Below are 70,157 nucleotides of genomic sequence, written 5' to 3'. Positions count from 1 at the left end.
CTTTGCTGACAAAATCGAACATTTGTGGAGCTTGATTCCGTACGCTGTGGATGCAGTGAATGAAACAGAGTTGGCCGGTTGCAAGCCAGTTGAATGGGATCGGTTTCGGCCTCTCCCTTCTGAGGATGTGGACAAGGTGCTCTCGACTGTGAAGCCTACCACCTGTCTAAATGATCCTTGCCCATCATGGCTCCTTGTGAGCTGCAAAGAGAAACTGGGCGAGGGGATCAAGGCGGTGGTCAATGCATCCTTGAAGGAGGGTGTAATGCCATTAGCCCTCAAGGAGGCAATTGTAAAGCCCATCTTAAAGAAGTCCTCCTTGGATCCCCAGGTTTTGAATAACTTTCGCCCAATTTCGAATTTACCATTTTTGGGCAAGGTCATTGAGCGAGTGGTGGCTAATCAGTTGTCGACACACTTGGATGAAACGGATTATTTGGATCCATACCAATCGGGTTTCAGGACTGGACATGGAACTGAAACAGCCTTGGTCGTTCTGGTTGATGATATGAGGAGGGCATTAGATAGGGGAGAATTCACCTTTCTTGTCCTCCTCGATCTCTCAGCAGCTTTTGATACTGTTGACCACAGTATCCTTCTACATCGCCTGGAGGGACTGGGAATAGGAGGCACTGTATTACGGTGGTTCCATTCCTTTCTCTCCGATAGGCATCAACAAGTAGCATTGGGAGAGGAGGTTTCAGACCCTTGGCCTCTCAATTGTGGTGTGCCACAGGGCTCTATCCTCTCTCCCATGCTATTTAATATCTATATGAAGCCGCTGGGGACAATCATTAGGAGATTTGGGCTGCAGTATCACCAATATGCGGATGACACTCAGCTCTATCTCTCGTTTAAATCTTCGCCAGAGTTGGCTGTGGAGACCATGTCCAAGTGCCTGGAATCCGTGAGTGGATGGATGGGAAGGAACAGGTTGAAGATGAATCCCGATAAGACTACTACTTGTGGGAGACAAGGGTAGGTTGGGTGATGTTGACCTGATGTTCAATGGGGTGAGATTACCCCTAAAGGACCAGGTCCGCAGCCTCGGGGTTGTTCTTGATTCCAAGCTGTCCATGGAGGCTCAGATCTCGGCAGTGAGCTGGGCAGCTTGGTATCAATTACACCTCATTCGTAGGCTGCAACCCTACCTCCCAATTCATCAGCTCCCACTGGTAGTACATGCCCTGGTCACCTCTCGATTAGATTACTGTAATGCGCTCTACGTGGGGTTACCCTTGAAAACGGTCCGGAAATTGCAACTTATACATAATGCTGCAGCTCGACTACTCACAAATTGTCGCCGCCGGGAACATATCACCCCAGTGTTGTTCGATCTGCACTGGCTTCCAGTTATTTTCCGGGCTCAATTCAAGGTGTTGGTATTAACCTTTAAATCCCTATATGGTTTCAGCCCAGTTTACCTGATGGAGGGCCTCCAGCGCCACCAATTATGCCGCCCGACAAGATCAGCCACTCAGGACCTTCTCTCAGTCCCACCAACGAAAACAGCTAGGTTGGTGGGGACGAGAGAGAGGGCATTCTCAGTGGCGGCCCCCACTCTCTGGAACTCCCTCCCGTTCGATCTTCGCCATGCCCCTTCCCTGAACGTATTCCGCAAAGCCTTGAAGACCTGGCTCTTCAGACAGGCCTTTGGGACTTCCGGGGAGGGTTAATTTTTAGCACAAATTGCCTATTACTCTGAACTGTTACTATTTTACTGTTATATTGTATTTTATTTGTATTTTATTGTGATGCATTTTGCAATTGAATTGTACGTCGCCTAGAGTGGCCATAGGCCAGATAGGCGACACACAGATTAAATTATTATTATTATTATTATTATTATTCTGTGATTGTTTTATAATTGTTATTGATTGCCCTACATGGTTTTATACTGCTACATTAGTGTTGACTGCATTGTATTTTATTTTGTATTACATTGTATTTTACTGCATTTTAATGTGTACGTCGCCTAGAGTGGCTTCGGCCAAATAGGCGACACAAAAATTAAATTTATTATTATTACAGAATTGGGATCAAACATCCTTTGCATATCAGTCTAGCAGGAAGGGAAGAGACGGCAGGATCAAAGGGATAGGTATAGCCTAGCAACCAAGAGGTCTCCTCCCTAGCTACCCTTTTTAACCCCGTGCAGCCTCAACCCACAAGTTGGAGTTGAACCTCATACATTCCAACACCCCTTCTCAACGAGAACTTGGTTCATTCTACAAGGTGCATCTTGCCTCGTAGTTTCTGGTGTCGGACTTTGCCCAATGGCTGGGTCAATGCGTCAGCTGTCATCTCTTCTGTTGGACAGTAGGTCATCTCTAGAAGTCCTTTCTCCCTTATGTCCTTCAGGTAGTGGAACTTCACATCAATGTGCTTCATGCGAGAACTTTGCCCTTCTGATCCCACGAGTCTTATGCAGGCTTGATTGTCGTCAAGTATTCTGATAGGCTCTGGTTCAGATACACCCAAGTCTCTCAGAAGCTTGCGTAGCCACAGCATTTCCTTGCATCATCAGCTGATACGTATTCAGCCTCAGTAGATGAATGTGCTACAGTCTCTTGCTTTCGACTTGTCCAGCAGATAAGTGACTGCCTATAGTAGAACAAGTTTCCACTTGGGAAATGGGAGGCTTGCAGAAGCCTCCATGACTCGAGGTTGGCGTGCCTGGTTTAACCTAAATGGAAAGCAGCCGGAGCTCTTTCCCCATTGCACACATCACAGGCAAGAACAGCGGATAGGCAAGAACAGAAGGGGATGGCTGGCTCGTGGCAAGGAAGAAGTGAAAGAGAGTCTCTTGTTGCTGCCACAAGACTCCTCGGCCATTGCTCCAAAGTGAAGGGAATTAGACAACTTGCAATGGCTCCACCTGGAAATAGAATGGCCCAAGTGTGCTAGGAAGCAAAAGAGATGTGCCGGTATACCACCTCCCCAAGAAACATCTCCTGGAACCCTCCCTCTCTGCCTGATAACACCAGCCTTTACACCAAGGGAGGTGAGAAAACATCTTACTGCAGGCTTGAAGAAATCTGCTTGCTGTGTCCAGCATTTGGCATTTTTGAAGAACTGGCTGCTGCTTATATTTTTATTGATATTTCACTGTACCCAAAATGTTTTTCACGTCTGACTTTTTTCATATGTTCTGATAGTGTATTTTATAATGTATTTTAAATGATATAACATTTAGGTTATCAAAATGTATTCTTTGTTTGGATTGTTATATTGTGTTTGAATAGTCATTGGACTGTTATGGTAATATATTGATATGCATTTTTTTTCTCTTGTGTTGTTAGCCACTTTGGGCACATTTGTGTGGAAAAGCGGCATATAAATAGAATGAATGAATGACTTACGATGTTTGGTGTCTCCAGCCCGGTCAGCATCAGCATATCCTAGAAGTTTAGGATCTCGAGTAGCTGATAGCTTTAGTTTTAAGTTTGCAGTGCCTTTCAGATATCTTGCCACTCTCTTGACTGCTTCCCAGTCTTTCTTGGTTGGCAAGCTGGTTTTTCTGCATAGGTATCCCACGCTGCCACCACATCTGGTCTGGTTATTGTGCTGATGTACAGGAGTTTCCCTATAGCTTGTCTGTACCTTTCGTTGTCTTCCCAGGGTTGATTGTTCTGGTCTGGTTTCAAGCATCCTACTTCCATTGGTGTAGATGCTGGATGTGCATCCTTCAGTCCTAGACTCTCAAGTAGGTCTTGAATCTTTTGTTTTTGGTTCAGAAGAAAGGATCCATCTTCCTCTCTTTCAATTTGTATTCCAAGGTAGTACGTGATGTCGCCAGACATTTCACTTCAACTTCCTTGCTTAGATTATTTACTAACTCTTGCTTGTCTTGCGGATTCTCGTAAGCCAGTAGTAAATCATCTACATAAATCAAAATATAAGTCCATTTGTTGTTCTTGAATCTGCTATATAGGCATTTGTTTGCTTCGCCTCTTTTATAGCCTTGCTTCAAGAGCATTTGGTTCAGTTTGTCATTCCAAGCTCTTGCAGCTTGTTTCAGTCCGTAGATGCTCTTTTGCAGTTTGCATACTAGGGTTTCCTTTCCTGGTATTTCAAAACCTGGTGGTTGTTGCATGTAGATTTCCTCTTCTGTTTCCCCATGCAAGAGCGCTGTTTTTATATCCATGTGCTCCACCTGCATTTTCTTGTTAGCAGCAACACTTAGGAGAGTTCTGATTGTTGTATGTTTGACTACAGGAGCAAAGGTTTCATAGTAGTCTTGTCCATACTTTTGAGAGTATCCTTTGGCCACTAGTCTTGCCTTGTATCTCTCAATGTTCCCTTCAGCATCTGGCTTTTTCTTGAATACCCGCTTGCAACCTACAGTTTTCCTTCCTTGAGGAAGCTTGGTGTCCAAGTTTTGTCTTGTGTAGAGCTTCCAGCTCTTCCTTGGCTGCCTGCATCCACCTCTCAGCTTCAGCTTTGGGTAAGGCTTCAATATCTTTCCAGGTCTCAGGCTCTGGAAGTTCATCAGCCCTTGCAAGGCAGGACAGTCTCAGTGGAGGTACACCTCTGTTGGTGCGGTTAGAGCGTCTTGGTGCAGGACTCTCTGCTGCCTCTTCTGGCTGTGCAGGTTCCCCTTCTTGCTCTGATTCCTCACTGTCCTCCAGTGCTGGCATGTTGCTGTAATCTGTAGTGCTGTATGGTATTTCTACTTCATCTTCTTCACTGTCGTGGTCTTGAAAAATCATCAATAAAACTCACAATATATTTGTTCCCACCATGTGAATGAATTGGCATTTTGCAAATGTCGCTGTGAATTAACTCTAGGGGGCGCTTGGTCTTCCTTTCACTCTGCTCAGGAAAACTGGGTCTCATCCCTTTAGCCTTAACACAGCATGTGCATCTCCCCTTTTGTTGGCAGGGTTCAATTTTCATGCCTCTTACTAAATTATTCTTTTGAAGGGTATTAATATTTGCAATGTCTTTATGCCCTAATCTTCTATGCCACATATGGAAACATGACTTATTACAGCAGCCTTTTACAATATTAGCTTGTGGGTTTTGGTCCACTTCATACATTCCCTTTCGCTTAGTAGCTGTGCATAAAATTTCACCATCTCTAGAAATTACACAGGAATCTTGTTCAAATAACACTGAACATTCTTTGTGTCTTCACTGACAGATATCAAATTATTTGAGATTCCTGGGGTCCAGAACGCATTCCTGAGATAAATTTCCTCAGTGCTGCTTGGAGTCTGGCAAACCAGCTTTGCATCTCCTTGCGCCCGTATGGGCACCTCCCTCAAATCTGCCACTGTGACCGATCCTCCACGTGGGGTTAATTTCTCAAACAGGGCTTTTTCATTTATTAAATGAGCGCTTGCCCCTGAATCCACATAGAATTTTGTATTATTATAACATTTTTCAACATGAGTTACTCGTAAACTCTTGGCATTTTTCTTTTCTGTCTTTTTAAATCCTTTATTTCCTCCTTCAGACCTCTCTCTCTCTTGTCACACTGGTCTTCAAGGTATTTTTCTGAACTACATAGAAAACATTGCTTGGCTTTCACACCTTTGGGTTCCCTTTGTCTCGCAAATCTGCATTTGACTGCCAGTCGGCCAGCAGCTTCTTTGCTTAGGAAAGAGGAGTCACTGTCCTCTTGCAGTAGCTTTCCTTTTGTTCCCCTGATGGAATTGTTCCCTAACTTCTGAAATAATTTCAAAGTCTTTTTCTGTTGTTGCAAAATGAGTATGAAAGTTTCCATATATTTTGGGAGGGAATCAAGAAATAAGGCAATCTGTACCAGCTGGTCCAATTTCGCCCCTGCTACTTCTATTACTTGGGTTAACACCATAAATTCAGTAAGGTGTTGTTCAAATGAATCATCCCTCATTTGCAAATTAATAAGACTTTGTAACATTGCAATTAGATGTGCCTGACCTTTTGGCTGATGACTAGATTCCAAAGCTTTCCACATTTGTCTGGCATTCTTACAGTTCATGATCAAAGGGATCTGTGAGTTACTCACGCATTTTGTGATAATATCTTGAACCTTTTCATCCTTCTCTGTCGAAACTCTTTGCACTTCCCGAGGAACATCTTCTCCTGGTTCCGATCCTGTAATCATGTCCAACAGCTTCTGTTGCCTTAGGTGATTTCTCATTCGAAATTCCCACAGCTTCCATTCTCCAGGGATGAGTTTATAAATGCTTAGCTGTTGCGCTAAGGTCGCCATTCTTAAGTAAAAGCCTTAACTCTTTACTGACTAAACTCCGAAGGTCTCTGTTAGCTTCCTTGATTTGCAACACAAAGGCTCCTTAATTGCTCAAATCTCTTTCTGCATGCCTGGTGCCCGTAACCTTTAGGAGGCTGGGCCCAATGTCCTTTAGGACCCTGCAGAGAGTTGCATAGCGGAACGGAGAGTTTTAAGCGAGCTTATGTGTGTGTATTTGAATCTTTGCTAAGATTCTACCTTCCCTGGAAATTAGTCAGACAGAGGCTTTAAGCTTTAAAATAAGAAAGAACTACTTTATTCTGGAAGTACATGCTTGATAGGAAAGAGTTCTATATCTAGCTAACTAGCTATGCTGGAGCAGCTGGCACTGGTCCCAGAGCTAGCCTTCATGCTGGTTGAGAGGAGAGACAAAGGAAAGATGTCTGCTCCCCTCTCGAGAGAAAGAAGATGACTGGAAGGAGGGAAGGAACTGGGATCAACATCCCTTGCATATCAGTCTAGCAGGAAGAAATAGACAGCAGGAGATCAAAGGACAGGTATAGCCTAGCAACCAAGAGGTCTCCTCTCTAGCTACGCCTTTAGCCCCATGCAGCCTCAACCCACAAGTTGGAGTTGAACCCCATATATTCCAACATACTACAGCCGGTCACTCCGGGCACCGGACCTTTCCCCCTTTCTCTCTCAGTCAATTACCATACATCACCCAATAGACCCGCACTTACCATATTTACAGATGCTAACTTACAGGAACATCACATTTCCCCCCCCCTTAAATAACAGCAGAGTATTTCTCCTGTACCCAGGATTAATACGTCGCGTTTATATACAAGTGTCCATCACTTTGGGGTAAAGTGTCCTTTTCAAATTACATCTTGCTCACTTGATTGTAGTATCCGCCATCTGCCTCGAAAGTCCATCTGCCAACACGTTGTCCTTTCCCTTGATGTAAACAAGGAGTACTATCTGGTACTCCTGCAGTGCCCAAGACCACCTTTGCAGCATGGTGTTGCTATTTTTCATAGTGTCCAGCCACAGCAACGCGCGATGATCCGTGATGACTGTGCACTTCCTTCCCCAGATGTAGGGTCTCAGCTTTCCCAGGCCCCACACGACTGCTAGGCACTCCTTCTGGACCGAAGAGTAGTTTCTTTCCCTTGACGACAGTTTACGACTTAAGTAGGCAATGGGGTGCTTGATGCCCTCTCGCTCTTGCATCAGCACAACTCCAAGAGCCAAATCAGATGCATCTGTTGCCACTATAAACGGTTGTTCAAAGTCCGGAGCTATCAATATTGGACCCTGACACAGCGCTTGCTTCAGTTGGTCGAAAGCCTTTTGGGACCGTTCATCCCATCTCACACACTCAGCACACTTTTTCTGCGTTAACTCGTGCAGTGGGGTTGCTATCTCACCAAACCCCTTTTTAAACTTTCTGTAAAAACCAGTCATACCTAAAAATGCTCTCCCTTGTTTCCTGATTTCCTCAAGCACTCTTTCATTCTGACTCACTCGTTTGTGTAATGAGAAAGAAATAATTGGGCTTGGCTCCTTTAAACTACTGGGATGCTTGGGTAAGGTACATGTTATGTCTGCACCATGAAGCTTTTTAACGCCATGATCTAGAGTCATTAGGATTTTTACTTCTGTAGACAGACTAGTGAAGAAATCCTTCAAGACCCCCAGGGTATCCAGATCAATATTGAAACAAAGTGGCACTAATGACACTCGTAAACAACACTCTTGTGATCTGCCCGATTCAGGACACACCTGCAATGCTTTGACTGTCAACATATTAGAATGTGCCTTTCTAAACATTTCTTTACTACAGTAAAGGTATAGAAATTTATTTATCTGAGATGTATCCAAACTATCTCTGTTCTCAAGATCTTGAACCACAACCACTTGACAAGAAACTGGTTGCTTTAACAAGATGACCTCACATTCTGATTCGCCAGATGGATACACTTCAGGCTTGAATCTCACCCTGCTTAATTGTATTTCCATCAAGAAATCTGGGTTCCTTCCTCTTTCCCCACAGGATGTATTACACCCATGCCTCTTGGATGTATGAGAAGGAAAACTCTGAAGACTAATATAGTTTTTAACCAAAGATGTAGGTTGTGCACTTCCAAAGTCCTTCCCCCCATAAAAGTACCAAATGGGTGAGGTTTCTTTCACAACATAGCACACCAATGGAATAGGAAATCTTAGTAGAGCTTTTGATTTCCCCCCACTTTTCCCCACATGTTCACAGTGGTTCTCCCATTCATTAGGCAACCTCAGCCTGTACAGCACACCATTCTCCCACACAGTTTGATCCCTCAGAGTTTCTGTAAAGGGAATTCTGCTTTGGAGGGCTTTTTCCTTCATTACATTCAAACTGCTATCACGTTTCAGCTCCTCCCTGAACTCCTGTGTCTCTGTGTCAGACCCCATTTGTAACACTGTTTCATTCATTCTAGGCATACTAACAGTTGTTATGGCAATGTCAGGCCCAATCACAGGTTCCACCCTGTTTTCTTTAGCCTCTGACAAAATGGCTTCTGCCGCTTTGCCAGGTTGTTGTCTAGTCACCACATAAATTTTTCCTCCTGCCCCCATAATATCTCTGCCCAGAATCACAGGTTCTTCTTGCTGAGCATTGATACCCACTCTGTACGTCTGCTCCTTTCCCCTCCATTTTAGTTTTATTAGGGCCATGGGAATGCTTTCTGGTTCGCCTCTTACCCCTTGGATTACCAGCTTTTCCTGAGGTAAAATGTCTTCAGATTTTATTCAATCTGGCCTCAGTAAGGTCTGAGCAGCCCCAGTATCTAGCAAAGCCCAATATTTTGCCCCTTGCACACATACTTCTTCTCTCAAGCTTGAGTCCAAATCTTGGACCTTTGACCAGCTTATTTGACAAAACTATCTTTTTCGGTTCTCCCTCTCTCAGTACACTCTTTACTGTCCTTCCTTGAACAGGATTACTGAGGGGGTTTACACTCTCACATTGAAAACGCAGATGGCCTGGCTTCCCACATTGGTAACAGATTTTCTCCTCTGTTTTAGGGAACACAGACCCAAACTGAGGTGTTTTGTGCCCTTCTGATTTTATTTGAGGGCTTACTCTCTGTGGTGCCACATCTTTTCTGCCATTGTTATTTGGTCTCAGTTTGAAATCTCTTAGTGGTTTTGCCATCCACCCAGATCTGTTTGAGGCAAAATGATCTGCTAGCTCCGCTGCTTCTGTTACAGATTTAGGGGCACGATCTTTCACCAGCAACCTAATTTCGGGTGGCAATTGATGGTACAACTGATCCAATATCATGAGGTTTTTCACCTCCTCCACAGACTGAGCTTTTGCACTTGTCAGCCATTTCCCAAATATGTCCATCAGTTTTGCCCCCAGCTCCACGAAAGACCTCCCTGTCTGTATCTGGCAGTTTCTGAAAAGCTTTCTAAAATAATCAGGCCCCAGCCTGAATCTTTTAAACACTGCTTCTTTGTATTCAGCATATGTTACTGGCCTGTCTGAGGGGAAGTACTGATACACTTCAGCCAATTCCCCTTTAATCAGATTTGATAAATACTGCATGTATTTATCTTCAGGTAGCCCCCACATCTGAGCTGCCTTTTCAAACGTTGTGAGGTAAGTTTGAGGATCTTGACCAGGCTCATAGACAGCAAAGGAGTAATTTTTATTTTTGCTCCATCTCTCTCTTTCCTTGTCTCCTCAGAGTGAAATATCTCTCTATCCAATTTTAATCTTTCCACTTGTATCTCAGCATCCATTCTCTCTTTCAGCATCCATTCTCAACCTTTCAGTTTCCAACCCTCGCTGCTTTTCCTTTTCCTCCACCTCCATTTTAAATCTTTCCGCCTCCATTCTCACTTTCACCATTGCAATCTCTCTGTCCTTATCTTTTTCCTCACGTTCCTTATCTTTTTCCTCACGTTCCCATCTTAACTTCTCTCTTAAATACTCTATATAGTCAGGATTACTTGAGCACTCTTCTGGGGTTTCCTCTCTTGCAGGTTCTTTGGTTTGGATTGTCGTATATGTTATTAATGCCACTCTCAATTCATCCACCCCTTTAACCTCATGAGGTAACTGGAGCATTATACATTTTCCCACCAGCTCCTCTCTCTTCATCTTCATGAACTCAGCCATGTTTCTCGGAGCTCACTCACTCTTTGCCACTCACTCAGAAATAATCTTTATTTGTTATTCCTTTACAGTCACACCACTGTTTAGGGACTCTCAACCCTGCCAGTTTAGGCCCAACACAGACATCTTCACCTGCACGGCACTGAGATCTCCTGAGGGGGCCCTCTGGACGATGCCATCTCTGTGCCAGGTTCAGACAGCAAAGGTGCACTTGGTGGGCTCTTTCATGAGCCCCCACCCATTACAGAATTTTCTTCCCACTGCAGACTCAAAAGACCAGCCCACAGCAGAGTCAAGGAGCACTGGAACAGCCGCAATTGGACTGAGCTGCAAAGGGAGGGGAAATCACCATAAATTTGGTGAAAGGATTTTCTGCTTGTTTGTTTTTTGCAGTAAAGGGGGAGAAGGTCCCTTTTCAAAATCAAGCCCCACTCTTGTAGAGCAGTAGGAGTTGGATGAGGGTTGCCCGGGCAACTTGTGTTCAAATCTCCACCCAGTCCAAGGGTCAGACCAAGGAAGACCAGCCCAGCATTCTCTTTTGCACAGTGGACAACCAGCTGCCCCAGGCCTGGGGGGGGGGCAGAGAGGAGACGGGGTGCAGTGGTGCCTGAGGAAGTTGCTGGAAGGGATGGCCAGAGATTTCATGCAGGGGTAACCAACAAAAGGGGTGAAAGAAGCCCAGGGGGCTGGGGGAGGGATGTGACCAGGTGGAGGGGGGGGAGGCCTTGCACAGGACAGAGACTTCAGCTCCCCAGTGATGGTGGCAGCGGCTGCTTCTGTGCCAGAAGAGAAAGCCCTGCACTGGGAGAGGGAAGGAAGTAGGATAGGTTTGTTTCAAAGTGAGCCAGCTGAAAAAGCCAGGATGGCAGACCAGCCCACTCCCAAGCCTCTTCCCATCCACAGCTTCATGGAGCTCCCATGCCCAGTGGCAGTCTCTCTGCACACCAGAGTCAAAGAGCGAGGGGGAGGGAGCTCAGAGCCTCAGCTCCTGCCCCGGGAAGCAAGAGGCTGGAGGAGATGGGCTGACCTTTACTCTACACCAGTACACACTCCAGAGGTTGCTGAACTACAACTCCCATCACCCCTGGCTGTTGGTGAAGGGCCCAGGTTAGGTCCCCAGCGGCATCGCCAGGTAGCACTGGGAGAGACCCCTGCCGGGAACCCTGGAGAGCCACTGCTGCCAGTCAGTGGAGACAGAACTGAGCTTGAGGGACCATTGCTCTGACTTGCTATAAGGCAGCCTCCTGTGTTCTACTTACACCCCATGGAATGGGAGGTGAACAGGAATAAGGCCTTCCACAGACAGTGGCACCCCCAAAAAAACAAAGGAGAGGGTCCCCAAATATGAGTCACAAAAGACCAAGTCCCAGGAACCCGAATGAAAATGAGTATCAAAAATAATTATACGAACATGAACAACTGTAGGTATGAATATATGTTGATTTATTTATCTGTATACTATTTGTAGTTTGTATGCCATTTCATTTCAAAGCAGTTTACAATAAATAAAACCCACTAAAAATACAGTTAAAAACCAGCTCAACTAGATATGTGTGTATAAAACGTGTACAAATTTGTACAAAGGCAAACACAAATTCTCCCACCAGCCAACCAGCAGGGCACAAAGGCCACCATTCCTGCCTTCTGTTGTCCCTCAGCCGCTAATTCTTAGACTGCTTCCGCAGAAGGAGGTGCCGTCATGCGTAAGAGCAGATGAGAGTGTTCACTTACTTACTTACCATCTCCCTCACGAATTTGACAGACTCCCCTGGAAAAAATGCCTGAGAGGAGCCAGCCAGCCTCAGAGCAGCGGGGGTGGGAGGTTTGGAGGCTGGAGAGCCAGGGGCACAGCTGGGCTCAGAGGGGTGCCAGGCTGTGCAACAGCTGTCCATCCAGAGGGTGCAGGAGGTCCCAGGGAGGCAGACAATATCCCGAAAAGAGCCACAGGGAGGATAATTAACTCCATGCCGAGTATCAGTGCTGGAGGAGGAAGCAGAGTCGAGCTGGCGGGGAGGGAGGGGGGCAGCGAGCTGGAGAAGACCTCCTGGGCAAATGCCTCCGGGCCAGCTCCTCGCTGCACGGCGGGGGGGGCTGCCTGGGAGGTCCCTCAGAAGGGCTGCTCGGATACTTGCTGCGCCCCCTGCTCATTCTGCATGAGGGCACAGCACAGGCTCCACACCAGGGGGTGCCTCTGAGCACGTGCAGAGTGGCTACCTACAAGGCCTATAACCCAAGGCTTTGCATACTTAAGGGCCGCAGCGTCTCTTCCCCACAGCTGCTCGGCAGATGGGCGGAAGCCGCGCGCCCCCGCAGCCAGCCAGCCCTTTCCGGAGAATACTCGTGGCGGAGGGGGCTGGGCGAGGGCCTCTCTCACTGCAGCCCCGCCCCCATCAAAGGGTCCTTTTGCCCAGGCGGGCACCGGGGAGATTGTGCAATGCAAGGGGATGCCGGCGGCGGCGTGGCCTGGATGACCCTCTCCGGGACCCCCATGAAGGCCCGCCGCAGGCACTGGCTGTGGCCATGCCCAAGCACTCTGTCCATGAGCAGAAGCATGCTCGGCTCCAACCGGTCCACTACTGCTCTGGCCCGGCGGCAGAGGCTGGGCTCGGGAGAGAGGGAGCGAGTCAGCCCCTTTAGTCTCCCAAGGGTGCAGCTCCGCAACTGCTGGACGTGCAAGGGCAGGCGGCCACTCCGCCATCGCTCCAAGCGCTGGGCACTTTGCCACTGGTCGCTCCTCGGGGCAGACACTGACAATCCCCACCCCTTTTACTCGCGAGAGGCTCCTTTCAGGGGCGGGGCGAGGGGCGGTGCTCCGTGCGCCAATGAGGCCCTTCCTGTCGTCGCCCGCCTGGCCAATGGGCACGCGGCGTGGCCGTCGCCATGGAACCGGCGCCCCGTCGAGTTTGCTATTTCTATGGCGACAGCGCAAGCGTGGGAGCGGCCGCTGGTCGGAGGGATGGAGCCGGAGGGCAGGTGAGGAAAAGCCGGGGAGGGGGGGGGTGAAAATAAAACCTCCGATCTCCTAGTGCCATTATACGAATCTATGGTGTGGCCGCGCTTGGAATGCTGTGCATAGTCCTGCTTATTGTAGAGCTGGGAAAGGTTCAGAAAAGGGCAAGAGGAATGACCCCTGTCATGTTGTTGCTATGTGCCTTCAAGTAAATTTATTTATTTATTTATTTATTTATTATACTTGTATACTGCCCCATAGCCGAACCTCTCTGGATGGTTTACAGTAACTAAAAACAAATACAATTTAAAATACATTTTAAAAAAAACAATTTAAAACACAATTAAATTTTTTTAAAACAATATAAAACACATGCCAAAATGCCTGGGAGAAAAGGAAAGTCTTGACCTGACACTGGAAAGATAGCAGTGTTGGCACCAGGCGCACCTCGTCAAGAAGATCATTCCAGAATTTGGGGGCCACCACTGAGAAGGCCCTCTCCCTTGTTGCCACCCTCCGAGCTTCCCTTGGAGTAGGCACCGGAGGAGGGCCTTTGATCTTGAACGTAGTGTACAGGTGGGTTCGTATCGGGAGAGGCGTTCCATCAGGTATTGTGGTCCCAAGCCGTGTAAGGCTTTATAGGTCAAAACCAGCACCTTGAATGGAGCTCGGAAACATACAGGCAGCCAATGCAAGCGGGCCAGAATCGGTTTTATATGTTTGGACCGCCTGGTCCCTGTTACCAATCTGGCCGCTACAGTTTGCACAAGCTGCAGTTTCCGAACCATCTTCAAAGGTAGCCCCACATAGAGTGCATTGCAATGATCTAATTTGGAGGTTACCAGAGCATGGACAACTGAAGCCAGGTTATCCCTGTCCAGATAGGGAGGTAGTTGGGCCACCAACCAAAGCTAGTAGAAGGCACTCCGTGCCACTGAGGCTACCTGAGCCTCAAGTGACAGAGATGGTTCTAGGAGAACCCCCAAGCTACGAACCTCCTCCTTCAGGGGGAGTGCAATCCCATCCAGGACAGGTTGGACATCCACCATCTGGTCAGAAGAACCACCCACTAGCAGCATCTCAGTCTTGTCTGGACTGAGCCTCAGTTTATTATCCCTCATTCAGTCCATTGTCACAGCCAGGCACCGGTTCAGCGCATTGACAGCCTCACCTGAAGAAGATGAAAATGAGAAACAGAGCTGCGTGTCATCAGCATACTGATGGCAATGCACTCCAAAGCTCCGGATGACCACACCCAACGGTTTCATGTAGATGTTGAACAGCATGGGGGACAGAACTGACCCCTGTGGAACCCCATACTGGAGAGTCCAGGGTGCCGAGTAATGTTCCCCAAGCACCACCTTCTGGAGGCGACCTGCCAAGTAGGAGCGGAACCACCGCAATGCAGTACCTCCCACTCCCAACTCAGCCAGTCTCCCCAGAAGGATACAATGGTTGATGCTATCGAAAGCCGCTGAGAGATCAGGGAGAATCAACAGAGTCACACTCCCCCTGTCTCTCTCCCGACAAAGGTCATCATACAGGGCGACCAAGGCTGTTTCCATGCCAAAACCAGGCCTGAAACCCGACTGAAATGGATCCAGATAATTGGTCTCATCCAAGAGTGTCTGGAGCTGGCCTGCAACCACTCGTTCCAGGACCTTGCCCAGGAATGGAACATTTGCTACCGGCCTATAGTTATTAAGATTTTCTGGGTCCAGGGAGGGCCTCTTCAGGAGTGGTCTCACTACTGCCTCTTTCAGGAAGCCAGGGACCACCCCCTCTCGCAGAGAGGCATTAATCACTTCCCTGGCCCAGGCGGCTGTTCCATCCCTGCTAGCTTTTATTAGCCAAGAAGGGCAAGGATCCAGCACAGAAGTGGTTGCACGAAACTGTCCAAGTACCTTGTCAACGTCCTCAAGCTGTACCAGCTGAAACTCATCCAAGAAATCAGGACAAGGCTGTGCTCTGGATACCTCGCTTGATTCACCTGCTATCACACTGGAGTCTAAGTCCTGGCGGATGCTAAAGATTTTATCCTGGAAGTGCCTAGCAAATTCATTACAGTGGGCCTCAGATGGTTCTACCATGTTCCTGGGGCCAGACTATAATAGCCCCTGGACAATTCTGAAGAGCTCCGCTGGGCGGCAGATTGATGATTTGATAGTGGCAGCAAAATATTGTTTTTTTGCTGCCCTTACTGCCCCTAAATACAGCTTACCATAGGCACTTACCAGTGTATAATTGCATCCACTAGGAGTTCCTCTCCATCTGCACTCAAGCCGTCTCCTATAATGTTTCATCGCTCTCAGCTCTGGGGTATACCATGGAGCCGTACGAGCTCTACACAGGAGAGGGTGCTCAGGAGCAATCATGTCAACCACCCGGGTCATTTCTGTATTCCACAGTTCAACCAGGGTTTTGACAGGACCGCCAGCCCTATCAGCCGGAAAACTCCTCAGAGCACTTTGGAAACCATCCGGATCTATTAGTCTCTGGGGGCGGACCAGCTTAGTAGGTCCCCCACCCTTGCAGAGGGGAAAAGCCACTGTAAGTCTAAACTTCAGCAAGTAGTGATCTGTCCATGACAGAGGGACTGATGTAAGGCTCCCCACATTCAGATCACCAACTCCATGTCCAGATGCAAAAACCAAATCTAGAGTATGCCCTGCTACATGTGTTGGGCCAATGGCATATTGGGACAGTCCCAAGGTTGTCATGGAGACCATGAAATCCTGAGCTGCCCTGGATAAGGTGGCCTCGGCATGGATGTTGACATCCCCCAGAACCAACAGTCTGGGGGATCTCAACAGTACAGCCGAGACCACCTCCGTCAGCTCAGCTAGGGAGTCTGTTGGACAGCGGGGTGGGCGGTACATCAACAGAATCCCCAGTCTGTCCCACTGACCCAACATAAGGTACAAACACTCCAGACCAGTAGTCACATGGACAGGGTGCTTGCAGAGGAAGATGGAGCTCCTATAGACCACATCAACCCCCCCTCCCTGACCCTCAGGTCTACCCTGATGCTGGACCAGGTACCCTGGTGGACATAGCTGGGAGAGACTGACTCCCACCTGCTCACCCACCCAGGTCTCGGTTATACATGCCAGATGGCTGCCTCATCCACAATTACATCGTGAATGAGGGAGATCTTATTATGCACCAATCTGGCATTTAGCAGCATCATGGCGACCCTATGAATCAGTCACCTCCAAGAGCATCTGTCATGAACCACCCTGTTCAGATCTTGTAAGTTCAGGTCTGTGGCTTCCTTGATGGAATCAATCCATCTCTTGTTTGGCCTTCCTCTTTTTCTACTTCCTTCTGTTTTTCCAAGCATTATTATCTTTTCTAATGAATCATGTCTTCTCATTATGTGTCCAAAGTATGATAACTTCAGTTTCATCATTTTAGCTTCTAGTGATAGTTCTGGTTTAATTTGTTCTAACACCCAATTATTTGTCTTTTTTGCAGTCCATGGTATCTGCAAAGCTCTTCTCCAACACCACATTTCAAATGAGTTGATTTTTCTCATATCAACTTTTTTCACTGTCCAACTTTCACATCCATACATAGAGATCGGAAATACCATGGTCTGAATGATCCTGACTTTGGTGTTCAGTGATGCATCTTTATATTTGAAGACCTTTTGACTTCCGGGAAGGGTGACTTAGCCTGTGCCTGCTTTTGAGACGGGCTCCTGCCTCAAAAGAAGCTTATTCAGATATATCAGTCAGATTTTTTTTTTTTTTGACTGATTAAACTTCTCCCGGGTAGGGAGAAACGAAGAGATTAACCTCAAAGCCTATTTTTGTTGGGACGACCAGATCTCATTAATTTATGGGACGAGGTCCAGCCGACGAAGGTGGGACGGATTTTCAACAACAAGCTCTATCTGATAAAGCGAACGTTCATCTTATCTTCTAAGAGAGAACGCACTAACAGGCAAGCACCCTTCTTTCTATATTTTTCTTTTACTTGACTTAAATTGTTGCTGTTTAAAAGAGATTTGCCAGATTGATCGGTTTTTGACATCTCACTGGGGAGCCATAACTTCTCTCTGCTACTCACTAATTAATAGCTTATCTCTGTTTTTGTTGCAAAAAGCTGTCCTGGATTTGCATTCTAAAGATATACACAGAAGAGGGATTTCTATTCCAGATTTTTATTTTGAAGAATATTATATTGTCTGAGACTACTCTCTTTTTGGTCTATTTTATTTTGACGAATCTGTTTCCTGACGACCGCCATTAATTGTTTCGATCCTGGGAACTGCATTTTGTTTACTTAAGCATGGAGAGATAAGGCTGTCTGCTCTGTTTATACTGTGATGTCACCAAGTTTGGAGTATTAACCCAATTGTTGCTGAAATAAGAAGTGGTTTTCCTATATTTTTCTTTTAAAATGGCAATTAAGAAAGTGGCTGAGAATCTGGAAATAACCATGTTTCAGAAAATAATGGATGAGATTGAGATAACGAAACAAAACCTGCGACAGGGTTGTAAGGAGCTGAAAATTGAATTGAGTAAAATGAAGCAGGAGATTAAAGATATAGGGGTCCCTGTGAGAGAGGTGACCCTGGAAGGGGTCCCTGTGAGAGAGGAGACCCCGGAGATTGGAACAAACGTGGAACAGGAAAAAGATTTGGAGTCTATGGACTTTAGAAACAAAATCTATTGTTTGGAGACACAGGAGATTAAAGACATAGGGGTCCTTGTGAGAGAGGAGACCCTGGAGACTGGAACAGGGGTCCCTGTGAGAGAGGAGACCCTGGAGACTGGAACAGGGGTCCCTGTGAGAGAGGAGATCCCGGAGATTGGAACAAACGTGGAACAGGAACAAGATTTGGAGTCTATGGACTTTAGAAATAAAATCTATTGTTTGGAACTCAATGTTATCTCTGAAGAAATTAATGAAGATTCTAGAGATAAAGTTATCAATGGCATGGATAATCTTCTGGACTGGATTGATGTGATGGAGCCCAATATAGAGAAAATCTATGGAATTAACTGCAGCCATGTGACAATGGAAAAACTTTCAAGAGATGACCCAGTGTATTTTGAAAAAAAGAACAGAGATATGATTTTACAGCAGTATTTCAGCAACCTATTCAGAATGGATGGCAAGAAAATATTTGGGATAGAGGTAATTCCCATCAGACTCTTACTATATGACTATGGCTTTGACAGCAAGATTATTATGGAATACTGATAATGGAAGATTGGATACTGAAATTACTGGACTTAACAAGACTACTGAAGATGGAAGATGGAAAATGGAACTAATAGGGATAATAGAACAATGGCTACTGAAATTACTGAACTTAACAGATTCTGATGTGATGGATTAATTGAAATGTTTATTTTGACTATGGTTATGACAATAAGATTATCATAATTAGTAATGAGATGGATTAATCGATATGCTTATCTGGAAAAAAAAATTGATAGATATATTTCTTAAAGAATTGAAACCTCTCTTTGACTTTTTGTGGAAAGAATAAAGTAATGTTTATGAGATTTGATGATTAAGTAAGATAACTACTGGAGGAAAGTGATTTTATAATATGACTTAAGAGACAGGATTGTTATATATTATAGACTTATAACTGATTTGATCTTTGACAAATGGGAAGTCAATATTTTACTCTTTATTTTTTACTTTTGTTTTTTTTTTTCTTTTTTTTTTTTTGTTTAACTATTTTTGATTTTGTTTTTTGTCTTTGAATGTTTTATGATTTCGTCTTGTATGTTTTATGAAAATCTGAATAAAAATTATTGAAAAAAAAAAATATTTGAAGACCTTTTCTAGTTCTCTCACAGCTGCCCTCCCCAGTCCTAGCCGCCTTCTGCTTTCTTGACTATTGTCTCAATTTTGGTAAATGATTGTGCCAAGGTATTGATAATCCTTGACAAGTTCAATGTCCTCATTGTCAGCTGTAAAGTTGCATAAATCTTTTGTTGTCATTACTTTAGTCTTTTTGACGTTCAGCTGTAGTCCTGCTTTTGTGCTTTCCTCTTTAACTTTCATCAGCATTTGTTTCAAATCATTCCTGGTTTCTGTTAGTAGAACGGTATCGTCTGCATATCTAAAATTACTGATATTTCTCCCTCCAATTTTCACACCTCCTTCATCTTGGTCCAATCCCGCTTTCCGTATGATGTGTTCTGCGTACAGATTAAACAAATAGGGTGATAAAATACACCCCTGTCTCACACCCTTTCCGATGGGGAACCAATCGGTTTCTCCATATTTTGTCTTTACAGTAGCCTCTTGTGCAGAGTATAGGTTGCGCATCAGGACAATCAGGTACTGTGGCACCCCCATTTCTTTTAAAGCATTCCGTAGTTTTTCATGATCTACACAGTCAAAGGCTTTGCTGTAATCTATAAAGCACAGGATGATTTTCTTCTGAAATTCCTTGGTCCATTCCATTATCCAATGTATGTTTGCGATATGATCTCTGGTACCTCTTCCGTTTCTAAATCCAGCTTGGACGTCTGGCATTTCTTGCTCCATATATGGTAAGAGCCGTTGTTGTAGAATCTTGAACATTACTTTACTTGCATGAGATATTAAGGCAATACTTCAATAATTACTGCATTCCCTGGGATCTCCTTTCTTTGGAATTGGGATGTATATAGAACGCTTCCAGTCTGTGGGCCATTGTTTAGTTTTCCATATTTCTTGGCAGATTTTAGTCAAAATTTGGACTGATTCAGTCTCAGTAACTTGTAGCAGCTCTATTGGTATGCCATCTATTCCTGGTGATTTGTTTCTTCCAAGTATTTTAAGAGCAGCTTTCACCTCACATTCTAAAATTTCTGGTCCTTCATCATATGGTTCCTCCGTGAATGAATCTGTCATCCTGGCATCTCTTTTATAGAGTTCTTCAGTGTATTGCTTCCATCTTCCTTTTATTTTATCTCGGTCAGTCAGTGTGTTCCCCTGTTGATTATTCAACATCCCTACTCTTGGTTTGAATTTCCCTTTCATTTCTCTAATCTTTTGGAACAGGGCTCTTGTTCTACCCTTTTTGTTGTCCTCTTCTATTTCTATACAGTAACTATTGTAATAGTTCTCTTTGTCCCTACGTACTAGTTGCTGTATTGTTGCATTTAGCATTCTGACCATGTTCCTGTCTTCTTTTGCTTTTGCTTTCCTTCTCTCTTTAACCATTTTAAGAGTTTCTATAAGGCCACTGAGTCCAAACCCGCTCAATGCAGGTATCCAAGTTAAAGCATACCTGACAGATGACTGTCCAGCTGCCTCTTGAAGGCCTCCAGCGTTGGAGAGCCCCCCACCTCCCTAGGTAATTTATTATGTATTTATTTATTTATATCCCATCTTTCCTCAAGTAGGAGCCCAGGGCAGCAAACAAAAGCACTAAGAACATTCTAAAACATCTTAAAAACAGAGTTTTAAAAAATATATTACAACAAAACATCTTGAAGAACATATTAAAACAAAACATCTTTAAAAACATTTTAAAAAAGCTTTAAAAATCTTAACAAACAGTTCCAACACAGACTGTGGTAAGGTCTCTACTTAAAAAGCTTGTTGAAAGAGGAAGGCCTTCAGTAGGCACCGAAAAGATAACAGAGATAGTGCCTGTGTAATAATTAAGGAAGGGAATTCCAAAGGGTCGGTGCCACTACACTGAAGGTCCACTTCTTATGTTGTGCTCTTTCAGAGGGAGTACGACTCCATCCAAAGCAGGCAACTGACCAATTATCTGAACTTGGGAACTACCAACCCACAGCACCTCCGTCTTGCTAGGATTCAGACTCAGCTTATTGGCCCTCATCCAGCCCACCACCGAGTCCAGGCAGTGGTCCAGGGCTTGCACAGCCTCTCCTGATTCAGATGTTACAGAAAAATAGAGCTGGGTACGTCAGCATACTGTTGACACCTTGCACAAGGGACAAGACAGTACCCTGCGGCACCCCACAGCACAACTGCCAGGGGGCCGAAAGACAATCATCCAGTGCTACTCTCTGAAAATGACCCTGGAGGTAGGATTGGAACCACTGTAAAACAATTGCTTCCATTGTCATACCACTCTAACAGAGATGTTCAGCCAAACTCTGGCTTCCTGCAACTTGAGCCCATTATTCCGTGTCCTGCACTCTGGGATGATTGAGAAAAGATCCTGGCCCTCCTCTATGTGACAACCTTTCAAGTACTTGAAGAGTGCTATCCTATCTCCCCTCAGTCTTCTCTTCTCCAGGCTAAACATGCCCAGTTCTTCAGTCTTTCCTCATAGGGCTTTGTTTCCAGTCCCCTGATCATCCTTGTTGCCCTCTGCTGAACTTCTTCTAGTTTGCTCAAAAAACAGTCCCCCAACACTGCTCCGTGGACTCAGTCCCATAGGTGGGGCTGGAACCACCGTAACACAGTGCCCCCAATTCCTATTCCATGGAGCCGGTCCAGAAGGATACTGTGGTCAGTGGTACTGAAAATTGCAGGGAGATCGAGACATGGGGACAAGGTCACACTCCCCCTGTACTGCTCTCTCTAGAGGTCATTCATCAGGGCAACCAGGGCTGATTGAGTCCCGTGGCCAGGACTGACCCTAGATTGGACCAGAACTAGGCAATCTGTGTCATCCAAGAATGCCATAATATATAAATGTATTATACTGTTGTTAAATTTTATGTATTTTTTATGATATTTGGGTTACATTTTGTATTATGCTTTCCAAACAAGTTGCATGCCACCCTGCTATTGTTTTGATGAAGGGTGGTACACAAATATTTTCAATAAACAAGCTCAGTTGTCTGTTTTCCTGCTGGGCAGAGCCAGCAGCCTGCAGCACAGCTGGGGTCGACTGCATTTTCCTCCCTTCCGAATCTCTGCAGATCGGCTCCAGTGCTCCAAGGCCCACCACCAAGCCACCTGGACGAGGCAGCACCTGGACACGTGGAGAAGCCAGTTGGGGAGGCTGAGGTGGCGGAAGCGGAAGCCCCTGCTGGCATGGCTGAGCCGCCTCTCCCTCCGGAAGAGGGGGTGGTGTATTGCCCGGGGGAGATGCTGCCAGCTGGGCCTGAGGCAGCCCCAGTGGTGGTGAGGACCCCAGCCTATGCTGTGGAGCTGCCTCTGTGCCACGGCATCCCTGGGCCCACTCTTGGTGAACTGCCACCCACAGAGCAGGAGGCGATTCCCATTGCACCCCTGGAGCCCATGAGGGAGCTCCCCGACCGCGGAAAATGCCTGATCTACAACTGGCAGGAGGAGGTAATGGTTGCTGGCTCTGCACCCTGAACCCTGCTGGGGGCATGGCGCTACTGTGGTGGATTCTCCTCCCCTTTCTGAGTGGTTAGACTTGCCTGGGGCAGGACTTGCCTGGGTGTGGCTTCCTTTGGCCAGAGGGATCTCTGGAGAGACTTGTTTGTTTGTTTGATTTATATCCCGCCCTTCCTCTCAGCAGGAGCCAAGACTTGAAGGCATTTTTGCTCTTTACAAATATAGAAATAGATTGTAGTCGAGGCAAAGAGCTCCAGGCAGCAAGTCCCCTGCCCCACATTAGACCTCCAAAGAGATACCCCCACATCTCAAGACACCCTTCAGCTACCTCCGTCTCTCTGTCTGTTCCACCTCCCCCCCGAATGCCCCTATTGTACCGTTCAACTTCCTATTGACTCTCCTTGTGGTGGGCTGGGTGGGGGAACGAGAGGCTGCCATTCTGGTCCACTCCCCTGTGATTTCCATGATCAAAGATGGTGCCGGTACAGCTTTCCCACTGACCATTAAAGAATATGAACTGCCCATTCTGGCCCTCTTTGGGGGCACAGTCCTCTGCTGCCCAAACCCCAGGCTCATGCAGAGTAATCAGAACGCCAACACGTCTGCTCATATTGCTGTGGGGAAGGACTCTCTAAAAAGCTGGTGGGGCTGCCCTATTGCCACTCTCACAACTGGCACTTCAGTGGGAGACATAATGGCTCCTCCTTTGCCTCTCAAACCCCCTTTGAGAAGGGAGCAGCCCTCCAGGATGGATTCCCCGGCTAACCTCCAGCTGCCTCCTCTCTTCCAGAGAGCCACCAACAACCTGGATCATGTGCCAAGGCCCGAGGGTGGCACGGAAGGCTTCTTTTATCGGCACGGGCATCAGGGGCTGCTCACCCTTCAGTTTCTGGCTGGCCTGCCCAAGAGCACCACCATGCAGGATTCTTACCGGAGGCCCAGGAGGAGAGGGCTCCCCGTGAGAGGTGGGGAGGCTGAGGGTCAACGGGAGATTGGGGGGCGGCAGGGCTCGTGTTAAAGGGCGTGGGGTGGTGCCAGAAGATGGTTTTGCCACACCAGTGCTGAGGCCAAAAGCTCACAGAAACACCAGGAGCGGCCATGTGTGGAGTCAGACCCCTGGTCCATTGAGCTCAGTGTTGTCTTCCTAGGCTGGCTCCTGGGCTGCAGACGGGGGTCTCTTCCAGCCCAATCTGAGCTTGGACTGAGCCTGGGACCTGCTGCAGGCACAGCAGACGCTCTGCCACTCAGCTAGCCGTCCTGCTTAAGCAAATGGGCATGTTTTGTACTGAGCTCTGCCCCGTAGCTTTGCCCAAAGACCGGCAACACGAGGCGGGTGGCTAGTCCCTGTGGATCAAAGCACTGGGCCTGCCCCTTCTTCAAACGGCGGCCCCTCCTTTCCAGCCCAGAGATGCTTCGATGCTTTTCTTGTTTGGCTGCTTTTTCTAGCCTGGGTTAGGTGGGGATGGCAGAGTTTGTTTGTTTTTTACCTACTGTTATTTAGTTTTCAGTTTCTTGCTTTTTTTAAAAAAACCTTCTTGCCTGGCCAGAGCACTTGGGGAGAGAGCAGCAAGAAATGGATGAAGCAGCAGAGAGCAGATCAGCCTGACCGACCTGGGAGCCAGTGGAAGGGGTGGCTTTGCATAGCCCTATCTCGGGTGGTCCCCCCCATTTCTTTTTCTGGTGGGCCAGCAACTTTCCCCCAAAGGCTTATTGGCGAGTGTGAGGTGGAGGGGCCCAGAGGAGCCGCCCGAGAGACTCCCGTCCACCTGACCGTCCTCTGGAAGTGATGTGAGAACTTCACAGCTGAGCTGGCTTTCAGAGCGGAGTCTTCGTGGGGACTGACCAGTTGGACCCCGGCCTGAGCTGGACAGAGGCTATTTTTATTTATTTATTTTATTTTTAAAATTTATATACTGCCCGACTAGCAATAGCTCTCTGGGCGGTGAACATGGCTACCCTGCTTTGGTACCCGTTGCCCACCCTGAGCCATTTCAGAGAATGCACAGAGAAACCAGGCAGCCAGGCACCCTCTTTGCTACGGCATCCCACACCACCACCACCACTCCAAGCAGCCTGTGCAGTGAGGCTGCTAACACACTTCTTCAGTCTGGGGGGGATCCCACAGATGCTGCTGTGTGTGTGAGAGAGAGACCCCACATACCCTGCCCTCCAGAGCCGTCCCAGCAGAGTTGCTGCTGCTGCTGTCTTGACTGGCTGACTGGCTCGGCCGGAGGTCTCTGGAGGGCCTGGACCGTAGAAGGGGCCGTTCTGCTCACCATTCCCAGTGCTTGGGGTCCTAGCACCATCTTTCTCCCACACCAGTGATCTGACCTCCTCCTTTCTCCTTCCTCCCCCCAGGGCAGCGTGAGGCCATGATGGAGTGGCTTTTGTACCAGAAACACAGGTGAGCAGCAGCAGCCAGCCCCCCCCCCCCAAGCAGGAAGCCAGTTGCAGGCGAGTGGCTTCCTCCACCAGCTGGCCCTTCCTTCCTGCCTGTGAAATGGGGCTCCTTCCCCCTGCCCCAGGCTATAACATCAACTCTTGACGGGCTCTTTCCCTACCCTCTGGGAACCTTTGGGAACTCTGATGTTCCAAGAAGGTGCTTGATTTCTGAGCTGGACTGCGCTGGGCACCCTTTGGGGCCAGCTGGACACCCCAATCCCTTGTTCACCACTTGGCCTTGCTGGGGTGTCTCCAAGGTCCCTCAGGGAACTGGATGCCTCCTGCCCCCTAGCCACACACACTGGACTCTTGCAGAGGAGCTGCCTCTCAGGGCACTGGGCTCTGTGTGTGTCTTTGTTTGCAGCAAAGAGATACTGGAGGATCAAGCCTACCCACCCCCTGGGCCCATGGAGTCCCTGTCCACCATGCATCACGACTATCGCCAGGAAGGCTTCCTCTCTGTGGCCCCTGCCCCCACCAAGGTGAGAGAGAGCAGGCTGTGGCGGAGCAGGCAGCCCCATAGGTGCCGGTCTCCTCCCCAAGTGCGAGCTCCCACAAACGCACCCAGCAAAGGAGCAGCAGCAGATTGCCAAATGTGGACTTTGCTCTCCACAGCCCCACGACTACCGCCTGGAGCAGCCACAGACCTTCTGGCTAGAACATGCCCAGCAGGTGCCTGTGAGTGACACCCCCTCCCCTGGGAATGCCTCACATTCTCCCGCCAGTGGGCCTGACCTTGAAAGGGCCATGGAGGGGGCGGGCAGTTGGGTTTCTCCCCCTCCTCATCCCCCCCAACATGCAGCTGTTGCTCTCACATGACAGGGCTAACCCCCCCCCTGCCAAGACAGTGCTGGCTCCATGACAAAGGGGCGGCGGAGGAAGAGGGGCCTGGGTCTTCCAGGATGTGGAAGGGGGCTTCGCTTGGCCCTCAGCCATCTTCTGTGCTTCTCTCTGCAGGGGGTCTCCAACATCCGGACTGGCGACACCCCCTTCAAGAAGTGTGGGACATTCACAACCCCCATCATGGAGTACCTTGACCAGCCCCTGCCCCATGGCCCAGAGAACTACCCCAAGCTCTAAGAAAATAAAGAGGTGCCAGCGACAGGCTGGCCTCATCTGCTGTGGGAGTGCTGCTTGAGGGCATTGAAGGGTGGGGTGGAGCAGGGGGTGCTTCGCAGAGGTGGGGACAGGAATTTGAGGGCGCAACAAGCTCTCCCCTTCCCCCCCATCCTTAAACTGCCCCACAAGCTCAAGCAAAGTGGTGGAGATGGCTGCATTTCCTAGGAGCAGAGTGCCTGCCCAGCCCTGAGGGCAAAAGTGAGGGTGGTGCCCTGGGCCAAGAGCTCCTGTGGGGTTGGCAAGCAAGGCTCCCCCTCTGAACTGGGTGGAGCTGTGGCCCCTGAGCAGGATGGCAGAGGTAGAGGGTTGGAAGCAGCTGTGGGGCCCCGAAGCCTCTTTAAGCACCTTACTGTCTCCCCCACTGCCAGGAAACACAAGAGCTGTCCCAGGTTAAAAAGTCTGTATTTCAACAAAATAGTTTGCACTGTATGTCCCTATTTACACCCGGAGGGAGCAGCTGCATTGCTGATTAGGAAGGTTGGCTCAGCCGGCTGAGCAGCGGAGCAGGATGCCAGGTGGGGGGGGGCGCACAGCCTGGGAACAGCCTTGCTCTCGCGCAGCTCCTGAAGGCCCCGCACTGGCGCAGCCCTTGCAACCTGAGCGGGGGCTGCTTCCGTGTCAGGGCAGGAGGGGCGCACTGGGGACCCAGCACAGCAAGACGCAGCCCTGCGCTTCAGCACACCGCAGCACAGGCCATGCGAGGGCCTCTCCTGAGAGGGCATCCTACTGCCTCTGCCGGTCCAATCCCCCCCCAACACACACACACACCTCTTTCTCTCGTTACTGGGCTACATTATTGCTCCAAGTGGTTCTTCCTCTGTCTCTCCCCCCCCCCCCAATCTCTGTCTCTCATTGCTCGATGGCACAGTGAGGTTCTTGGAGGTGGGAGGAACGGCTGCCCTGTTGCCACAGTGGGAGGAGTCACAGGAGGGGGAGGAGCCACATCAGATGACAACGTCGTTCTTCTCGCCCAGCAGCCAGTAGGTCCGGAGCTTCCCCTTCCCCTGCCAGGGGAAAAGAACAGGCTAGGGCTCTCAGTGGTTCACAGTGCACACGCACACCCCACTGCCCCGCAGGAGGTCTGAGGTGGGACCAAGAAGAACTGGCTTCACGTCCACACTGCGTCGTTTTCCCCGCTGGGCGGGCCCAAGGGCCTATGCCATGTGGGGCTACTCATTGCCCCCCTCCCACCCAGCTGATGAGGAAACGGACCACACCTTCATCTCCACATCTCCCCTCAGATCTAGCTCAAAGCAGCCAAACTCATCCAGGATTTCCTTGGTGGTGGTGGACACATGGATCTTCAAGGCTGGAACAAACAAAGGCCTAGGAAGGTCAGTGCTGGCAGGAAGCCCTCCTTCCCTCACCCCCCGCTCCTAAAATGGGACAAGGGTCATCACTGGAGCAGGTATAGGGGGCTGGCAAGACCATGGGAGATGTGCAAAGCCAGCAGCGGGTTTGGGAGGAGAACTATATTAATATCATTATCATCATTATATTGAATTTATATCCCGTCCAGGGTGCCAAACAAAAAGCAATAAAGGAATAAAACCAAAAACAATTCCAATACAGGTTCAGACTGGGATAAAAGTCTCTAAACCAAGGAGCTCCGTACACCGTGTTAGAGCCCTGGAACGGCTTGTGAGGGAAAGTGTGCTCACCCTCTCCACTGGACTCCATGCGCGACGCAGTGTTGACCGTGTCCCCAAAGAGGCAGTAGCGTGGCATCTTGAGGCCCACGACGCCTGCACACACTGGCCCTGTGGTGGGGGCAGAGGGAGGGAGGGAGCTGGAACCTCAGACACATCCTTCTGCCCCAGTGGCCCTCCACAGGTGGCCCCCGCTCCCCGGGACTCACCAGAGTGGATGCCAATGCGCAGGCGCAGCTGCTCGGTGGGCCGGTGCCGGATGCGGAATGTTTTCACTGCCTCAAGGAGGGCGAGGGCCATGCGGACAATCTCGTGGGCATGCAGCTTGCCGTTCCGTACTGGCAAACCTGACACCACCATGTAGGCATCGCCAATCGTCTCCACCTGTAGGGCGAGCCCGTCAGGCAAGGTGGGGCTCTTCCTGGCAGCCACACAGTCCAACCCTGGCTCGTTTGGGGGCTGGGCCAGCTTGGGGATCAGCTTGCGTGGCCCACAGCCACGTTTGCACTCACCTTGTAGACATCAAAGTTGTCAATGATAGCATCAAAGCAGGTGTAGAGGTCATTGAGCAGGGTCACCACCTAATGGGAGGGGGCGGCAGAAGGGGAGGGAAGACGGCGCAAGTGAGTGGGCTTGGATAGCTCATGTAACCGGGGCAGATGTGAAGAGCAGTCTTGGGGGCTTTGCTGAAGAGAGAAGCTGGTCTGCACAATCAAGCAACGCGACTGAGGCTGTCCAGGCACAGTACAGTTAGCAGGTGTGGGTGAAAACAGCGAAGCTCATCCCAAAGGCGGCTGAGCTTGCAGAGGGACCAAGCGAGGCGGCCAAACACAGAGACGACGAACAGAGGAACTGGTTGCTAAATTCTGGGGATTACACGCATGCATTGTAGAGATGCAGCGTGGAGTCACCTGCATGCTGGTGATACCAAACTCCACTTTCCCTTTACGTCTGATTCAGGGGAGGCAGCAGGTGAACTGCTTTGGTGTCCGGTTTTGGTGGAGTGGGAGGGGGCCAAAGAAGTGAAGGTCAGTCCAGCCTCTTCCCCCCTCCTCATGTCATTGTCCTTGGAAATGCCAGGCTGGTTCACCCATGCAGGGAAGCAGTTGATGACTTGCAGCTAAACTAGTGAATGTGCCCTTACCAAAAAGTGTTACTGTGTTTGATGAGATGTGATGTAATCCTGTCAGGTTAAGTGAAAAGCAGGCAGGTGGAGTGGGCCTTGGAGTGGCTGTGCAGGTGCCTGGCAACACAGCAACTTTTGGGTCAAACAACTGTGGGGGTGGAGGGAAGGGGGTGGGAGGGATTTCCAGTGAGAAACTATTGTGGGGCCCTGATCCTGATCAGGAGCACATTCTGAAGAAGCCACCCTGCATGGATCTCCCTAAAACATAAAGGTGGCCAGCTTAGTGTTGCTTTATGTTCTTGTGTTGTTTTTAAAAAAGATGCTCTTTTCCAACTGCAACAGTAGCTAATTTCATGGTTTGATTTAAAAATAAAAAGCCATATCACAACCATCATTTAAGGAATATGTCTGCCTGCCACCCACCCAGTAATCTTTCTTTCTTCCAAGAGATGACTCATTCAGATTGCAAGTTGCACCAGTTACTGGACAAGGAGGTCCTCCATCTGTTAGTGGCAAAGGACTCTTGCCTCAGGCCAAATTCAAGAATGGGGAAATGTACATAGCACAGTGGGAAGGAGAGCCTGGCTGGGAGTCCAGAGTATGCGAATTCAAATCCCTGCTTGTGTCTCCTGAGTATCAAGGGCCAGCTAAAGATCACCCCCACAGGGAGTGGCTCAGGGGTTACGTGCCCTGCCACCTGTGCAGCCGTGGGCAAGTGGCATAGTCCCAATGAGCCCAGTTGCCCCCCAGCTGGCAGCTGCGGACAAGGAAGGGGCTGGCTTGTGCAGTGCGGAGGACTAGCCTCAGAGGGAGGCAATGGTAAGCCCCCTCTGAATACCGCTTACCAAGAAATCCCTATTCATAGGGTCACCATAAGTCAGGATTGACTTGAAGGCAGTCCCCACATACTGAAAAGGTTTCCCCGTGAGGCGTTCACTAGCCCCAATTAGCCTGCTTAAAGCCAGACCACAAAGGCCTCAAGACAGGTGCACCAGTGGCCTCTCTCTGCTGTGGGAGGCTGCCTGGTGGCAGGGTCAAGCCCACAGCCGAGGGATGGCCCCAACAAAGGTTGGCCACACCCAGCCCAGCGGGGAGGGGGAACCCCCACTCTGGCCCCTACCTGCATAGGGGTGCTCTCAGCTGACAAGGAGGTGAAGCCCACGATGTCGCTGAAGTAGATGGTGACGCAGTCAAAGGCTTCGGCCTGCACTGTCTCGCCACGCTTCAGCTGCTCGGCCACTGAGCTGCAGGGGGAGAAGGAGGGCAGTGAGTCAGTGGGCCACCCCTCCGTCCCTGTGCAGAGGAGAGTGGGCCTTGAGGAGAGGGAGGGTCTCCCTCAACAGAGCACCCATCGTCAGGGGCGCGGCTCGGGGTGGGCTTGTGTGGATTGGGCCCCAAATCTCCTCCCAAGTGCTCCAAGTGTTTCTGGGTACGGTATGGGTTTGGGGGCTATTACATTGGGGGGTATCTAGGCTACTGGGAAGGATATGTTTGGAGATAATTTAAGATGACCCTCTCTAGGGATGATTTAAGAGGCAACAAATGGGGGAAACTGAAGGGAAATCCAGTTTATCTGGAGCAAGATCTATTGGGAAATTAATTAAAGGGAAAGTGGTTTGGGGTGGGGTGCAAATTTACTTAAGCACTTATCTGGAAAATCAGTTGGCTTGCTTCTGTGATGTCCCATTTCTAAATTTGCATCCATCCATCCATATTAGCACATGCAACATGCAAAAGTATGGGCCTCTGAAGGCTTTCAAGGCCTAGCCACACCCCGTCCACCTTGCTGGGCCAGTGTTCCCCCCGCCCCCAGGCAACTCACTGGGGAAGGATCTGGTAGAGCAGGTTCTCAGCCTTGCGCTTCTCCTCCAGGTAGGCCTGGGTGCGCTCCTCCACCAGCTTCTCCAGGTTGTTGGCATACTGCTCCATGCGCGAGAGCAAGTTGTCCAGGATGCTGGTGCTGCCTTCCCTGTGGCCAAGGAGGAGGGAGAGGGTGGGCCCATGATAGGCATGCTCACGCGGCAGGCAGAAAAAAGACACTATCCAGCGCTGGGATAGGGTGGCCATCGCCTGGCATGGATTGAGGTCAGATCCCCCCCCCCAAAGAATTGGTCTTTGCTATGAGCTGAAAAGGGGGGGAGTAAGGCTCCCCCTAGCACTCCCCCCCTCATAATGTCACTTCTTGTGTTTATTATTTGATTTATATTCCACCCTTCCAGCAGAAGCCCATTTATATTTATAATATTTACTGTATTTACTGTTACTTCATCACATATGTAGAGTCCTGTGTATCCATTTAATGGGTCAACAAAACATGGGCTGTTGTTGAGGCACCATCAGCAGCTGCCCACGGGTGGAGGGGGTAAAGCACAGGTGGGATGAATATGAATTGTAGGAGGGAGGGGCAGCAGGGGGGTGTCCAATGGCTAGAGGTGCCAAACCCTTTCACATGAGTGACAGATACACCAAACAAGACTTCACAGGTTGGGAGTACATCATGCTCATGAGCATGGCACAGACATGACGCACAAGACCCAAAGGAAGATGGAAGATCGCTGCTCTGTGGAATTTCTCTCACACACAACTTGTGCAAACACAATTATTTTTCCTTGTGAGCAATACTGTAGACAGTATTTTTCCACACCTCCAATACGCATTGGTTGGGGTGCTGGGGCCACACAGAAGAAAGTGGTTTATGGGCCTGACTTGGTGAAACAGGCTCACATGTGGCATAGAAGAGGAGTGGCCTGCAGGATCCAGCCTGGTGTAACTCACCACAGAGCCTGTGGGAATTTAGCAACAGCTGCTGCAAGTCCCTCCTGGGAAGCCTGTTTCAGAGACTCATTTGTCTGTGGTGAAGGAAAGGCACTCTGCATGTGTTCCAGAAATTCCCTTCCAGATATTCCCTTCTCGACTTATTCTCTGAGCCCTGACACTGAAAATAGGTCCTGGAGCAACCTGGGGGCTTCCACACATAGGACATAGAAAACTACCTCATACCCAAACTCAGTTTGCCAAGCCCAGGGTTACCTACTCTGACTACCAGCTGCCCTCACGGGTCTGAGGCAGAGAAGGAGGGGTCTCTCCTTTCCATCACCCTCTTCCTGACCCTTTTAAGCAGAAATGTCGGGTGGGGTGGGCGCTAACCCTGACTGATGCTTCTTCCTCTGGCCTTTCTTGGTCTATCAGAAGTTAACAAAAGCTGTCAGGAATTGCAGCATCTCTCATGGGGCAGCTCTGCCAAAAGGAGCACCTGCAAAGTGACTGGGCCACCTGGGCTCTTGCCCTACATTTCCCTATGCCCTCCTCCAGCACCCACTTGTTGAACCGTCGGATGAAGATCTTGATCTGTGTGAAGTCTGGGCGTTCCACCTGCTCCTGGGCCCAGCAGCGCTCCATCAGGATGGCCAACTCCTCGCTGTGCAGCCGCGTGTCGATAGTGGGTCGGAAATATGGCCTCTGGCTGTTGCGTACCTTCTGCACAATCTCTGTGAGGGGGGAGGTGAGTGGGGGGGTGCACAGGAGTGAATGCACAGAGTGGGTGGGATGAAGGCACAGCTGACTGGTGGGAGGCAGCGATGGGGTGGGAGGGGGTGCCTGGACCACTGAGACAATGAGGATGGGGGCATGATGCGCATCCTGCCGGGTGGGGTGGCGGAGGGAGATGCAAAGGTGTTGTCGGGAAGACAGATACAAAATGGGGAGGGGGTCACTGGAAGGCCAACAGCTGCAGCTTCAAATGTAATCACCATCAAGTGATGCCCATCAGGGACAGGATCAGGTTATGAACACGGACAAGCATGTTTCTTCTGCCAGGCATGAGCCAGACTCTGGTCCAGGAAGCACAGCCGCCTCCCTCCCAGCCAGGGCCTGGACGGGCCCAGCTAGCACTGTGGGGAGACCTACAGAACAGGCTAGTGGAACATGAGGGACACTTTGCAGGTGCCTCACCCAGGAGGGCAGCTTCCCCCTTTGTAAGCCAGAAGCACTCGCTGGCCCACAGCCTCCCTCCCCTCATCCACATCCTGTGTACAGGGGGAGCTCAAAGGGAGGCGCACATGCTTCCAATGCAAGTATAACTCATGTCTCTCCTGTGGTAGACAGAGCTGCGCAAGTTCCCCCTTCATACAAGACCTGGCGGGTCATGTAGAGGACGCCCTCATCAGGCATGCCTCCTCTCAAGCCGCTGGGCAAAGGCTGGGTCTGCATGGACGGGTGATCACTCAGCTGGCCTGTCAGAAGTGTATAAAATTACGCCTGGCATGCAGAAAGTGGAGGGAGAGACGGTTTTCTCCCTCTCTCGTAACACGAGAACTTACTGACATCCAGTGAAGCTGAATGTTGGAAGGTTCAGGACAGACAAGAGAAAGTCCTTCTTCACACGGTGCAGACTTAAACTATGGAATTCACTCCCATAAGAGGCATTGATAGCCACCAGTTGGATGGCTTTAAAGTAAGATTAAACAAAGTCATGGAGGATCAGGCTATCAATGGCTGCTAGCCACGATGGCCAAGCCCTGGCCCCACGGTCGGAGACAGTATGCTTCCAGATAACAGTTGCTGGAAACTGGAGGAGGGGAGACTGCTCTTTGCGCTTGGGTCCTGCTTTCGGGTTCCTCATCAGCAACTGGTTGGCCACTGTGGGAACAGGATGCCGGACTAGTTGGGCCACTGGCCTCATCCAGCTGCTGCAGAGCTCTTCTTGCGAGCTGCCTGCCCCTTTGCGTCATGTGCACCCTGGGGAGGTTGGAGGTGCAAGAGATCCCCTGCCTCTCCCACGTGGGAACTGGCCCCTCCACAAGGTAATCCATGGCCCAGCGACGGTGTGGAAAAGGCCCCTTGTCGGCTTATAAGTCTCCCAGAGTCCCCCCAGGAGGCAACCCAAGACCCCAGAACCCCTGCCCAGAGAGCCGCCAGGCCCCATCCTCCACAAGGAGGGGAGGGTTCCTGTCCTCTCTCCTCCTCACCTTTGGGACTGAGGTCCATGCCCTCAATATAGAAGGCCCCATTGCGCAGCGCAATCTCCTGGAGAATGATGCCGAAGCTGTAAGCGTCTGCCTTCTGCATGGCCAGTGGGGAGAGAGTCAGGTGGCCCTTCTGCAGCACCTCCGGGGCCGTCCACAGCTTCTCTGGTGGGGAAGGGGGTCAGGAGGAGAGAGGGGGGTTGCTCAGAGGGAGATCTGGGGCTCCAACCTTCTCTCCCCCACGTCAACACAGGAGAGACCATCCCCAGTGATGGTGGTGCTGCTACGCGGGCAAGCGCCAGGGCGGGGCAGAGGAGGCACTTGCTGACCAGAAGGAAGGGGCCACACAAGAGACTGCGCGTCCTGCCACTGCGGGGGGGGGGGCACTCACTAGCATATAGGGCGTGGTTGCCCTCACTCTCGCTGCTTTGCCGGAAGCTGGCCAGGCCGTAATCCGTGATCTTGAGGACGAAGCGGCTGTCGACCACGCAGTTGGAGGACTTGAGGCTGCCGTGATAGGCGATGATGCTGTTGTGCAGGAAAGCCATGCCCTGTGCCAGGCAGAGAGGGGCAGCTGCTCAGATGCCCCCCCCAGGAGCAGCAAATCCACCTCCAGGCAGGGGAAGGCCTCCCTGTTAGCGCCAGGGCCACAGACGCCGAGGCTGGCAGCCCCCGTGATGAGCAGGGTGGCTGGCTGTGAGGAGAGAGGAGCTGGTTCTGGGTGCCAGCAGAGGGGCTCTGGCCAAGGAGAGGCTCATGCGGGACTGGCCCGGCCACTGCTGGTCAAGATGGGGCTGGAGGGTCTCAGGCTGGAGACGGCCTCAGGCTGCAGAGCCAGCCGGACGGCCCTCCCTTTGGGGAACAGCTGGAGCAGCTGGGCAGGAGGACAAGGAGCCCCAAGCCAGGGAGCCGCCCTTCCCAGGCCTTTGCTGGGCTCCATCCCGCTCTGTGCTGAACTGGGGCGTGCCTGGCGGAGGGGCAGCGGGCCCTCCCCCTGGGGCTCTGAAGGCAGGCAGGAGTTGTGGCTGCTGCTCCCAAGACTCCCACCTTGACAATGTCATTGATGAGCGAATAGCGGAACATCCAATCCAAGTTGATGCTCTCATTCTCCAGGATGTCCTGCAGGCAGGGGTGGGGGTGGAGCAGAACCACAGCAGTCAGGCAGCGGCCCTGGGGAAATGGCTGCTCCCTAGTCAGAGGGGGTCCTGGTGGGAGCACACTCCTCTGCTCACCCACCCCCGGTTCACCTAAGGTGGCCAGAGACAGCACCACTGCTCACACTGACCCCCCCATCCCTCCAGCTGTGGGCAGGGGAAAGAGCGCCCCCTTCCCACGCCAGGTTTGTGGCGCCCTTACCTGTAAGCTGCCACGGGGGCAATACTCGGTCACGATGCAGATGTTGGGTGGGTCAATGCAGGCCCCAATGAACCGTGTTAAGTGGTTGAACTGGATGTCCCGCATCTGGAGCCGCGGGAGGGCAGGGGGGAGGAAGGGAGAGATCCCATCAGGCCCAGAGCCCTTCCAAGGCAGCCTCCTGAATGGCCGTGGAAGGGGACAAGGGTGGCCTTTGGTGGAACAGTCTGCCTGAGCCCCTTCTCCACTCTGGGCAGGTGTCCTTCAGGTGCCTTGGAACTCCAGTTCCCAACAGGCCCAGCCTGCCCAGAGGCAGTTGGCGTTCCAGACATCTGGAGGGCACCAGGTTGGGGAAGGCTGGTCTATGTGGTCTTTATCTATTTTGGGGAGGGAGGTCTCCTGGTGCCACTCCCTCCCTCTCTCTCACATACACACACACACACACGAGCCAACAGCAGCAGCCCAAGCGACAAATGCTCTCCCTGCAGGGCTGTGCTCAACATCCGTGGGAGCCTGGCTGGGCACCCAATGCCCCCCGCCCGCTTGGCCCCTCTCTTCCTCCTTCGCCCGCCCCCCCGTACATACGTGTTTCAGTTCGAAGAGGACCTGCCTCGTCAGCTCAATCCGCTTCTTGTTGACGTGCTTGACGGCCACCACGTTTCCCTGGCAGAAGGGCAGAGGCGAGTCAGAGAGAGAGGGCAAGAGGGGTGGGTCAGGACCCCCACCTTGCCTCCCCACCAGTGAGCCCCAATGGGTACAGAGAAGGATTTGGGTGCAGGAACACAAGTGGCTCACCTTGAAGAGTCCAGTGTTGGCAAAAATCTGGTATTTGCCGTGTGCCGTCATCAGAGAGCCATAACTGGACCCACGCTGGGGGCGGGGGGGGACAGAGGAGAAGAAGGCAAGAGTCACATGCACTGAAGGCGAGAAGCCGGCCAGCTGGTGGGGGAGGGGTGCTGGGGCAGCTGCCAAGGCCTGGACAGAAAGGCCAGGACATCTGCGGGTGGGGGGGGAGGGAGGGCAGAGAAGGGGGCTCGGAGTGCCTGAGGGCAGCCAGAGGGTCTCTGGGGCTGCTCAGGGGACCCACCAGGGAGAGGGTGAGGCGGCTGCCTGCCCCCTTGTAGTAGCGCTCGGAGCTCCCAAACTGAAGCTCCTCCCAGCGGATCCGCCACAGCATGCTGGCCAGCTCCTTCTCCAACATCAGCTTCCTAGAGAGAGCAGCGGGAGAGGGGGAGTCAGACCAAGGTGGGCCCTCCTAGTCCACCCCCCCGACAGAAACCACCCAAATGCCTCTTCTGGGAAGCCTACCTCTTCCCCACCCCAGCCCTGGGCTTGTCACTGGCTGTTGCACCCAGACGCAGGCTGCTTTTGAACATGGAGGTTCCACTCAGGTGTCCTGGACAACCGCTGGCAGCCTCAAGTCCTGCGGTCCCAGGGCTGGGTTGGGCTGGACTTACCCACTGGAGAAAGACAGGTGCCTTGCCACCATCTCTGAGGCCTGGGTGTGGTTCCCCAGTGGTCATTTCAAAAGCACTCTGTGCATGCTCCAAGTCCCTTTCTTCTTTGCCATTCTTCCACATGTTCCAGAGCTGAAAGGGTACTGGGGCTGACCCCTGGCCCAAATGAAGTCCTATCACCCTGGGTTTGGGCTCCAGTCAGTCCTGGCTTGTGCTGGGGGATGGGAAGGACTGACTACTTGGGTTCTGGAGAAGGTGACAGGGTGGGGGGCACCTGTTGCCGTGAGCAGGTTCATGGCTGCCGAGACAGCTGGCAACAGCCAAGCAACAGTGGACTTCTGAGCAGCTGCAAGGGCAGGAGTTTGATTCAAGGGGACGCTTTGAGGCTCCGACGCTTTGCCCACCTCCCCTGGCAGCTCCAGAAGGCTGGCCGGGCCACTGAGATGGCTTCAAAAGAGGATGAGGCAAATTCCAGGAGGAGGAGGTTGTTAACGGCTACCAGCCACGATGGCTGTGCTCTGCCTCCACGCTCAGAGGCAGCATGCCCAAATGCCGGTTGCTGGGAACCACAGGAGGGGAGAGTGCGCTTGTGCCCAGGTCCTGCTTGTGGGCTTCTCATTGGGGCATCTGGCTGGCCACTGTGGGAACGGGATGCTGGACTAGATGGCCTCTCCTTGGGCTTGCTCCAGCTGCCACAAGGCTCTTATGTTCCCTGTGCAGGAGGTCAGACTCAATGGCCTTAAAGGCACCTCCAAACAATACAATCCCATGATTCTTATGCTGGAGCCAAAGCATCCCAGCTATGCCAGGTGGGCACTGGGGGCAAATGCTGCCCCTTAGCAGCAAAGGCTGTGGTGGTCTGCCTGGCTGCCTTGGGAGCCCCCGACTCCCACTCCTGTTGATTCTTCAGTCGGTGACACAAGGGGAGCTAGCCAGGGAGGGTCTCACCTGTGGCTCACTCACCTGAAGATCAGGAAGCTGGAAATGCCAAACATGAGGAAGGTCAGGCCAGCACCCAGGGCCACAATGGCCAGCGTGTTGAGTGGACCTGAAAGGACAGGCAGTGCTGCAGCCGGGGGGGGAGGGCAGGACTCCTCTGGCCAACCAGAACCACAGCACCCTCCCCCCCCCAGGGCTCAGGCATCTGAACTGGCATGCAGCTGGGGGGGGCACATCTTGGCACATCTTGGGGGGTGGCAACATAGCTGGTTCCTCAGCTGCCATCTTGGCTAAGGGCTTCTACGCTGTGGCTGCTTCACTCAGGTGGCCACAATCTGCTGCCGCGGGAGGCAGAACGCCCAATGGTGGCAGGCCGGGGGGGGGCAACCTTTGAACTGCCAGCAAGAGGCAAACCAGCTGGACCCACAGCGAGGGGCCGAGGAGCAACTCTGCCTATGAAGGGGGTGGGGAAACAGGCAGTGTGTGCATGTGGGGAACTCTGAACCTCATCTAGGGAGAGTTGAGCCTCCTTGATGAAGATGGGGGGGTTGCCCATCCCCTGGCTTACAGTCAGGGCAGAGTCAGGGGGCAGCGATATGGGGGCCCAGCAGTTCTGCCTCCCGACACACCCACTTTTGTCACAGGAGGGGTCGTCCACGTCAAAACAGGGTGGGCTGTCCAGCGGCGGCGCCCCCTTCAGCCAGTGGATGGGCCCCAGCCAGTCCATCTCCTTCTCTGAGCCCACATAGTGTCCCACCACCTGTGGGGAGAGGTGGAAGGGTTTGAGTTGTCACGTGGCCAGGGTGCCCTTCACCTCCCTACAGCCTAACACAACCTGTGTGTGCACATCATGCACGCACACATGGAGGCGAGCCACACATATGACCCATCTCAAGCTGTGCATTTGGTTCACCCCATCCCACACTGCTTGGTCCCTCCCCCCTCGCACCTGGTACTTGCCACTCGCCACGTCAGCCATGGCCCACAGGTTGAAATCTGGGTTGCGGTCATTGTTATCATCCATGCTCACAGTCCCAGTGACACCTGTGGGGACAGGGGGAGGGGAGGCCCAGCATTCCTATCAGCCACTTGGCACTCATTGCCACTTGAGAAACACTGAGGAGGAGGAGGAGGTGGTGCAGGTGGCAGCCTCCCTCCTTCTCTCCCTCGTGGGCAGGCTCTGGGGACCCCCCTCGACCCTGAGGGCCCACTCCCACCGCAGCACATGCATACCGGCATCCTCCAGGCCTGGCTCAGACCATCTGCCTAATGTGTCTCCACCACCACCAGCAGCTACAGCTCCCCCTCCCGCCCCTGGCCCCGCCTCCAGTACCCTGGAAGGTCCGCCCCTTCATCTTCTCCAGGATGCGGCTCGTGTTGCGCTTGCTTCCCCCTTCTTGGAGCGTCTCGTTCAGAGCCATGGCATAGAGCAGCAGCCCATCATGGAAGCAGCCGGCCACAAGGTTTTTCTGCCATGGTGGAAAGGGAGAAAGAGGGATTACGGGGCAGCTCCCTACGCAGCCCCCGCGCAGCCAGGCAGAGAAGAGGCAGGTGGCAGTCATCAGCACCAGCTGAAGGACCCAGACAGACCCGTGCACAGCTGCATGGAGGAGGTCCACCCCACCAGCAAGTGCCCAGTACTCAGAGGTAGACCCAGGGATTATTTGTATTATCATCTTTACTTATACCCCGCCATCCTTCCAAAACTGGAACTCGTGGCAGCTGGAACTCGCGGGATGCTCCTCAGCACTCCGTGGCCTTTCACAGGAACTGGGAACGACATGGGTTCAGCACCTGAGGGACACAGCAGCCCACCTACCACCCACTCACCCACCATTGGTCAAGTTCAGTGTTGACATGTTCAAGGGATGTGCCAGTGGGATCCTTGCAGGGGCCAGGATGTTCTTTCAGTCAGCCAAGACCCACCTGACTCCCCTTCCACACTGCTGGAAGTGTGGAAGATGGCAACTCAAATTTGGGGGAGATAGAGAGCTCGTCATCCAAGGTGGCTAGGCTGTCTGTCTTTACCCCACGCTCCTCTGCCTGTCTTCCTTCCGTTGTAAACTGATGCTTTCAGGGAAGCTGACCACTCCTTCAAAGTCTCCTTCCTCCTCCTCCTCTGACCACCTTGCCTTAACTTCTCTCTCGGCCCTAGCAGGGGGCAAAGGTCAGCCCGGCCATTGTGCCACCAATTTAGTTCGTTAGAACTAGTTATGCCTTTCCCATCAACTATGCATTTCTATAAATAAAGTAGCTTTTCTTTTGTTCAGCGACCTCGGAAGTCTCCATGATGTAAATGCAGGGCACAAGCCTGCTTCTTTTACAGGCAAATCACACGCTCACTCTCTGTTCTGCTGCTGATGCTGCACGAGGGCTAATCTCTGCCAAGACCTCCACACCCCAACCAAAAATGTCAGCATCCACAGGACAGGCTGGATCCAGCCTGGTTCCAGCAAGCGGCTATCGAGGGAGAGCCCAGCTCCTCTGGTGGCCATCACACCCCTTGTGAAGCCACTGCAGCCACGAGCAGGCCGATGAGGCTGCATTCTCCCTCTGCATCCTGTCGCCTCTCACTTATTCCTCGCATTTCCCTTCCTCCAAGAAGCACCTGGCAACATGCACGAGGGTTCCCCTGGATGGGGTTGCACTCCCCCTGAAGGAGCAGGTTCGTAGTTTGGGCATTCTTTTAGATCCATCTCTGTCACTTGAGGCTCAGGTAGCCTCGGTGGCATGGAATGCTTTCTACCAATTTCGGTTGGTGGCCCAGCTACGCCCCTATCTGGACAGAGACAACCTCGCTTCAGGTGTTCATGCTCTGGTAACCTCTAAATTAGATTACTGTAATGCGCTCTACGTGGGGCTGCCTTTGAAGACGGTTCGGAAACTGCAGCTCATGCAAAATGCAGTGGCCAGATTGTTAACAGGGACCAGGCGGTCCAAACATATAACACCAATTCTGGCCTGCTTGCACTGGCTGCCTATATGTTTCCGGGCTCGATTCAAGGTGCTGGTTTTAACCTATAAAGCCTTACACGGCTTGGGACCACATTACCTGTTGGAACATTTCTCCCGATATGAACCTACCCGTACACTTCGTTCAACATCGAAGGCCCTCCTCTGGGTGCCTACTCAGAGGGAAGCTCGGAGGATGGCAACAAGAAAAAGGGCCTTCTCAGTGGTGGCCCCCGAACTGTGGAACGATCTCCCTGTTGAGGTACGCCTGGCGCCAACATTACTATCTTTTCGGCGCCAGATTAAAACCTTCCTCTTCTCCCAGGCATTTTAACATTTTAACATCTATGTTTTTAACTTTTAACATTTTAATTCAGCATTTTAGTGTACTAGTATTTTCGTAGTTTAGTATGTTTAAATAGTTTTCTTTGTGCTTATTGTATATTGAAGTTTTACTGTTGTGAACCGCCCAGAAAGCTTCGGCTATGGGGCGGTATAGAAATTTAATAAATAAATAAAATAAATAAATCTTCACCACCAGCCTGTGAGGTTGGTTCGGCCAAAAAAGTGCCACTGGCCCAGTCACACGGTGAGCTTCATGGCTGAGGGGGTGGGACGGGGAGACTTGAACTGGGTCTCTCTGATAACCCCTGAGTTTGTCTCTAACCATTGTTTTTTCACTCTCGTTGATTCCCAGGAACCCCCCTCAAAAGGCAGGCGGGGGAGGAAGGAGAGGAAGCCTGGAAATAGGAACAGCAATGCACAGGGCGGGGGGGCGGGGAAGGGGACTTCCTGTCAGCCAAGAGATGGATGCAGATTGGCTTTGCCTGGGTAGAGTCCTGAGGAGCACTCCCACCCCTCCCACACTCATGGGGGGGATACACAGCATTCATTACCCCAAACCACTTTTCAGGGAGGGGGAAGGGAAACACACAGCACCTGTCTCTCCCTGCACAACTTCAAGGATTGTGTCCCTACACTGGAGACAAATGCCCCTATTTGACAAAGGCCTGCAGGAGCAGCCGGCTCGCCCTCTTGTCCTCTCCAGGGCATCCGGCTGATCTCTATCGCCCTCACAACATCCTGTTAAAGATCAGCACTCTCATTGGTGCCCCCCTCAAGACTCCTGCCCCCTCCAGCATGGACACGTGCAAGCACACATTTACCCGTCCCAAGCCCTTTCGCAACCGGCCTGTAACGCACCCTTTCTTTTCGGTCCTGTGCTAGAAAGCACTCCAGGGGCTTCCAGAGTTACTAGCAAATCACCCATCCCCCAAGCAGTGTGATGCGAGACTCCTGGCCCCAAGCATCCGGCCTGAGGCAGGGAAAGGGAAGAGCAGCCCACCCCAAGTGCCCCTTAGTGGCCAAGGGGGACAGAGGCAGATCTGTGCCCCAGAGGCCAAGTGGGTAACCTCAAGCAAGATACTCTCCTCTGGACACAGCAACAAACAATGTGGACCCTGAACCGGGAGGAGCATCTCACAGCCTGAAATCCCAAATAAGCTAATGTTAGGGGACTACTAACAGGATGCCATTCAGTTTCACTGGTTGGAAGTGGACTGCTAGGATTATGAGACAAGACAGACAGACAGGGATACAGCGAGGCCTTGCTCTCTAACATGCTCGCTCTCCCTCCATCCCTCCACACACCATGCATTGCTTCATAAACTCCTCTCATCATGCCCCCACTCTACCCTACACACGTTTGGCTTTCCTTCAGTAGGAAGGGATTCCTCCTCCCTGATCATTCTGTCTGTTCAAAATTGCAGTTTGAGATAAATTCCTTGAGTCATACTGACTTTGGAAATACCACAATGTTTTGTTTCAGAAACACTGATAATACTACATTAATAAAATGTAAAAAAGATATGAAAGCAGGAATCCCCAGAAACTCAAGGGTTTGTTTTATTTTATTTAACAAAATGCATATACAACCTGATTGTAGAAAACCTCTAAGCGTTTTTTTAAAAAAGTGGGTTGTGGTGGCTGTAGCCAGCAAGAGCTCAAGAAGTCTGACTGGGAAAGTGGCCGTATCTGATGTCACCAAGAGGGCTCCTTAAGAGGCTTTGCCACTGATAGGTTGGGGTGGGGGCAAACTCTGCCCGTTCTGTAGGAGATGCATCAGCCAAGCTGTGATCCATCTGTGTCTCTCCATTTCCCTGGACATTTCTAAGACGCCTGCTGCTGTGCAGGGTAAACTGCTACTTGGCCCCAAAGCACATCCGCTCCCTCACTGCAGGATGAGCAGCTTAGGAGTCTTGCACTGTGTGTCATTTTAAACTACGTCATTTGGCTTTTAATTGATTTTATCTGTTCGTAATAATTTTTTTGTGAAATCACTTTGAGACATTACTTTTCTGTATAAAGTGACTAACAAATAACAATGATAACAGTAATAATTGCTTGGAGGCTTCTAAGTTAGCACACAGTTTCTACACAAGCACACTGTCCCTCCTCTCCACGTGGTCTTTTTTTGCACTTGATTTCTTTGCTCTGCTCTGCATGCTCCTTGTTAACATTTTGTCCTCTATTGCAGGTTGGACAACATTTTGCTCATTCTCTCTAAAGGGACCAGCTGCTTCTCAACTTCTGTTTCCTTCTCCCAGAAATCAGTTTAAAAGCTGCCCTGTGACCTCTTTTGCCGTTAAGAGCTGTCTGTCTGGGCCCACTGCTGTTCAGCTGCAGCCTGCATTTTTTGAAGAGGCTCAGCTTGTCCAAAAATATTCCCCAGGGCCCAGCAATATGAACCCTTCCTCCCATACCACTGCTATTGGAACCCTTGAAATCCTTCAGCTTTGCCCATCCAGCTGACCCTGCCCACGGAGCAGAGAGTGTTTCTGACAATCTTGGAGCTCTGACCAGCAACCCTAAATGTGGCTTCTAGGACCTCAGAACCACATTTCCCCACATGGCTGATGCTAACCCCTCCTCTCTATCAGCCCATCCAGACAGTGTGTGATGTCCACAACCTTTGCACCAGGCAGGCACAAAGATACCTGACATCACTGGAGGCCTTCAAGAGGCAGCTGGACAGCCATCTGTCGGGAATGCTTTGATTTGGATTCCTGCATTGAGCAGGGGGTTGGACTTGATGGCCTTATAGGCCCCTTCCAACTCTACTATTCTATGATTCTATGTGGTCAAGGTATCCATCACAAACCCATGTTCCAACCTACCCCCCCAGAAAGTTCCATGGAAATCATCAGGACAGATTTTCATGGAAATGCATGGGGTGCAAATAACACTTGGATGGCAATCCTGGCACCCTGCCTAAAACCTGCTGGTTCTCTTGCCTTCCAGAAATTTGTCTGGGGCAGTTCTTTGAACTCAGCTGTTTCACTGGTCAAGGCTAACTCTAGTAGCAGAGAGTTTCATATGTCTGCTGTAGATAAGTGGAACATTTTTTCTTTTGCAGGCTTTAAACAGAGGGTTCCACAGAAGTATTAATGGGGCCGGGGGGGGAAGGGAGAGGGTTCTCTCTTTCTCTCTCAAAAGTATAGTAGCCAGGAGGTCTAAGAACTCTCTCTCCTTTTGGCTTTTCCTCAGCTGGAGAAATGTGCAACTTGACTGTCTCACAAAGGGCTGCAGGCACCCAGACACCCTAGTCCGGGCAACTGCCACTCAAGCCCCTTCACATGCCAGAGTCACTGTTGGTGTTCTCTGCAGGTTCCCTGCAGTGTCCCACCCCGCCAAGCCCAATTGTGTGTGTGTGTGGGGAGTCTCATGCAGCACCAGGGAGGAACCTGTCCCTTGGAGCACTTCTGGGGAGCGCAGAGACGCCCGGTGGTGAGACTGTTACTGCCACAACTCAAGGAGGCCAGAGGTCAGGGCCAGATGGAGCACTGGCTGGCTAGACCTGGAACACCTCAGATGCATGTCAAGATCAGTGCTGCTTAGCTCTCACAGTCCCTCCCCCCGCTTGGCACCCTGGCATCACCCAAGAGCCTTGCCAATCTCCCCTTGGCCCACTCCTTGACTGCAAGGAGGACACAGTTCATGGCTAAGAGGTAATGAGGACAGTGAAAGGGATTTGTGATGTGCAGCCAAGAAGTCTCTTGGTGGGAGGGCACATGGAGAGCTTCAGCACAAACCAGCCCCCCACCCCATTCCAAATGCTCCAACCACAGACCGTGCTTATTTATTACTGGCCCAGAGAGGCCCCCAAAGCAGCTAGCAAGAATAAAATACATACAAGATACAAACAAATAAAACTAGACACAAGTGACTAGATAACTCAAGAGCACAGGCACAAAAAAGAGTCAGCTCTGTTGAAAGAGTCACAAACAGTGCACAGCCTCAGCAGCAAATAGTGCTAAAACATTTAACTTCCACCTTCTAGTTCCAAATGGCAGATTATGGCTGCATACGTGAAAATCAGCCAGGAGACACTCCCGGAAAAGATTACGTCTAGCTGTGATGACATCATCAACATGGGCACTACTAGGGCTGTGCACAGACCGCTCAGTCTGATTTGTGGCTCCAATTTGTAAATACAGATCAGGTCCAATCCCGATTTGCATCCAAATCCAGATCCCAATCTGAATATTACAAGTCTCTGCAAATCCCATTGATTTACACGGCAAAACTGAAACAGCCACAACTTTCGTGTTCTATGACCCAGAGACATGTTATTTGGACACATGGTAACAACTATATACGGGATTGAACCTGCTAAGTTACAGGTGGATAGCTCCAAGGGTTTTAATGCTAGCCACATTTAAGTTTTAAAATGTTTTAAACTTAAAATGGACGTAACGGTTTTGTTTTTTCACACAGGGACATGAAATTTGGTGACATGGTAGCCCCTGTAGAGGAAATTAACCCTGCCAAATGTCCGATAGGTAGCTTCAAGGATTTTCATTCTAGCCATCTTTAAGTTTGGTTTTTCCAAGAAGGATTTGTTTTTTTAAAAATGTCTCTGTCATATAGGGGGCAGATTGCCAACAGCAGTAGCGAGCGAGGGGGAAATAAAAATACTATTTAACATTAATAATATTTGCTGTAGTTAGCAACTGGAAATAATGATAATAATAATTCTTAGAATGCTGGCTAATATGCCTACAAGGTTCGGCTATGTAACCACACAAGGTGGCTTCTTACTGTTTGTGGGAAGCAACTGGGTGGTGATAACAATAACAATAGCAATTGTTGTTGTTGTTGTTATTTCCCAAATTGATTTGTAGAGATTTTTACAAATCTGTAGTTCAAAGCAGTCTCTCATGAATCCAGACAGGGGTCTCTGAAATACAGCAACTGCAACACCATTAAGGAGAACACCAGCATAGGCAGAAAGGGAGGAAGGTGAGAATGCTATCACCCCACCCAGCACTCTCCAATCATGCTGCATCCCTATCAGGCCTGGGCTTTGAGGTGGCCCACAGTGGTCATTTCTGGACACACTTCAAGGGTAGCACCATGTAGATTTCACAGCAGTAATCTACTCTAGAGGTTATTAGGGTATGCATTACAGGGGCTCAGTTCACATTTCCCAGGAATGGACTGATGTATCACCTGGAGACAGAAAAAGGCACTCCTGGCCCCAGCCATCAACCCTCTAGGTCCAGCAGCAGAGCCAGGCCTGCAGACTGGCATTCTGGCAGGATGGGGTGGAAAGCCATTCCTCTCAGAAAAGCCACACCAGGGGAGGTCTGTGCAGTCAGCCTGGGCTCAGCCGTCCTTGCTCAGCAGTCTTTATAAACACACCACAGACACAGGCACCTCAAGCATAAACAAACTCAGGAAACTAGGGGAAGGGAGGTAAGAATAGACAGAAGCCGGAAAAAGCACCACCAACATCATCTCTCACGTGGAGCTCTGACCAAAGGCTGAGTGTGGAGTCTCACCCTGGCCTAGCAAAGGGCACCAGAAGGGCCACCTCAAAGCCCAGGCCACGAGGAGCGTCTGCCTGCCTGCTTGCCTACCCCATGGATAATCAGACTGTGTAGCTTTCCTGGGAATCTTCCACATAGTCTCTTTGACGGCTTGTAAATGATAGGAAATGCCAAATGTCTCTCCAGCCCCTGACCAGGGAAGACAGCATGGACTTGTCTCTCCTTCAGACAGACACACGCGAGAGCAGAGCATGGGGCATTGTGGGAAAGAGGCAGGGGGGGGCTTTACCAGTGAGTCATTGAGCTCCACGTTGAACTCCCTCCGGGCTCTCAGGATCAACTGGCTCTGGAAAATCTGGTACTCCGGGTTTTGCGGCTCATGATAGGTGATCACCAGCACTGTCTGCAACACAAGCCAAAGGTTGTGGGGATGTGGGAAGCACTGGAGTCAATGTGCTGGACCCGGCCCTCCGCAAGACTGGTGGGTCTGACTGGGGTCCTCCAAAGAAAGGGGGCAGGGAGTGGGCAGCCTGCTCCATCTTTCGCTTCCCTCTGGCCTTCCTGTCCCTGCAACTGCCCTTGAGCAGACCCCCGCCCCCTCACCTGCGCCAGCCTCAGTCTACACCTGTTCTCCCCGTTTGGTCCACAGGGTTTCTGCAAGTTGCTTCTCTCTTCAGTAGGGAGGGGCTCCATTTCAGATTTCAGGGTGGGAAGAAGGAGCAAAACTAGTGCGGGAGGGACAGGCAAGGAGACGGCAGTCTGTTTTTGGATATATTCAAGTCTGAGCAGCAAAACTGCCACTTTGCGTTTCCAGTGCATTCGCGGTGGTCTTTTGTTTTTTTAAATAGAGACCTGATCACTACAGGTGGTGGTGGTGGGATCTTCTTTTTCATTGTGACACAAAGAGGTGGGATCCTTTGGCATACCTCAGTAGTGCAGGCAGAGGCCCATTTCATGGCTTCCCAAAGCCCAACCAGCATCACTCAGCAATCAAGTGGCCAGGTGAGAGAAGGAGAGGGCACCTGGGCTCCGGCACCTTTCTAGTAGGTGTTGCTCAACACTCCTACTCCTGTGCAGCTGGGATGGGTGCAGGAGCCCCACTGGCCACTCTCCATGGAGGTGCTCCCGAGGAGTCATGACATGAAGCCTAAAACGTGTGGGGACATCGCCCTGCCCCCCGCTGCCACCTCTAAGCGGAGCGCCTGCTTTCCAGGTGCCACTACCAGAGCTCTCTTCTCCTCACCTGCGCCAGGGTCAGCCCAAGCCTCCCAACCCTTCTCTCAGCTGCTCAGCTAAAGCGTGACCCTTCCTGCTGCTGCCTCCTCAGCCTCTTGGCAAATGCCAAACTGACCTTCAGCTGGTCTGCTCTGGCCAAGGTGCCACCTGAGTGTGGATTTCCTTAAGAAGAGCTGGCGTGCTTTGGTCTTGGCTCAAGCCCTTTCCCTCTCTGCAGAAGACTCGGGCGCAAGAGGATTGCTCTCTGTGCCTGCTCAGAGGCATTCTCATCTCTTTGTGATCGAGTCACATCACCCGCCATGTCTGTGTCCAGCATCCATCATGTCTTTTCCCTCTGCCCTCCCCTCCCACCCAGCGATGGACTTACCCGGAAGGCCTCCCGTAGGCCTCCTGGATCCTGGCCCTCCTTGCTCTGCCAGGGCTTGCCAACCTCCCGGTTCCCCTCAGCCCGCAGGCTTTCTCCAAAGACGTCCACGTAGAAGAAGACATAGTCGCCACTGGTCATGCTCTCGTAATGGGCCAGGCGCATGACTTGGTGCAACATCTCCAGCGGGCCACAGATGTAGATGACTGAGGGAGGAAGCACACGCACACACGCCAAGAGAAAGGCGCAACTCAGACAGAGGCCAGGCGGGCCCCACCAAAATACCTACGGACACCTGGAGACCTCCCCAGTGCTAAACTTCTCTTGACAAAGGGGGGGAATACAAATGCACCAAATACATACATAAAATAAAGAAACCCCTTGCGGAGTTGGATACTGCCATCATAAAGAAGGTGCAAAGATGTCTGGGTTTTTGTACTAAACTGTAACATCACACAGGGCCAGACTATGGAAACACAGGAACCTGCCTTACCCGAGATCAGACCATTGGTCTATCTACCTCAGTATTGTCTGTACTGACCGGCAGCAGTGGCTCTCCAGGGTTTGGGGCAGCAGGAGAAGCTGCTGGGGACGGAGCACAGGATCTTCCTGCAAGCAGAGCAGATGCTCTCCACCACTGAGCCGCTCTGGCCTTCCCCTCCCCTTCCCCAATGCTGAGCTGGGGAAAAACCACACCAGGCCCTCAACTTTACATATGCACAGATGGGATCTGAATGAATGAAAGGAAAGTTATTTTGGGGATGTGGTGGTGGATGTCTCTATGGAAACAATGGCTCCAGTGGGGGCAGTGGGGGGCAGTGAGGTCTCTAGTAGGGATTGTTAGGAAAGGGACAAAAAACAACATGACCAACATCACCATTCCCTGACACAGATCTTTGGTGCAATCAGACAGGGGGAGTGCATCCCTGTTGGTGCTGCTGGACCTCTCGGCGGCCTTCGCTATGATCAACCTGTGGACAGTTAATGGATTGTGATGGTATCCTTCTGGGCCATCTAGCTGGGATGGGATTGGGAGGCACTGTTTTACAGTGGCTCTGGTCCTACCTGACAGACAGGACTCAGAAAGTGGTGGTGGGAGACTACTGCTCAACCCCCTGGCCATTGGTCTGTGGGGTACCACAAGGTTCCATTCTGTCTCCCATGCTCTTAACATTTATATGAAATCGCTGGGAGAGGTCATCAGGAGATAAGGAGTACAATGTCATCAATATGCTGATGACACTCAGCTCTATCTCTCCCTACCACCTGATTGCAGGGAGGGAGTGCTCATCCTAAACTGGTGCCTGGAGGCTGTGAAGGGCTGGATGTGGGCTAACAAACTGAAACTTAACCCAGACAAGATGGAAGTACTACTGGTCAAGGGACGGGGTTGCAACCTATTCTGGATGGGGTTGCACTCCCCTTGAAGGAGCAGGTCCGCAGTTTGGGAGTCCTCCTGGATCCTGCCCTGCTGCTTGAATATCAGGTGGCTGCTGTAGCCAGGAGTACTTTTGGCTAACTCAAACTAGTCTACCAGCTGCGTCCATTCCTGGAGGCAGTTGACTTGGCCACAGCGACACATGCATTGGTGACATCGAAAAAAATAAAAATAAACTGCACTTGGCATACCGTGGACAGTCCTGGTCACTGTGTCTCATAAAGGAGGCTGCAGAGGTGAAAGAGGGCAGACAACATGATTACTGCCATTGGGGAGAGGCTAAAGCATGTGGGCCTTTTAGCTTAGAAATAAAGCACCTGGCAAGCGAGGGAAGGGAGGGAGGCGTGATGGAGGCTGACAGCATTATGCGTAGTTGCAAAAAAAGGTGGAAAGGCCAAAGCTCAGAACTTGGGGGTCACCCACTGAAACTGGAGCTCAGAGCACCTGTGTTGCACCCAGAAGGGCTTGGGCTCCATCCCAGGCAGCTCTGGGCAGGACTGGGAGTGCCCCTTCCCTGAGAATGCTCCCACACAGCAGGCTTCTGTACACTTGGTGTTGCTCATGCATGCAAGCTTTCTGCAGCAGCATCCTCATTAAACACCTTCCCATTTCCCCACATTTTATCTGGATTTACCATTTCCACAGGGTTTTTTAATTTACCAAATAATTTACCAGCTTCCTAAAAAGCAGTTGAGTAAAAATATAAATTAAAACAACAGAAATAAAAATGTTGCCAATGTTTCAAGGAGGCATGATGTAGTAGTAATGGGGAACTTCAACTACCAGATATCTGTTGGGAGACAAATTCTGGCAAACACGGTCCCTCCAATAAATCTATGACTTGTGTCGGAGATAACTTCCTCCTACAGAAAGTGGAGGAAGCAACTAGAGGATCAGCTATCCTTGACTTGATTCTAACCAACAGAGATGACTTGGTGGATGAAGTGACAGTTACGAGAACTCTGGGGGAAAGTGACTGCGCTATACTTGATTTGGAGCAGATTATAAAGCAGTCAATCTGTAAGCACCTTGAAAACAATGCAGTCATTACCAGGAGCCAACATGGATTTATGAAGAACAAATCTTGCCAAACCAATCTTATCTAATTTTTTGACAGGGTAACCTCCCTGTGAGAATGCTGTGGACATAATATACCTCAACTTCAGCAAAGCTTTTGACAAACTGCCCCATGATATTCTGATTAGCAAGCTAGCTAAATGTGGGATGGATGGAACAACTATCAGGTGGATCCACAGCTGGCTCCAGAATCATATTCAAAGAGTGCTTATCAACAGTTCCTTCTCAAACTGGGCAGAAGTAATGAGTGGGGTACTACAGGGCTTGGTCCTGGGCCCAGTGCTCTTCAACATTTTTATTAACGACTTGGATGAGGAGGTACAGAGCATGCTTATCAAATTTGCAGATGATACAAGATTGGGGGGCAAAGCTAATACCGTGGAAGACAGAAAGAAAATTCAAAGGGACTTGGATAGGCTGGAGCGTTGGGTTGAAAATAACAGAATGAAATTCAACAGGGATAAATGCAAAGTTCTACACTTAGGAAAAAGAAACCAAATGCACAGTTATAAGATGGGGGATACTTGGCTCAGCAATGCAACATGTGAGAAGGATCTTGGAATTGTCGTTGATCACAAGCTGAATATGAGCCAACAGTGTGATGTGACTGCAAAAAAGGCAAATGCTATATTAGGCTGCATTAACAAAAGTATAGTTTCCAAATCGTGTGAAGTATTAGTTCCCCTCTATTCAGCACTGGTTATGCCTCATCTTGAATACTGCATCCAGTTCTGGTCTCCGCACTGCAAGAAGAATGCAGACAAACTGGAACAGGTTCAGAGGAGGGCAACAAGGATGATCAGGGGACTGGAAACAAAGCCCTATGAGGAGAGACTGAAAGAACTGGGCATGTTTAGCTTGGAGAAGAGAAGACTGAGGGGAGATATGATAGCACTCTTCAAGTACATGAAAGGTTGTCTCTTCTCGGTCATCCCAGAGCGCAGGACACAGAATAATGGGCTCAAGTTGCAGGAAGCCAGATTTCGACTGGACATCAGGAAAAACTTCCCAACTGTTAGAGCCATACGACAATAGAACCAATTACCTAGAGATGTAGTGGGCTCTCTGACACTGGAGACATTCAAGAGGCAGCTGGACAGCCATCTGTTGGGAACGCTTTGATTTGGATTCCTTCATTGCGCAGGGGGTTGGACTTGATGGCCTTATAGGCCCCTTCCAACTCTACTCTTCTATGATTCTATGAAAGGAAGCAAGCGCTGAGGGTAGCCATATGTGTACCCTAGACTTCAGGAAAGCTGATTTTAATAAACTTAAAACAATGGTAGGTAAGGTTTTGTGGTGAGCGCCCTAATGAGAAAAGGAGTCCAAGATGGGTGGGAGTTTCTAAAAGAGGAAATTCTAAATGCGCAATGGCAAGCAATTCCAACAAGGAAAAAAGGGGGGAAACAGCAGAAGAAGCCAATGTGGCTTCACAAAAAGCTTAGAGATGACCTGAAAACAAAAAAGGACACATACAGGAAGTGGAAAGAAGGCCAGGCAGCAAAGGAGGAGTACAGGCAGGTATCACGGAATTGCTGGGATGGTGTCAGGAAGGCTAAAGCTGAGAATGAGCTGAGGCTAGCGAGGGATGCTAAACGCAACAAAAAAGCTTCCTTCAGGTACATCCATAGTAAAAGACAGAAAAGAAACAGTGGCACAGCTACTCAATGAGGATGGCAAAATGGTAACAGATGACAAAGAAAAGGCAGAAGTGCTCAATTCCTACTTTGGCTCAGTCTTCTCCCAAAAAAGGGTCTATGACCCTCCTTTCAAATGTGAAGTTGAAGGGGCAGGACTGCAGCTTGAGATTGATAGACAAATGGTCAAGGAGTATCTAATCACTTTGAATGAGTTCAAATCTCCAGGTCCCAATGAATTCCATCCTAGAGTATTGAAGGAACTGGCTGAAGAACTCTCACTGTCTATTACAAATTGTGGAGGATGGGTGAACTGCCAGATGACTGCAGGAGGGCTAATGTTGTCCCTATCTTCAGAAATGGCAAAAAGGAGGAACCTGGGACCTACAGGCCAGTCAGCCTGATATCGATCTCTGGGAAAATTCTGGAGCAGATTATAAAACAGTCAATCTGTAAGCACCTTACAAACAATGCAGCGATTACTATAAGCCAACATGGATTTGTCAAGAAAAAATTCTTATCTCATTTTTTGATCAGGTAATGTCCCTGGTAGACTGTGGAAATGCTGTGGACATAATATATCTTGACTTCAGCAAAGCTTTTCACAAAGTGCCCCATGATAGCCTGATTAGCAAGCTAGCTAAATGTGGGCTGGATGGAACAACTATGAGGTGGATCCACTGTTGGCTACAGATTTGTACTCGAAGAGTGTTGTTGATCACAAGCTGAATATGAGTCTGTAGTGCGGTGTGGCTGCAAAAAAGGCAAATACTATTTTAGGCTGCATTAACAGAAGTATATGCTTTAACAGAGGTGTGCCGCCCTGGGCTCCTGCTGGGAGGAAGGGCGGGATACAAATCAAATAATAAAAAAGTAGTTTCCAAATTGCGTGAAGCATTGGTTCCCCTCTATTCAGCATTGGTTAGGCCTCATACAGAACAGGATGCAGTATTCAAGATGAGGCCTAACCAATGCTGGATAGAGGGGAACCAATGCTTCACGTAATTTGGAAACTATACTTATTTTATTATTTGATTTGTATCCCGACCAGGATGGACACCACACTTTAAGAAGGATGCAGACAAACTGGAACATGTTTAGAGGAGGGCAACGAGGATGATCAAGGGAATGGAAACAAAGCCCTATGAGAAGAGACTGAAAGAACTGGGCATCTTTAGCCTTAAGAAGAGAAGACTGAGGAGAGATATGATAGCACTCTTCAAGTACATGAAAGGTTGTCAGCACAGAGGAGGGCCAGGATCTCTTCCCGATCGTCCCAGAGTGCAAGACATGGAATAATGGGCTCAAGTTGCAGGAAGCCAGATTTCGACTGATCATCAGGAAAAACCTCCTAACTGTTAAGAGTAGTACGACAACGAAACCAATCCCTAGGGAGGTGGTGGGCTCTCCAACACTGAAGGCCTTCAAGAGGCAGCTGTAAAGCCACCTGTTGGGTACTCTTTAAGCTGGATTCCTGCATTGAGCAGGGGGTTGGACTCAGTGGCCTTATAAGCCCCTTTCAGCTCTACTATTCTATGATTCTATAATCCATCCATCCCTAATTACTATTCACCTAAGTAGGACTGGGCTTTTTGCTGATGCAAAGAGATGGCATGGAGTTCACAATTTGAGCTCCTCTGCCTGCGACAGGAGTTAGGGTTTCCGAGCTTGGGGGCCACCACTGAGAAAGCCCTTGACACTGGTTGTCACCACTGGCCTACAACAAATGGATTTGGACAGAAGATTTTGTGGACTCAAGCCCACTTCAACAGATGCATGATGTCCGTCTGACAACAGACTCTCAGCACGCCTAAGCAGTTGGTCAGGACTTTCCTCTTTCAACAAGCCTTTTAAGTTGAGACCTATCTCAGTCTGCATCTGTGTCAGAATTGTTTAATATGTTTTTTAATAATGTTTTAAACCCTTTTTTAAGGTTGTTTTTTAAAATGTTTTTAATGCTGTTTTGTTTTAATGTATTTTAAGATCTGTTTTTATGATGTTCTGAAGTGTTTTAGTGCTTTGTTTGCCACCCTGGGCTCCTGCTGGGAGAAAGGGCGGTACACAAATTAATTAATTAATCAATCAATCAATTAAATAATAATAAATAACTAGGTGTAACCTGCACTTGCTGCAGTTTTGGCAGGAGACTGGACTAGATGAACTCTGGGGCACCTTCCAACTCTATGTTCATTTTCAGAGAGAGCATGCTGGGGCAAACAGCAGGGGGAGGGGGCTCTTGGGCTCCCTAAGAGGCATCCAGATGACCACTGTGGGAAAAGGAGGAGGAGAGAGACTCCAGCTTCCACCAACAGCCAGCAAAGGGAGTTGGGGGGGAGTGGGGAGGGGGCAGCAAAGGCACATGTAAGCTTAGATTCATTTAACACTGTTTTGCTGGGGAGAGGTGAAGAAGGTGACATCCTGGCCCTGCACTCCAGTCATCAGCAAGGCCTTTTGCCTTGCTCCTCCTCTATGTGGTCAGCTGCTGCTGCTGCTGCCTTACCTAAACCTAAACCTTTAAAAACACATTAACAAGCAATTCCAACACAGACGCAGACTGGGTTACAGTCTCTGCTTAAAAGGCTTGTTGAAAGAGAAAAGTCTTCAGCAGGTGCCGAAAAGATAACAGAGATGGCGCCTGTCTAGTATCTAAGGGGAGGGAATTCTAAAATGTTGGTGCTGCCACACTAAACGTCTGCTTCCTATGTTGTGCGGAACGGACCTCCTGATAATATGGTATCTGCAGGAGGCCCTCGTGTGCAGAGTGCAGGTTCTGGACCAGGTTCAGGACCACAGCTGATTCAAAAAAGAATCCACCCATCCAGTGTCAGCACCTGTCCAAAAGGCAGAGCAGCCCACCCCACCTGAGCCAACGTCCTATGCATTAGAGAGGGGCCAAGTGCGTAGGCCTGGTGTCAGCCTTATGCATGCTGTGAGCAGCACAAATATCTCCCAAAAGCTCTCTCTCTCTCTCTCTCTCTCTCTTAGTGCAAGGGGTGGTGCTAGCTCCCACTCCTCAGCCCCACTCACTAACCTGACCTAGTGGGAAATTCCTTCCAGACCTCATGTGTGGCAATCTGCCTGACCTCACATGCAAGGATAGGAAGAGGGGCAAAACACGCACGCAGGCAACCAAACATCCCATCCTTGGCTGTGGCAGTTCCTGATGCCTGAGAAGACAACCATGTGCCTGGGAAGAAGAGCCCCTCCAAGTCGCAACTGAGGCCTCAAACTTACTGCATGCTGCCTGACTGCATCACAAACTCACCCTAACAAGTTTCCCGCTCTTTATAACTTAAGACTAGTTTTGTTGCAATCCAGGCCAGCATCCTCACTCTAACAGATGCCTCCAAGGAGTCTCAAGCAGAACATGAAGGTCTATCCCAGCAGCTAGTATTTAAGGGTACACTGCCCTTGTACATGGAGTCCTTCCTGTACTCCTTCCAGGTTATTGTTCCTTAAGAGTAAGGCTGGCTGAAGTGTACAGCTGCTAATAGGGTCCTGCAGGGCCTGCTGTCGATGGCCACCAGGTAATCCTCTTCTTATGTATTTCTCCCACAGAATCCCTAGTTTCCGTGTCCCCAAACAGGGCAGTCACATCACCTGCCCAGAAACACAGGGTGCGGCGGAAGCCACTGCAGGGAGCCCACACTCATGCCTGCAGCACACACAGGAGGCCGCCTTGTCTTGTCTTAATGGGCTTGGCCTGATGGCTCTTTGAAGGGCAAGGGAAAAGCTGTCTTAAGGGCCTGCTGAGATGGGAGGAAAGCAGCCCTGTCAGGCTCAGGGCTGGGAGAGCGGAGCACCCGGATGGCGCAAGGAATCACAGGAGCCATCGCTGCCCTGGCACAGGCAGCCAGGCTAGAAGCGGCAGCAGAAAAACATGTTTGGGTTTGTGGTTGTGCCGAAAGAATTTGCAGGTTCCCGGATTCCAGCACCTTCTGCCTGGCTCTGTAATTGGAAACAGAGGGCCCTGCTGGGCGGATCCAGTTACAGGAAAGAGGGGGCGGCTCCTTCCCTGGCCCATGGCAGGCCTCTCGGAGCCTACTGCTCTCGGCCTGCGACAGAGTAGGGGGTGGGGAAGGCCCTCTCAAATCCAAGCCAGGAACGGCATCCTCTGCCTCCCCAACCCTGACGCTGTCACCCCAACCTGGCCCAGCTGGCAGCAGCCTGAGGTTGAGCAACGTCTTGGAAGGAAGCAGATGATGGACTACCAGACACACGGCAGCCCATGGCCGTCGGAGGAGCCCCTCCATGCGCAGTGCTCTCGCTCTCTTGCACGCACATAGGCGGGACTCCAGCAGTAGCTCTGGAGGCACAGAGTCAGGCGACAAACCTCCAAGGGCACACATTGCTCATTTGCATGATGCCCCCCTGCCTTGACTGCACTGCAAGCCTTGCTGCTGATGTAACGCCCTCAAGCCAACCCAGCCCCTCCCTCCATTAGGCCTTCCAAGCACACTCTCACTAGTAACTCCTCCCCCCACGTCTCGGGAGGGCAGGAGAACAATCTGCACCCCTGAAGGATGCAGGAACTCAATATCGTTTTCAAAGGCAAAAACAGATGGAAGGCAAATGAGATCCGGAACTGATGCTGCCCTAAAATGAGCGGCCAGCCTGAGATGAGCCCTGGCAGTGTCCAGGAAACTCTTCCAGATGCCAGGGAGAGGCACTCAGGGTCAGTTCAATAACTGGCTGGCACAAAAATCAGCCTCACCTCTGTCGCAGGAAAGAATGATAGCATGATGAAGGCTAAGACTGTCAAGCATATAGGACAGGCCTTGCTAAGGAAAAGGCAGCATTGCTCCTGCAAAGGGAAGCCCTTCCTAACCAACCTTTTGGAATTCAAGAGCATTTGCCTTCTTTGCAGCCACCTCACACTGTTGGCTCATATTCAGCTTGTGATAAACAACGCCCGTTGTTTAGATAGTTTGGTAGACAGTGCTGGGGAGGAGTCAGTGGTCGTGGTGCATGTCGGCACCAACGACATGGGGAAATGCAGCCGTGAGGTCCTGGAAGCAAAATTTAGGTTGCTAGGTAGGATGCTGAAAGCCAGGACCTCCAAGGTGGCTTTCTCTGAAATGCTACCGGTTCCACGCGCAGGACCAGCCAGAGAGGCCCAGCTTTGCCGTCTCAATGGGTGGATGAGACAATGGTGTCGTGTGGAAGGGTTTGGATTTGTTAGGCACTGGGGAACATTTTGGGAGAAGCCGGGCCTGTACAAAAGGGACGGGCTCCACTTGAACCAGAATGGAACCAGACTGCTGGCACTTAAAATTAAAAAGGTAGCAGAGCAGCTTTTAAACTGACTGAGGGGGGAAACCCGACAGGAGCTGAGGAAGGTCCGGTTCGGAATAAACCTCCCCCCTGGGATAAAAACCAAAGAAATGATGAAATTTTAAAAGGGGTAGGCCTAGAAGTAGGCATTGTGAGAGCAGGGGCACAGGATATAAATTCAGAAGAGCAAAATTACCACAGGCCAAACCAAAAGTGCCAAAGACACTTGAAGAGAGACACTGCTTACAAGTGCCTGTACGCTAATGCTAGGAGCCTCCGAACCAAGCTGGGAGAACTGGAGTGCTTGGTCTTAGAGGAGAGCATTGATATAGTGAGCATAACGGAGACGTGGTGGAATGGAGAAAACCAGTGGGATACGGTTATCCCTGGATATAAACTGTATCGGAAGGACAGGGAAGGACGTATTGGTGGCGGAGTTGCTCTATACGTGAAAGAAGGGATTGAATCCAGCAAGCTTGAAACCCCAAAAGAGGCAGACTCCTCCACAGAATCGTTGTGGGTGGTGATACCATGCCCCAGGAGGGACTTAATACTGGGAACGATCTATCGTCCCCCTGATCAAAATGCTCAGGGAGACCTTGAGATGAGATATGAAATTGAGGAAGCATCCAAACTAGGAAATGTGGTAGTAATGGGTGACTTCCACTACCCGGACATAGACTGGCCGCATATGTGTTCCAGTTATGACAAAGAAGCAAAGTTTCTAGATATTCTAAATGACTATTCCCTAGACCAGTTGGTCATGGAACCGACCAGAGGGACGGCAACCCTGGACTTAATCCTCAGTGGGGACCGGGACCTGGTGCGAGATGTAAGTGTTGTTGAACCGATTGGGAGCAGTGACCACAGTGCTATTAAATTAAACATACATGTAACTGGCCAATTGCCAAGAAAATCCAACACGGTCACATTTGACTTCAAAAGAGGAAACTTCACAAAAATGAGGGGATTGGTAAAAAGAAAGCTGAAAAACAAAGTCCAGAGGGTCACATCACTCAAAAATGCTTGGAAGTTGTTTAAAAACACTATAATAGAAGCTCAACTGGAGTGCACACCGCAGATCAGAAAAGGTACCGCCAGGGCCAAGAAGATGCCAGCATGGTTAACAAGCAAAGTCAAGGAAGGTCTTAGAGGCAAAAAGCCTTCCTTCAGAAAATGGAAGTCTTGTCCGAATGAAGAAAATAAAAAAGAACACAAACTCTGGCAAAAGAAATGCAAGAAGACAATAAGGGATGCTAAAAAAGAATTTGAGGAGCACATTGCTAAGAACATAAAAACCAACAACAAAAAATTCTATAAATACATTCAAAGCAGGAGACCATCTAGGGAGGCGATTGGACCCTTGGATGATAAGGGAGTCCAAGGTGTCCTAAAGAACGATAAGGAGATTGCAGAGAAGCTAAATGAATTCTTTGCATCTGTCTTCACAGTGGAAGATATAGGGCAGATCCCTGAACCTGAACTAACATTTGCAGGAAGGGATTCTGAGGAACTGAGACAAATAGTGGTAATGAGAGAGGAAGTTCTAGGCTTAATGGACAATATAAAAACTGACAAATCACCGGGCCCGGATGGCATCCACCCGAGAGTTCTCAAAGAACTCAAATGTGAAATTGCTGATCTGCTAACTAAAATATGTAACTTGTCCCTCGGGTCCTCCTCCGTGCCTGAGGACTGGAAAGTGGCAAATGTAATGCCAATATTCAAAAAGGGATCCAGAGGGGATCCCAGAAATTACAGGCCAGTTAGCTTAACTTCTGTCCCTGGAAAACTGGTAGAAAGTATTATTAAAGCTAGATTAACTAAGCACATAGAAGAACAAGCCTTGCTGAAGCAGAGCCAGCATGGCTTCTGCAAGGGAAAGTCCTGTCTCAGTAACCTATTAGAATTCTTTGAGAGTGTCAACAAGCATATAGATAGAGGTGATCCAGTGGACATAGTGTACTTAGACTTTCAAAAAGCGTTTGACAAGGTACCTCACCAAAGACTTCTGAGGAAGCTTAGCAGTCATGGAATAAGAGGAGAGGTCCTCTTGTGGATAAGAAATTGGTTAAGAAGCAGAAAGCAGAGAGTAGGAATAAACGGACAGTTCTCCCAATGGAGGGCTGTAGAAAGTGGAGTCCCTCAAAGATCGGTATTGGGACCTGTACTTTTCAACTTGTTCATTAATGACCTAGAATTAGGAGTGAGCAGTGAAGTGGCCAAGTTTGCTGACGACACTAAATTGTTCAGGGTTGTTAAAACCAAAAGGGATTGTGAAGAGCTCCAAAAAGACCTCTCCAAACTGAGTGAATGGGTGGAAAAATGGCAAATGCAATTCAATATAAACAAGTGTAAAATTATGCATATTGGAGCAAAAAATCTGAATTTCACATATACGCTCATGGGGTCTGAACTGGCGGTGACCGACCAGGAGAGAGACCTCGGGGTTGTAGAGGACAGCACGATGAAAATGTTGACCCAGTGTGCGGCAGCTGTGAAAAAGGCAAATTCCATGCTAGCGATAATTAGGAAAGGTACTGAAAATAAAACAGCCGATATCATAATGCCGTTGTATAAATCTATGGTGCGGCCGCATTTGGAATACTGTGTACAGTTCTGGTCGCCTCATCTCAAAAAGGATATTCTAGAGTTGGAAAAGGTTCAGAAGAGGGCAACCAGAATGATCAAGGGGATGGAGCGACTCCCTTACGAGGAAAGGTTGCAGCATTTGGGGCTTTTTAGTTTAGAGAAAAGGTGGGTCAGAGGAGACATGATAGAAGTGTATAAAATTATGCATGGCATTGAGAAAGTGGATAGAGAAAAGTTCTTCTCCCTCTCTCATAATACTAGAACTCGGGGACATTCAAAGAAGCTGAATGTTGGAAGATTCAGGACAGACAAAAGGAAGTACTTCTTTACTCAGCGCATAGTTAAACTATGGAATTTGCTCCCACAAGATGCAGTAATGGCCACCAGCTTGGATGGCTTTAAAAGAAGATTAGACAAATTCATGGAGGACAGGGCTCTCAATGGCTACTAGCCATGATGGCTGTGCTCTGCCACCCTAGTCAGAGGCAGCATGCTTCTGAAAACCAGTTGCCGGAAGCCTCAGGAGGGGAGAGTGTTCTTGCACTCGGGTCCTGCTTGCGGGCTTCCCCCAGGCACCTGGTTGGCCACTGTGAGAACAGGATGCTGGACTAGATGGGCCACTGGCCTGATCCAGCAGGCTCTTCTTATGTTCTTATGTTCTTAACAATTCCAAGATCCTTCTCACATGTAGCGTTGCTGAGCCAAGTATCCCCCATCTTATAACTGTGCGTTTGGTTTCTTTTTCCTAAGTGTAGAACTTTGCATTTATCCCTGTTGAATTGCATTCTGTTGTTTTCAGCCCAATGCTCCAGCCTAACAAGGACCCTTTTGTTTCTGTCTTCCACGGTATTAGCTGTGCCCCGCAATTTTGTATCATCCACAAATTTGATGAGCATACTCTGTACTTCCTCATCCAAGTTGTTAATATAAATGTTGAAGAGCACTGGGCCCAGGACTGAGCCCTGTGGTACCCCACTTGTTACCTCCCCCCAATTTGAAAAGGAACATTGATAAGCACTCTCTGAGCACAATTCTGTAGCCAGCTGTGGATCCACCTGATAGTTGTTCCATCGGGCCCACATTTAGCTGCCTTGCTAATCAGAATGTCATGGGGCACTTTGTCAAAAGCTTTGCATAAGTCAAGATGTATTATGTCCACAGCATTCCCACAGTCTACCAGGGAGGTCACCTAATCAACAAATGCGATACCATTAGTCTGGCAGGATTTGTTCTTGCCTTCTAGTAACCACTGCATTGTTTTTAAGGTGCTTACAGATTGACTATTTTATAATCTGCTCCATAATTTTCCCAGGGATTGATGTCAGGCTGACTGGTCTGCAGTTCCAGGCTCCTCCTTTTTGCCCTTTTTGAAGATGGGGACTACATCAGCCCTAGTGCAGTCATCCGGCAGTTCACCCATCCTCCACAATCTCGCAAATATAAGAGACAGTTCTTATATTTATATAAGAGACAAATATAAGAGAGAGTTCTTCAGCCAGTTCCTTCAATACTCTAGCATGCAGTTCATCAGGCCCTGGAAATATGAACTTGTTCAAAGTGATAAGGTATTCCTTGACAATGGACCCAATGACCTCAGGAGGTGGTGGGCTCTCCAACACTGGAGGAATCCAAGATGCAGCCGGACAGGCACCTGTTGGGTATGCTTTAAATTGGATTCCTGCATTGATGGTTGGATTTGATGGCCTTATAGGCCCCTTCCAACTCTATGATTCCATATGCACTGGGAGGAACCCCCTCCCCAACTGGGAGCAATATAGGAAGAGGGCCTCCCACCTTTCCCTGCCATCTCTCTGTCCCGTCCCCTGCTCCACTGGTCATGGACACTCTCCTCTTTCTTGCACTTTGCCTGTCCAGTGAAGAGGGCAGGAAGAGTGTGCTCATTTCCTGGCTCTGTCCAACTGGCAGCGTTCCTGGTTCAAAAGAGAAAGAGGGGGAGGGAGCCTCACCAAAAAGGCATTTGGAAGGGATAAATACCTTCCTCCCCACACACAAGTGCAGACAAGAGGGAACAGCTGCAAGCTCTTGAGTTGTTACCTTCATGGAAAATGAAATGGGGAACATTGCTTTAGAGCTAAAGCGAAATGTCAAAATCTCATTAGGCTGATGTCAAATCCCACAGAAGGCCTTCCTCTTTCAATAAGCCTTGTAACTAGAGATATTTCACAATCTGCATCTGTACTGGAATTGTTTTGCAGATGTTTCATCACTTGCTGTTTGCTAGCCTCCTTTGGGAGGAAGGGTGGGATGTAAACGTAATAAATAAGTAGTTTTATCTCAAAATTCAGGATTCAAATCTCAGAATCAATATTTGACATAAAATTTAATATTTGCCTGTTTTGAATGGCTAATGAATGGTTAATATAAAATTTACTATAATTTTATTACAAGTCAGTGGTCAGATATTGCTTGCTACTGCAGATTTATTGACAAATGACTCACTCAGCTGAGGCCAGATTCTGTTTGGGTCCTGCGCATTCTTTGTATTACAAATGCTGATGCTGAAGACCAAAGATGTGGTGAAGAGTCACCTAACAGCTGCCTATCCCAAGAATATTCAAGTATTTCTGAGGAAAATTTATACATAACTATTCAAAAGTACATCCTATTCAGTTCAATGGGGTTTGTTGTTATATGCCTTCAAGGTGACTATGACTTATGGCGACCCTATGAATCAGCGACCTCCAAGAGCATCTGTTATAAACCATCCTGTTCAGATCTTGTAAGTTCAGGTCTGTAGCTTCCTTTAAGGAATTAATCCATCTCTTGTTTGGCCTTCCTCTTTTTCTACTCCCTTCTGGTTTTCCCAGCATTATTGTCTTTTCTAGTGAATCAGGTCTTCTCATTATGTGTCCAAAGTATGATAACCTCAGTTTCATCATTTTAGCTTCCAGTGATATTTCTGGTTTAATTTATTCTAACACCCAATTATTTGTCTTTTTTGCGGTCCATGGTATCCACAAAGCTCTCCTCCAACACCACATTTCAAATGAGTTGATTTTTCTCTTATCCGCTTTTTTCACTGTCCAACTTTCACATCCATATATAGAGATCAGGACTACCATGGTCTGAATGATCCTGACTTTAGTGTTCAGTGATACATCTTTGCATTTGAGAACCTTTTCTAGTTCTCTCACAGCTGCCCTCCCCAGTCCTAGCCTTCTTCTGATTTCTTGACTATTGTCTCCATTTTGGTTAATGACTGTGCCAAGGTACTGATAATCCTTGACAAGTTCAATGTCCACGTTGTCAACTTTGAAGTTACATAAATCCTCTCTTTATTACTTTAGTCTTCTTGACGTTCAGCTGTAGTCCTGCTTTTGTGCTTTCCTCTTTAACTTTCATCAGCATTCATTTTAAATCATTACCGTTTTCTGCTAGTAGTATGGTATCGTCTGCATAGCTTAAATTATTGATATTTCTCCCTCCAGTTTTCACACCACCTTCATCTTGGTCCAATCCTGCTTTCCGTATGATATGTTCTGCGTACAGATTAAATAAATAGGGTGATAAAATACAACCCTGTCTCACACCCTTTCCGACTGGGAACCAATCCGTTTCTCCATATTCTGTCCTTACAGTAGCCTCTTGTCCAAAGTATAGGTTGCGTATCAGGACAATTAGATGCTGTAGCACCCCCATTTCTTTTAAAGCATTGTAATCTATAAAGCACAGGGTGATTTCCTTCTGAAATTCCTTGGTCCGTTCCATTATCCAATGTATGTTTGCGATAGGATCTCTGGTGCCTCTTCCCTTTCTAAATCCAGCTTGGACAGATTCAGTCTCAGTAGCTTGTAGCAACTCTACTGGTTTGCCATCTATTCCTGGTGATTCCAAGTATTTTAAGAGCAGCGTTCACCTCACATTCTAAAATTTCTGGTTCAATGGGATTTACTCTTAGATAAGTGCAGTCTTGAGCAGTATATTGTATTAAAGTTGTCTATAAGAAAGACGGCTGTGATTCCAATTGTGTAAAAGAACTCAGTGCATGAAGTGGGAGGCATCATGATGGAGGAAGAAATGGACCGGTGAAGGGTCTGCCCTCCCACCCTCCAGCCAGCCTGTCTGCCCTCCTGGTCTGTGGGGTTTTGTCCTGCAGTCTCTGAGCCAAGGGTGAGCTCAGAGGGCCCAAAGCCTGGAGGATCAGCCCTTCTTACGCTCAGAATTCCTTTAGAAAGACTCACCCAAGGAAAAGTAGAGGATCTGCTGCTGCTGCTGCTGCGGAACAGAGTGGTTGATGCTGGTAGCCCAAAGGAACCTCAGGAAAGGTGAGGGTCTCCTGCAGATACCATCTTATCAGGAGGCCCATTCCGCACAACATAGGAAGACCTTTAGTGTGGTGGCACCGACACTTTAGAATTCCCTCCCCTTAAATATCAGACAGGCACCATCTCTGTTATATTTTCGGCGCCTGCTGAAGACCTTCCTCTTTCAACAAGCCTTTTAAGTAGAGACCTTATCCCAGTCTGCGTCTGTGCTGGAATTGCTTTTTAATATGTTTTTAAAGTTGTTTTTAAAAGATGCTTTAATATGTTTTAAAGGTGTTTTAATATATTTTAATGTCTGTTTTTAAGATGATTTAGACTGTTTTTAACGCTTTGTTTGCCACCCTGGGCTCCTTCTGGGAGGAAGGGCAGGATATAAAATTAATAAATAATAATCCCCAAGAGGGCTAACACTGAATTTGAAGGAAGACCCAGGATATTCCATGGCCTGCTCCAGGAGCTGTCTTGCCCTTTCTGTCTCTTTCTGTGTTGGGAAGGAAATCTACAAGCACCAAAGCTTAGGAGGACGGGGTGGGGCAGGCAGCAGAGCAGTTAAGCGCAGGAATGGAAAGTTCCCAGCTCAGGTTTGGGACCTCAACTTCATCTGCAGATAACAACAGGGGGCCAACTGTACATGGCAGGGAATGTGAAGTGCTTTAAGCACTATTGAACCATTAAGTATTATCATCATCAGATACTCTGGCGTAAGCCTCTGGTTATGGCCACGTCCCCAGGCCAGGCCATCATCCAACAGGTGCTGCTCGGCTGACCTTTTCTGCTTCTCCTCACCACAGGATCTTGCCTTTGTCTTGCCCCCTTCCACTAGATGATGCAAGAGACATGTGACAGGGCCCTGCTCACCTCCCAGCACCCGAGCACAGCCTCTGCCCAAGGATCTAGCCCAGCGGCTTTGTGGTGAGCTGTAGCCAGCCAGGCTCTCCAAGACGTTGGCTGTGCCAGCAAGGCGTCAGCAAACGCAAAGGGGTCCTTTGCTCAGGCCCTGCACAAGTGCTGCCCGTGCCCAGAAGAGAGACAATGAAAGAGGGCAGCTTGGGCCCAGGCTGCCCTGGACTGGGTGAGCAATCAGGAGGCTCCTAAGAGGCAGGACCCCTGACTCTCTGTCACCGGAGAGTTCACAGGCAAGAACCACCCTCCTCCCATTAAGATCAAAGGCCTGGAGAGGACAGGACCTCCCCCCCCCAGAGCCCTCCAGCCCTTTCACAGAAGCCTCCTGGACTGTGGCTGCAGGCACCCGCTGTGTGTGTGAGAGAGAGAGTGAAAGACTCTCCAGCCTTGCTCTCAAGCCACAGCCTCCCCCTCTTTTAGCAAGGAGCAGAGAAATTTGGGGTGGGGGAGAGAAAGGGGGCTGCCCTCTCATCTTGGCTCCCAGCGGATCCCAGCCAGAAGACATCAAACATCTCCACTGACCTTCAAGGGGTGTGAAATTCCAGAAATTCTCACATTTAAACCTAACCCAGCTCCAGTCCTAAAAGCAGCAGGAATAAACTTTTTGGGGGGTGGGTGGGGAGGAGGCTAGCGGGCAGACAGACAGAATGCCTCTCTGTTCCACAGAGCCTTGAAGGGGCCTGGGGCTCTCCACAGAGGAGACCTCTGCGGAAGCAGCAACAGCAGCAGGAGGAAACGCTTGAAGGGAAAGAGTCCCCAGCCCACAGCTGGGTGCCGGAAAAAGTCCTGCAGAGGTCTGGCAACTGTCTCCTCGCAGGCAGCAGGAGGAGGCCAGTGGGTGCCAGGTCCCTGGCTGCCCACCACTCCCCTGCACGCAGAGGGGCCCCTCCCCAGTAGGCCTCTTCTGCAGCTGGTCTCGCGCTCTGTTGGGGATGAAGGCGACCCCCGCACTCCCACCGCAGCCATACAAAACAGCTGCTCTTTCCCCTCACTGCTTCCCTTCCCACCGACCCCTTTCCGAGGCCCGGGCCAGAAACGCCGCCGGGCTCCCACCGCTCCGGGCTCGACAGCTTCACAAAGTCAGCTTGCCAAGTGCCGCGACGGCTGCTGCAGGCAGAAGGGGGGGGGCTGGGCGGACTGAACAGGAGACAAGTCATCCGCTGCACGGGGCTCTGCGCGTGCAACGTGCCAATTCCACGGGCTTGCCCAACAGGCCCGAGGAGCAGGACGCGCGGCCGGCCCGGCGGTGACCAGACGGCAGTCAAGGCGGGCGGGCGCAAACAGCCGCCGCTGCCGCCCCCTCGGGCTGATGGCTGCCGCTCGCTTCCCTTCCCACCTGGGCCTGACTCGCCCTCGCCTCTCCGCTGCCCCAGGTGGCGGGGCAAAGGGCCGCCGCGCCCGGGAGAGGCCCCGGAGTTTGGACCCTTCCTGTGGCCTGGCCTGAGGGAGGCTGATCCCGCCCCGCTCCCCCCGCCCATCTCGTCCTCGGCGGGCTCCTTGCTCGTCCCGATGACACAGCACCATTAGCCGCCGCGCAAGACGGAGCAACAGCAGCTGCAGCTCGGATCGATAAGTGCCTCTCGCATTAATTATGGAGGAGTGTCAGGCTGCCCTTGGGCGGCGGCTCCCCTCTCCCCCCTCCCCGCCATCGCCTTCAGCATCGGTGACCCCCCTTCCCCCAGTTGCAAGCCGGCCAACGCTATCTTCCAAACAGGGCTCGCTTGGAGCGGTGGTGGCGTCCTTCGTTTCCCCCGGGACCCTCAGAGAGCCCTTCCAGATTCGCTTCCCGTCTGCTCCAAGAGCCCAATAATCTTTGCACCTCCTCCCCGGGAACTGGACAGCCCGACGCCGGGCAGAGATTTCGGGCTCCGGCGAAGAGGGCGAGAGCGGACGGCGGAGGAACCAGCTCTCCGGGAACTGCCCTGCGCTGGAGAACTCCTGTTTCCCCGCGTACAGAGGCAGAGAGGTGGGCTCAAACCGACTGCGGGCATCGGGGACGCCTACCCACTCCTCTCCGCCTCGCCTCTGCCGGCTGGACGGGGCCCACTCACCTCGCCCGTTGGCCTTGATGAACTGGACGGCCGTGTCCGGGCCGCCTCCGTCGTCGTCGCCGCCGCCCGTGCTGCCGTTGTCGCGGGGCGCGTAGATGTGGTAGCCCACGGTGAGGCCGGCGTGGCGGAGCTCCTCGTAGACGCCCTCGATGGTGAAGTAGAAGGGCCGGTCGTCGGTCTTGCGATCCACGTAGAGAAGGGCGGCGCGGGAGCTCCAGTTGAAGCGCTCGTGCAGGTGGGCCACGAAGGCGCCGAGCTTGGGCGCGGTGGGACCGGTGCGGACCAGCGTGCTGAAGTGCTCCTCCTTGTGACTGAAGTCCGAGGCGACGGCGCCGGCCGTGAGCAGCGGCAGGCGCCAGTGCGAGGCGAAGCGCCCCACCGAGGCGGCCGGGTAGACGCAGCCGGGGCCCAGCAGCACGTCCGGGTCGTTGTAGAGCTTCAGGTCCACGGCTTTGAGCGGCGCCACCGACTCCGAGCAGGCGCCGTTCAGCTCCGACGTGGCGAACACGGTGCGCGTGGACAGCCCTGCGGCTCGCAGCGCCGGCTCCAGCGCTTCGAGGGCCAGGTCTACGGCGGGACCCACTCGCGGCAAGGCCCAAGGGTAGCTGGGGTTGTGCTCAGGTAGCACCAGGCCCACCGTCACCACCGTCGTGGCTGCACTACCGTTGGCTCCCTCGAGGCCAGGCGAGGCGGCCGACAGCGACAGGGCCAAGGCGGCAGCGGCGGCGACGGCAACCAGCAGCGGCGGTGGAGAGGCCATGGAGCGGGGCGATTTTCGGATCTGCTCCGCTCGACTTCTGGGTGGCTCCCGGGTCTCCGTCTCGGCTCTCCGCTATCTCGATCGCCTTGCTGCCGCCGCCGCTGCCCTACTGTAGGGCGGCGGACTGTCCTGCGCTCCCCAGGAGAGGCCGCCCCCTCAGCGCCAGCCCCAGCCCAGCCACCCACCCTGCGCCTCCCTCCGGACGCTTTGCCAGAGTCGACACAAGGTGTGGGGGGCAGCGCCCCCTGGCGTCTCCCTCGGCGTCCTCCGACGCCGCGAGCCCAGGCGCAGGACCAACCCAGCAGCTGCGCTCCAGAGGCGGCGGTCCAGGGCGCGGCTCCATCCCGCCTGGGCAGGGCGTGCTGCTACCGAAAGCAGCCACTGGGCGGAGGCAGACCCAACAGCCGCTCGCCGCTTGCCCGCCTGCCTTCTGCCTCCGGCGTCCTGCTGTCCACGCAACCCGGCCTCCCCCCAGTACAAGGGCCGCTCCGACGGGCGAAGAGGCCCGGCTGCAGCTCTGTCTACCCTGAGCTCCCCCTCCGCGCCTGGGAGCGGGGCCTGCCCCCTCCGGTCTGCTCCAGCCTCTTCCGGAGGTCTCTTAGGGGGACAGCACCGCTGTCCTTGTCCCGGATCCAACCTCTGCGCCGCTCTCCTTTCCCGGTGGAGGCACTCCTCGGGCGGCAGCGCTGCGCCGTGCCCTCCCCAGCTGCAGTGGGGAGAAAGGCCTCCTCTCTGGAGTGCGCGCCAGGCTGCCGGTAGAAAGGGCCAAGCTAATCCTGACGGGGTGGACGGAGGGGCTGGGCGCGGGCCGCTGCTGCTCGTCTGCGGAGGGAAGATGGCGCAATGCCTGGCCGGGACACGCGTCAGCCAAGGAGGACATCGCGGAGCTGGCGACAAGGGCGGCCTGGAAGCCAGGTGGGGTTTTCTAGCCCAGAACACCGGCGAGTGCGGGAAGGGCAGGATGCGGGGGGTGGAGGGAGCGGGCGCAGAGAACCCCCCCCCCCCGTTCTTGCATTGGGGCAGGAGGAAAGGTGAGGAGGTCTGGGCGTTTATGCCTCGGCGGCGGCGGCCTATCGTCCCCTGTCCGGCCAGTGGCGCCCTCTCTTTGGTTGCCACCGCCTGCTGGCGCCTATCACTGGTGCTGCGGGCGGGGTGTTCAGGGCAGCGTAACTTCTTCACCGTGCAGTTCCGTTGTGGTGACCCAGCACCGCAGCCCTGCGTTTTCTGCCACCGCCGCTACAAACGCGACCTTCACCCTATCTTAATGCCGTTCGTGTTTATAAAGCAAAGAAACGGCGGGCGGCTTGAACAATCCTGGCCTCGCCCTGCAATCTCCTCTCCACAGTGAATCGCCCCGTCTGCACAGTTTCTGCTGGGCAGGGCTGAACAGAAGGCAAGCTGAGCTCTGCATCTGTGGATGGTCTCCAGTAGACTGGGAAGGATTTCTGACTCCTAATGGTTTAACAAAAGCAACAAAAAATACTTTTTTCACCTGAATTTGGCTGAAATTTATTTTATTTATTTACAAAGCATGTCCCCTCGCAGCCACATCCCCAGGATTATAGAACCACAATAAAAACTGCGGTGTGCATAGGATTCCCCATTCCCCTCAATCTCTCTCTCTGTCTGCGGGCTAAATATTGAAATGAAGTCAAGTGTGGGACTAGGATTTGGAAGACCAAGATACTTTGCCGTGAAGCTCACTTACCCTAGAAGCCCATCAACATGAAAGGGGAGGTGTGTGTTAACTACTGAGGAGAGTCTTCTCAGTGACTGACTCACCTCCTTTCACTCCGACTGCCAAGTGAGAAGACAGCAAGTCAAGGAGAAGGAAGCATGTTGCAAGCGTTTTTCCAGCTCCAGACCAGCCAACCAAGACTAGCCTCTAGCAATTGTTCTGTCTGCAAGATGACCTCCTGCCAGGTGAGGGGAGGAGACCTATTCCCCCCTCCTGAAAGAGCATCCTCACCAGCCAGTTATTCCTGTGGCAATTCTTTAGTCATGCTTGGCGGATTTGGCCAGTGCCATTACCTTCACAAAGAGACTTGTTTAAACTGAATTTTCTCTTAACTGGATCTAACCAGTATGTGACTCAGGGGTTGCCCTCTCTTCAGTTAATGCAGCCAGTTTGGGGGGGGGCGGAGTCTGACCTGTGT

At 50.7% G+C, this 70,157-nt stretch overlaps 2 protein-coding genes across 3 annotated transcripts; one reads left to right on the top strand and one right to left on the bottom strand.

Moving 5' to 3' along the window:
- The first annotated feature begins 13,245 nt into the window (after positions 1-13,245).
- SPAG8 (sperm associated antigen 8) lies at positions 13,246-26,088 on the top strand. 2 transcript variants are annotated; one of them, XM_061612601.1, is made up of 7 exons: positions 13,246-13,325; positions 22,167-22,542; positions 23,342-23,516; positions 24,910-24,955; positions 25,358-25,475; positions 25,609-25,671; positions 25,951-26,088. In XM_061612601.1, exons 1-7 carry the CDS (start codon positions 13,267-13,269, stop codon positions 26,071-26,073), a joined length of 960 nt encoding a protein of 319 aa, XP_061468585.1. In that variant the 5' UTR covers positions 13,246-13,266; the 3' UTR covers positions 26,074-26,088. The 2 variants fall into 2 exon arrangements, with proteins under 2 accessions (XP_061468585.1, XP_061468594.1); XM_061612610.1 differs by having other exon boundaries at positions 25,358-25,535; positions 25,573-25,671.
- A 407-nt stretch (positions 26,089-26,495) lies between these two features.
- Positions 26,496-68,199, bottom strand: NPR2 (natriuretic peptide receptor 2). The gene is made up of 22 exons (XM_061612586.1): positions 67,242-68,199; positions 47,987-48,189; positions 46,673-46,786; positions 38,934-39,069; positions 38,550-38,644; positions 38,234-38,360; positions 37,625-37,709; positions 36,292-36,412; positions 36,000-36,074; positions 35,790-35,867; positions 35,208-35,312; positions 34,899-34,970; positions 34,243-34,402; positions 33,855-34,016; positions 32,207-32,375; positions 30,710-30,856; positions 30,008-30,131; positions 28,274-28,342; positions 27,971-28,145; positions 27,774-27,872; positions 27,330-27,421; positions 26,496-27,116 (listed from the first exon to the last, which is right to left on the bottom strand). The coding sequence occupies exons 1-22, from the start codon at positions 67,999-68,001 to the stop codon at positions 27,057-27,059; spliced, it is 3,228 nt and encodes a 1,075-aa protein (XP_061468570.1). The 5' UTR covers positions 68,002-68,199; the 3' UTR covers positions 26,496-27,056.
- Between the last annotated feature and the right edge of the window lie 1,958 nt (positions 68,200-70,157).

This window comes from Rhineura floridana, chromosome 1, assembly GCF_030035675.1.
Source record: "Rhineura floridana isolate rRhiFlo1 chromosome 1, rRhiFlo1.hap2, whole genome shotgun sequence".
NCBI lineage: Eukaryota > Metazoa > Chordata > Lepidosauria > Squamata > Rhineuridae > Rhineura > Rhineura floridana.
The sequence above is the reverse complement of the archived record's forward strand: the minus strand, read 5'-3'. Positions and strand labels throughout refer to the sequence as shown.

What these genes read in the sequence shown, in the direction of transcription:
- NPR2 (XM_061612586.1), bottom strand. Translation starts at nt 68,001, where the DNA reads ATGGCCTCTCCACCGCCGCTGCTGGTTGCCGTCGCCGCCGCTGCCGCC. An exon ending in TGGCGAGTGGCAAGTACCAG is followed by an intron (nt 38,361 to 38,549) that starts GTGCGAGGGGGG and finishes CTCTCCCCACAG; the next exon opens with GTGGTGGGACACTATGTGGG. An exon ending in CAACCACGCCCTATATGCTA is followed by an intron (nt 34,017 to 34,242) that starts GTGAGTGCCCCC and finishes CTTCCCCACCAG; the next exon opens with AGAAGCTGTGGACGGCCCCG.
- SPAG8 (XM_061612610.1), top strand. Translation starts at nt 13,267, where the DNA reads ATGGCGACAGCGCAAGCGTGGGAGCGGCCGCTGGTCGGAGGGATGGAG. An exon ending in CTTTTGTACCAGAAACACAG is followed by an intron (nt 24,956 to 25,357) that starts GTGAGCAGCAGC and finishes CTTTGTTTGCAG; the next exon opens with CAAAGAGATACTGGAGGATC. An exon ending in GGTGCCGGTCTCCTCCCCAA is followed by an intron (nt 25,536 to 25,572) that starts GTGCGAGCTCCC and finishes GCAAAGGAGCAG; the next exon opens with CAGCAGATTGCCAAATGTGG.